Source organism: Cavia porcellus, unplaced genomic scaffold, assembly GCF_034190915.1.
Source record: "Cavia porcellus strain 051 isolate PalLab524CR breed Dunkin Hartley unplaced genomic scaffold, mCavPor4.1 scaffold_5, whole genome shotgun sequence".
In the NCBI taxonomy this organism is placed as follows: domain Eukaryota; kingdom Metazoa; phylum Chordata; class Mammalia; order Rodentia; family Caviidae; genus Cavia; species Cavia porcellus.
In genome coordinates, this window is record NW_026947488.1 from 42,375,001 (window position 1) to 42,447,089 (window position 72,089).

The 72,089-nt window shown below is 36.6% G+C and overlaps 1 long non-coding RNA gene across 1 annotated transcript; it reads right to left on the reverse strand.

The window, feature by feature from the left end:
- Positions 1-20,342: 20,342 nt before the first annotated feature.
- On the reverse strand, positions 20,343-49,376 carry LOC134475884 (uncharacterized). The gene is made up of 3 exons (XR_010047212.1): positions 49,267-49,376; positions 21,746-21,804; positions 20,343-20,520 (listed from the first exon to the last, which is right to left on the reverse strand). It is a non-coding gene; the product is annotated as an uncharacterized LOC134475884 (long non-coding RNA).
- Positions 49,377-72,089: the final 22,713 nt, after the last annotated feature.

The window sequence follows — 72,089 nt, forward strand, 5'->3', positions numbered from 1 at the left end:
GATTACATAAAAATAGTATGAAATCCACAATTCAATAACTGGCATAAAAAAATATACAGTAAGTCTTCAACTTACAAACATTTGAGTTTCAAATTTTCACAGACATGAATGAATGTCACATTTGGTTTTTCTGATGTTTTACACTGTATATGTGTGTGTGTCAAAAGTGTGTAAGATCCATTGTGTTGTACTTACGAACAAATCTGACTTATGATTGTTCTCCCAGAACAAAACTTGTTTGTAAATCAGAGACTTAGTGCGTATACATGTAAACAAATATACAGAGGCTCCTTTACCAGGTCAGTCTGGGTCCTGAATAAAGGCTGACCCATTTGTCACTTGGGTCTTTTACCCCTCTAGACCTATTTTCTGTACATAATGAACATATTCTAAAATTCATTTTTATATTTTATTGTTTCTGAGCAGTTTTAAGACCACAGTAAAGCTGGAACAAGTGTACAGAGACATCCTATATCACTTCTGTGCTCACCATGCATGGCTTCCTTCAGTCATGCAGTTGTAGCTCCACTGACATTTCATTATTTCCAGCCTATAATCACCATTAGGGTCTGTTCTTGTGTCCTACATTATGTAAATTTCAACACATACAATGACATGTGTCCACCATTACAGTCTCATATAGTGTAGACTCACTGTCCTTAAAGTCCTTATACTTTGTTTAAAAACATAGGCCATTTAATATTGACATCTAAGATACTGGGGGCCAGAGAATGAAATTGTATGGTATATAGAATCTGCAGTATGCTTGTCCATGTTTGAGGTCAGCAATCCACTTTTCCTGCAGCAAGCAAAGACTTTTGAAGGACACAGATGCAACTTGTGTTCTCGTATCATTTGTCTTCTAAAAGAAATACTGAAAACTGCTCTGTTAACATCTATTATCAGATCACAGTGAAAGGCAAATTTACTATTGCTTTGTATAATTTTTCAGGGAAATCGAGGCGGCTGGTAGCATGTAGCCCATAAAGAGTAAGCCATATAAATGGAAGCTATTTTCCATGGAGACCAATTCTATTATGGCAGCTGTTCTCAATCAGGACTGATTTTCATCCTCTGGAGATATATGGTAAATTCTGTGAATAGCTTTGGTTGCCTTACCCAGGGATTGTAGGAAGATGCCACTACACCAAGTGTGCAAAGGCAACACAGATGGTTAAATATCCTACAAGGTACAAAATAAGCCAGTGTAACCAAGAAGCATCTAGTCCCAAGTTTCAGCAGTGCCAAAATTGACAAAGCTTGTGTTATTGGAAACTGAACCTCTGCAATTACTGGTGAGTGGAGATGTCTTCATGAGGCTCAATGTGGGAGTCATTCTCACCTGCTTAGACAAGTCTCCAAGCTCCCAGTTTCAATTTCCTCATCCTCAAAATGGATATAATAATATTTGCCCACGTCCATAATGGGTTGTGATGTACAAATCCATTCAAGGATGAAAAGCATTACAAATTAGATTAGGTGGCCATTTCAAATGCATACCTTTCTGTTACTACTATTGTTCTTTTCATGAAATAAAAAAGTTACCTACAAACTTCAAAGATTCTGTTAATTAAAAGAAACATATCAAAAAATATATCATTGGTATAATTATGGTTTTGGTACCTCATTTTCATCCCAAGGAATAAACGGTTTGTTTGAGGGCCTTGCATTATAGCACCATACATTCAAAAGGGAATCGAAATTAAATTTGTGTCTTAATAGTGCCAACATTCCAAATATCTGATGTAAAAATAAACAGAGAACATATTATGGTTACAGATTATTCATTCTGTTTATGGATACAAACTTTTTCAACACTGTCTCAGACCTAAGGGGCCAGTAATACAATCCATGCCAAAAATCACAAATTGTGTCCTGGTTAGTATTTGATTATTTTTTCAAAGTGATCAAGGTTCACTTAAAAATCAGCTTGCAAGCAGTTGCTACAGAACAGGAGGGGCAAATCAGTATATTCACACCTCAGCCTTGTTGCTCTCCTAAAGGACCATTAGTCTTCTGGTTTCATCATTACATGGGTCTGTCCACAGCCCACAAAACTCCAGAATTTAATCTATTAATCTGGAGAGGGAAGATTTTGCCTTATCCATGTTGTAGTTTTGCAAAAATTAGGTGTGCAATACAATAAAGTGAATGGAAAAGTGAGTGAGCGTTTCCCAAGCAAGTTATCTTTATCTCTGTCAGTCTTTCTTTGTTTCCTCCATCTCAGCAGAAATTCTTGATGAACATTTACTGGATCAAAAAAAAAATAGGGTCCCTGTCCTCCTGTGGCTTTTTCTCTCACTATGTAGCCAGTAAGCTGCAAACTGCTATTTGCATCAGGCTATAATAAAAGATAAATCACCAATTTAAACAACTGGAATTAAAACAAAGATGAACTCAGTGATCTCAGTGAAACATCATCATAGGATCAGCACAAATTTCTCTATACAGACCAAATTGGAAAATTTGTTGTGGGAGAACTAGAGGCTCATTCTAGGCATTGTAGAACTTCAACTATCACATGAAATTAGATGTTTATGAGAAGAAAGTATGGTAAGAACTAATATATGGGTAACTTTTAAAGTTTGTCAATCCAAACAGCAATATTCTTAGTAAAGGTAAGACATTCTTTGAGATGCTTTTAAAAATCAGATTAAAATACTGACAGTGTTGATAAAGTGAGTCAAACTTCTCTTCTGTGTTTATTAAGCAGTAAGTTCTACAGTCTGGTTGATTCTAGATAGTTTATGGTGGCCTGGAGAATTCAAGAGGTCTATAAAGAATGGTGTAATTTAGGATGAATGCTAACGAAGGAATACAGGTATTTTGACTGGGAGTATTACAGAAGATATTACCAACTAAAAGAAGGTTGAAAAGAGTCATAAAGAAAAAAAAAACCAATAGGATCAGGCACAAGGAAAAATGTACACAAGAACACATGGCTGTAAAATGACATGAACAAAAAGATTTAATAGGAGCTACAGTAATTCTCAAACTTTGGAATCTCACACACTAACAAATTATTCCCAAATAAGTAGGGTGCTTGTACAGGGCATCTTTTAGAAAATTACCATACACAGTCATCATGTGTTTTAAAACTTTCTAGTGAAGCACATTTCCTATCTTGCTTTTTCCTTATTGAAAACACTTAAAACTGCATGACCAAGCTTCCTTAAGTTCATTCAAGCCTGTAGCTTGTGTGGTCTCCGGTGCTCAGACAGAGAATAACTCACATGTATTTCCTAACTCTTCCCACAATGACTTTGGAGGAACGTATGTTTCCAATGTCCTTGCTACAATGAATTAAAAATTAGTCTAAAAATTTTTATCACTGCTTAGGAAATGATTCCTGGACCTGGAAAAGATGTTGCAGATTTTGTGTGCATGAGGGATTAAGTTATATATTAATTAAGCTTCAGATTTCAGTGTTCATTACTGCACCTGATCAACCCTCTTCTAACACACAGTCAATCCATAAAGAGAATATATTTACACACTTCAAAATAAGTAACTTTCAAATTCAGTAAGTTTTATGTAAAAGCCCTTATATTCTACATTTTACACAGATAACACAAGATTGTAAAAAAAAATCTAGCTTCAGGTGCATCTAATGTATTAAAATACAATCTAGGAAACTCTGCTGAAAAAGGCCCCAGAAAGGGTCTGAGCTGAGAGATGAGGTTTATGTTTAGCACTCATAAAGGGTGAGCAGAAATACCACAAGGAAAAGATGAAGTCAAAGATGAGATGTCTCAGAAGAGCTAAGCTCAGCACAGTGAGCAGCAGAAAGAAACACAATTGACCGCCCAAAGGATCAGCTCTAAGTTGATCAATACCATCTTGAGGATAATAAGAAAACACTTTTTCAAGAATATACTATTAGACACACCCCTGAGTAACTGCATCACTCTGATTCTCTGGTTTCATCCTGTCTGCTTCTCTCAAAAAACTGTTCAGCTTGCTATATGTTTTGTACCATCTCAAATAAAAAGCTTAGTATGAAAGAACTTTAAGAGGAAAAGTTTTACCTGTGAATTAAAAGTTTGAGTTCTTAGGCAGATAGTATTCTTTTGAACAATTTTATAATCTTTTGAAAATAAGTATGCAACAAAACTAAAATAAAATCCAGCTATTTATTCCCCTTTTGAAAGTAAGTATGCAACAAAATTAAAATAAAATCCACCTATCATTCCCCATCATAAATACATAATTTGTGATACGTAAAGCCTATTTAGACCTTGCACAGGTAGACAGAACATGCTATAGAATTCATTTACCCTGCACTCCAAGAGAAACTTCTAACACTCAGTATCATGGACAATGCAGAAAGCCACAGCATTGTCTTCTAGAGAGATGCTAGGGTACCTTCTCTTCTTGAAAAAATTAAAAGCATCATAAATACAGTGATATACATACATCCATAATTATAGAAGCATAATTTGTGATAGCTAAATCTTGAAACAGCCTAGATACACAGCAATGAATGGATAGAAAAAAATGTGGATTTTATCTACAGTGGAGCACTACTCTGTCATAAAGAATTTAGGTAAATGGATGCACCTTGATACCATACTTTTAAGTGAAATAAATCAGATACATTTAAACATAATCTTGTGAGGAACCAAAAGAATAAATAAGGACCAAAATGGATGATAGATATTGGGAAGTAGGAAGAAAACGTTCAAATGGGAAGAGGCACAATGCGGTGGGGTGGGGAGGAAAGGAAGGGAAAGGAAAAAAACAGAATAGAAGAAAAATGGGAAAAAGCTTTTGTAAATAAGGAGGTAAAGAGGGATTAAAGTGAGTGGAATAGGAAAAAAAGCAGCAAAGTAAATCATGCACAGGTACAGGTCCCTATGATGAAAGTGATCATTAAGCATATCAAAGAGATACCAATAAAATTAATTTTAAAAATAAAAAATAAACCCACTGGGCTTCTATAGTAAAAAATAGCATTTGTAGCCTGTGGAGTAAGACTTACAAGCCTGATTTAATATCTTAGAGGAGGAATGGTTTTTAGCTGCTTTCAAATAGTGAAGGAATTATTGAATCTAGTGATAGATTCTGGAGCATACTGGGGTTTAACTAAGAAAAGAGTGTGAATGCCAGAGGGCATTAGGAACCCATATGCAAACACATGTAAGCAGAAATTGCAGTCTTTACCCAGAATATACCCAGATGAATGCAACAGGGAAGCAAAATTCTCTCTATTGAGCTTGGCATTTCTCTCTGCCATCTTGAGATAAAATTTTAAAAGTTGTGATAGCCACAATTTAATAAAATGCAGATACTCATGGAAAATCCTAGCATGATTCCTTAGTTCAAGCTATTAATTAAGAATGATGAGCACTTGCCATTCCTACCCTTGGGAGATCCATAATTCCTAAGGCCATTGTGATGGTTTATCTTTGGATGCCCCCCCAAAGCCTCATGAAGTCATGGAGGCGGGGAGGGCTTTTGAAGGCAGCTAAGTCTAACGTTTGTGACTTGTTTGTTATCTAGTGCTGGGAATGGTAGTGTGAGTGCTGCATCCATCCAGAGGCAGGGATCTGGCATTCTATATAAGGAAAGGAAGGAGACGTGCTCTTCCCCTTTTGGCTCTTGTCACCTTTGGTACCCACTGCTGCCATGAACAGCTGCCCCTGTGCCATGCTACCCTGTCTTGGAGCCAGCTGAAACCTTCACCAACTTTGAGCTAAGTAAACCTTTCCCTCCTTAATTTTGAGTGTTGGGTATTTTGTCCCAACAACAAAAGTAACCAAAACAGCCATTTTGGAAATACAGACATAGATATGTCTATCTGGAGTTGTCCATTGAGGCTGAAGCCCATATTTCCCCTCTATATGCTACATTAGGCTCAGCTCTTCTTTAAGGCATCTTACATGCTACACACAAACATCTACAATTTCGCACTCTGCCTGGAGTGCCACTTCATCCTTGCCATTTGTGTTCACCGGTTCAGATGATAGCTGTCAGCACTTGGTCTCTCTTGAGGTTGTCCTTCAGCCATTGAAGCCTATTTAGACCTTGCACAGGTAGACAGAACGTGCTAGAGAATTCATTTACCCTGCACTTCGAGAGAAACTTCCAACACTCAGTGTCATGGACAATGCAGAAAACCACAGCATTCCCTTCTAAGAGGTGCTAGGGTACCTTCTCTACACCACTTCCTGGGGCTTTTATCTAGCACAAAACACAAGTTGCCCACTTTGAAATCTTTTTAATAGCTATTCTTGTTCACCACTTTCCTTGTCTTGCTTCTCTCTCTCTGCTTTGGGAGATTCCACTTCCTAAATACACTACTTGCACTTGCGTCACAAACAATTTCTGGGGAACCTCAAACTAACACACATACGTTTATTTTTTAATTTAACTCCATTCTTTCTCAATTTAGTTTTTGTGATGCATAGTAAACACTTAATCCTTTTTATTTCTCCTTCCTCTGTCACTTACCATTCCTAAATCCCCATCCCATTCTTTCAAAGAACCAACTCTGCTTCTTTGAGCCTTTGTGTAGTATTTTTTAGTCTCAATTTCATTGTTTTTCTTCCTGATCTTTATAATTCCTTTTGTTCTATTAGTTTCATATTCAAAAGTTTTCTTCTTTCAAGGACCTTGAGATGCCTTATTGAATTATTGGTTTAAGATCATTCTTTTCCTTTTATGTGTGGATTTAAAGCTCTAACTAGTCCTATTAGGAGTACATTGATACTGTTCTACTGATTTGGGTATGCTGTACTTCTATTGTTTTTCGATTCTAGAAACATGTTTATTTCTTCCATGATTTCTTCTGTGATCAATAACCTATCATTTAATCTCCATACATCTGCATTTTTTCTACATCTTTTTCTGTTGAATTCTAGCTTCATTTCACTATGATCTGATAGAAGATAGGAGGTCATTGCAATTCAGATTTTATTTAACCATGACTTATAGTTTAAAATGTGATCAATTTTGGAAAAAGTATTCTGTGCTTTTGAGAAAAATGTATATTCTCTTCTTGGATGAAACACTTTGCTGATAACTGTGCAGTGTATTTGTTAAACAGTGTGGTTTAACTCTGATATTTCTTTTTTGACTTTGTCTGGTTGACTTGTCTAATTGTGAGAATGGGGTATAAAGTCCCCTCTGACTGTATCGGTGTCTCTCTGTACTTTTAAGTCCAAAAGTTTATGTTCTATGAAATTGGACGTGCCAAAATTTGGTGCATAGATATTTACAGTAGTTCTCTTTTGTTGCTGAATTGGTTTTTTTGCCAGTATATAGTGGCCATTTTTGTCTCTTCTAACTAGTTTTGGCCTGAAGTCTGCTATATCTGAAAAATGAGATAAATTCTTCTACTTATTTTCAGTCTCCAGTTGAATGCAGTGTCATTTTCCTTCCTTTCAGTTTCAATTTATGTAGCACCTAATTTAGTATGAAGTCTATCTCCTGGAGGCCATATATTTGTATTTTCTAGTTTCACCTAATCTGCCAATCTGTGGGTTTTGACTGGGAAGCTAAAACAATTGACATTAAGGGTATTATTGTAAAGTGTTTATTGAATCTTATCATTCTGTTATTCTTCCAATACTCATTCCTAAATCAGCACTGTGGAAAGTACTTGGATGAATTCTAGACAGAGGAAAAAATGTTATCTATCCCACAAAACCCAAAGGAAATTCACAGTTTAGTAGACAGCTACTCTCACATTTAGGCATACAATTTTCCTTTGGGTTCTGTGGGTTGTGCTGATTTAGTAGCCATGTATATCTTTAGGATTGCTTCATCATGAATAGACATTAATTTCCTATCAATTTTGAAGGCTAACTTTTCAGCATATAAAAGTTTGGGTTGAAGATAGTTTTCTTTTAGGACTTTAAAATTTTCACTGCAGGCTCTCTTGCCTTTAATGTGTGTGCTAAGAAGTCCAGTTATTCACATGGACTTGCCTTTATAGATTACTTGCCACTTTTCTCCAATGGTTATCAGAATTCTCTACTTTTATAGAATTTCTGGAATTTTGATTATTATTTGTCATGGAGAGCTTCTTTTCTGGTCGTGGCTATTTGGATTTCTATGTACCTCTTGTACTTTAATATTGAATTATTTCCCTAGAGTTGGAAAATTTTTCTTCTATAATTTTCACAAGTAAATATTTAATACCTTTTGAATTGTCTTCTTATTTGCCTTTATTTTTGTAATTTTGAGGGAGTTTTTATCCATGTAGTATCTGGTAGTTCCAGCTCGCACGACATCATGTCATGTTTAGGACATCACTGAGTTGATGACCTACTATACTCATTATGTCCTCTGTGCCTGACCCTCTGTTCTTACACTGGTCACTTCAGCTGCCCATGCATTTCACTGAATTTCTCATAACATCTATTTCTTTTTATGTTTTCTAATTCTTTACCAAAGTAGTTAATTATATCTTGTGTTATCTTCCTTAATGCAAGAATGTAGTGCTTGTTTCTTCTTTAAATTCATCATTTGTTTGATGAAACCATTTACCTGTTTAATGAAATTCTCATTGAATCTATTATCTTACAAAATTTATTATGCTTCTTTTATCTCTTCAAACATTTTGAGCACTTGATTTTAGAGGTTTTTTTTTTTTTTTTTTTTGCCTATAGCAGAGCGTTTTCTACTTCATTATCTTGAGATCAGCTTTTGGGAAACAAAGGGTTGAGAGTGGTATTTTACTGCCTCCCTTTCCTGTGTTTCTATTATTTCTGCTCTGTGGGTTGAAGATCCATCAGGATCCATAGACTCAGTCCTTACTGTGGAGACCTCTGTAGATAGGGTTTTTATCTCTGTGTTATGTGTCTTTGTGTTTGTTGATGTTTCAGTGTTTGTAGATTCTCTTCAGTCTATTCGGTGTAATATTTGAGGGCTTCCTTAATGGCTAAGCCTCACGTGGGGGCTCCGGTCCCAGCACACCTTTTGTTTTCTGAGGCAGGATCTCTTCCCAAGGGCAGAGATTAACATTCCAGACTGGCTTGTTTTTTCCTATATGCTGTCTTCCCCTTCATCACTTTCTCTGTAGTTTCTCATTTTCCTCTCAACTCTTTCTTGATTCCTTGAGCTCTACTTTTTTTTCATTTCTCTAAGATGTTTTCTGCTCTCTCCACGTACACAGTTAATTACAATCTTTGCAAAGAAGCTTTCTCTGAGAGCCCAAGAACAATAATTTCACCTCCATCTTCATTCCTGAAACACATGATCTGTTCCTTTCTATGACATGTTTTATGCCCTGTTTACCCATAATAACTTTGCTTAAGACTGCAGTTTCTTAAATTGGCATTCTCCAGCTAATGTGTGCCTTCTATGACACCTACCTCTATGCTGGCAAATGGCAATTAGACATTACTCTATTTTAAAGTGTGAAATACAAACCTTATCCACACATTTTTTGAAGCTTAGTTAATAAAGAGTGAGTCATCCCTAATGAAGAAAATTTTATTATTTATATAGAGTATTATTTTTGTTTTGTTTTGGTTCCATTTTTGGGGGGTTGGAGAAGTTGGTTCGCTTTTTTTTTTTTTTTTTTTTTTGGTACCAGGGATCGAACTTACAACCATATGCTTGCAAGGAAGGTGCAAGCCACTGAACTAAATCTCTGGTCCTTAGAGTATCATTTTTAAAAGATGCTGCATTGTCATTTCTGCTAGGCATTTAACAAGGTTATATGCAATGTGCTTTTGGAGAACTTAGTGAAACACGAGCCAAGTGGTATTATGGCTTCATGAATGTATAGTGGTTTGAACAATCATAGTGTCCAGATAAATGCCTCAATGACAATCTAAGTGAAATTTTCTAAAGGTGTGTCAGGTCTCTGACATTGATCTTTACATGTGTGTGAGAGAAAATGTATTTTTCTCACTAATCTATGAGTTGCTTTGGGTGATGTTGTCTGAGATTGACTAAATTTGTCTCTGAGCTGAGGACCCCTGTACTTTATACCAACACCTGATACAATGATTTGTCAGAGTTCTACCACATTTGCAAATTATAAAACTAGTAAAGAGAGTTAAGGTGTTACCTGGTAGAACTCATAGTCAATGCCCTTTAAAAATTGAACGACTGACTGAATGCAATTAGATATATGTAAGAGAAGTCAATGTGAAGGCCAATGTCTGGATCAAGTGGTTATTTACATAATAAGCCCCTGACTTACAAACGAGTCCCAGTTAGGGAGAATGCTCATTAAGTTAGATTTGTTCATAATTTGACAAAGTGAGTCTGATACACTACACCTGTGAATTTTATACAGCATACCTGTGAAAGTTCACAACTTGAATGTTCTTAAATTGGGGACTTATTGTATTAATGTAGAATAGCTATGATTAACTGGCTTCTTATCTAATATACAAATAAGGACTTACATAGTTAGCAGATGAGTCAATATCGTTCCTAAGAAGCAAACCAGAATCATCAACAATACAGATCAATAATCATTAGACGGCATTAATAGATATGAAATCTATTCTTCTGAGAGCCAGAGTCCAGATATCCATTCTTTAGTATTTCCCAGCTCTACACAATTAGCCCAGTTGGTTCTGAGAGGATACCTTACACACATACCAGTAACTAAAGTCACTTATGTTCTGTTACTCTTTTGCAGTCTTTCATTATGGCTCCATGTCACCTATGGCTCACCTTATATCCCACCAGTAGAGACATAATACTGCACTGAACCACTTTGCTGTTTCCTCTCTTCTCCACATACAGCTGTCCCAAGGCTCTGCTCAAGTACCGACTTTAGTACTACACTTCAGCCCTCATGAAGAAGGTTCTTCACTTGGTTGGATTCATAGGCTATATAACATGGCTGTCTCCTGCTCAGTACCTTAGGAATTATAGCCCTTGAGCAACATGGTTACTCAGGTCAGAGTTTCAAGTTAGCAACAACTGTCTAATACACTGACATGTGACGCTGGCCTTTTGTTCTTGCACAAGACTTTCAGAGTTATGCTTCCCTTCAGGATACTGATTTTCACAGTGGTTGTATTAATTTTCATTTCCACCAACAATGGAGAAGGGTTCCTTTTCCCTTCTCACCCTGCCAACACGTGTTATTATTTGATTTCTTGATGACAGCCATTCTTTCTGGAGTAAGGTGGAATCTCAGTGTTGCTTTAATTTGCATTTTTCTAATGTTGGAAATGTTGAACATTTTTTCCACATATCTATAGGCATTTCATCAAAACATTATTTCCTTAAGAAAAAATAATGTTAGTACTATAATGAAGTAAATCATTGCTCCATTTCTCTGTTGGTCAGAGAAAACTATATTAAATGGTCTTCAGAGCCACTTAGGAGCCCACGAGAGTGTTTATGTAAGTAAACATGGATAGATTCTCTGTGCTGTCAGCTGGCAAGCACAGAGGTGCAGAAATCACAGGAGAAAAATTACTCGTATTTTAGTCTAATTAAACTCTTTTATAACTATATTCTTTATATTTCTACAGAACTTTCTGATTGACACCTTTCTTTGTAGATGAGGACACAGATACAGGCAGGTGAAGTGAAATCCAACTCCTCTTAGGAAGTACCAGTCACACTAAAACTGACGTTCTGACTTACTGTCTGGCGCTCTTTTCCTGCAGTCCAAACCTCCTCCTTTGTGAAGCAGAGCCCCCACTGGCAAGGATATGGGTCATCATAATAGGAATTCTCAAGTTCTATGCTAAAAGAGCACTTTCCCTCCAAATATCTCCAGGTCCATCCATTTGGTTCTACACTCATATGTTTGACCACGCACCTGGTTATCAAGCAACATCACATTTCATAAAATTTGCTTTGAGTTTTCCTACATTTCTCAAACAGAAGGCTAGAAGTTTCTGTTTATTAAGTGGATGAATGTCTACAAGTTAGATACCACTCTAATACAAGTTTAATGATTCCTACAGTGACTTTCTTATTTAATTTCTATTTGACGGTACATTTGATTGATTTTGCTGTGGCATTATCTTAAGACTTTCCTTTGCAAATACATTTTATCTCCAGTGAGGTGGGCAGCTTCTATGACAGCCATGGATATTCCTCATCTCCCAGCAGCAAGCTATGCTCTAATTCCTTTCTACTGGAGTGTGGTTACACAACTCATTTCTAATAAACAGAGAACAGCAGAAAGTCATGGAAAGTCTTCTATGGAACTAGCTCTGATCCTAGCTCCGGAGGCAGCAAGCTGCCGAGCTGCGAGCAGTGTTATCAGAAGACCTACATGAGAAGAAACTGCTGTATCCAGCAAAGTCAGTGAGCTGCAGAGAATCTCTCCTGACTCCTGGGACAATGACCTCCCCCAGCTATGGCTGGAGACAGCAGCATCTCTGGCCTTCACTGAGGACTGTCTCATTAGAAACCCTGAGTTACAGCAGTTCCTCAGCTAGAGCCAGGCCTGGTATCGTGACTCAGAGAAGCTGTGAAATAATAAGCATTTAAAGTTTTATATCACTAAGCTTTAGGCAATTTGTTATACAGCAAAAGTACCTAATTACCAAGCAGTGCTGCAATCAGTATCAACAATCTGCATAACTAAGTGAGCTATAGCTCCCAGATGCAATGCAGGAAATAAGAAGCCTTGTCTATTGAGACTGTGTATGGCAGGGACTTTTCAAGAGTGATATCCTCGTCCCCCACTTGCAGGTGCAGTGGCTGCTGATGCTCCCAGCCTCCTTGCTCTTGGACTTTCCCATAACTCCAGGGAAGGTCAGCTTCCAAGGCCATATGTTCCTCACAGGGGCAGGATGGGATGGGAGAGGTTACCTTACCATGAGGGAATAGTGAAGGGGCCCAGGAGTCTGGGACCACTCAGAAGTTCTCTCCAGCTCCAGAACTTCTCACAGGCTCAGCTGAGACCTCCACTGAGATGGCATTGGGACCTACTCTTCTCTTGCCCATCATGGCCACCTCCATCCCTTACAGAAATGTCTCCCAGGACCCCCCCAGTAACCTGCAGAATGCAGCTCCCCATGTCAGCCTGACTCCAAAAACCCTCCTCTAAGGTATGGTTTTTCTGGATGAATTTTTTGGGGACATTTTTGACAAGCCCTTAAATAAGGAGTTATACTTTTGTCTCATAGCTCAGTGGGAGCTGCACAAGGAGATACACACCTATAACTTCAGCACTCTGGGAGGCTGAGTTCAAGGGTCGCAAATTCCAGTCCAGTCCAGGCAGCTTAGTGACTTAATGAGGTCCTCACTCAAATAAAAAAATAAAAAGAATACTAAGATGTATCTTAATACCAAGGCCCTGAATTTAGTCCCCACAACTGAAGGAAGATAAGATGGTTTTGATTTCTGGAATAAAATTCACAACGTCACCATCTTCTGTTAGCATCTCAGCTGTCATGAGCTTAACCTCACACAGTTGGAGAAATGAAATGGACTGGTGAGCTGGGGGGCCTCCTTGTTGGAGTTCTCACAGCTCTAGTCCAGTCCAGCAGATGAGATAAAGCCATTGCAGACTCCATGCTTGTCTTGGCTGTGCTACAGCGGCCCACCAAGTTGAAGGCTCCAGGCAGGACTTACACTACCCTGAGAAAACCAGCAAAACTGCGGGCAAGCTGTTCCCACTCCCTGCTCTTCCTGCTATGTTAAGTCTGTTGGGCTCTACCAAACATGTTTTGTGAGAACATCTCCTATCTCTTTAACTGAGAATAAAAATAAAATGAGGGCTGGAAGAAGTATATATCTTTCAAATACTAACCACTAAATGCTTACCATATTCCAAGGATTTCTGAAAACTATTCCCATCATCATGTAAGAAACATAAAGTTGAGAAAATATGAGTAATTTGGATATGATCCCATAAACTAAACATAGTCTAAGAAAAGAAATTCAAAACTAGAATATAATGCAAAGGGCCAGGGTGTCCTTTCGAAGTCCTGCTGTAATCATCTAATAAGCCCACCCAAGATTATTTAATCATATAAGGTAGGAGTTGGCACCTAAGGCGTGTGAGTCAAACATGGCCCATAGCATGCTTTCGTAAAGAAAGTTTTATTGAAATACAGATATCTTCATTTGTTTATTTATTGTCTATGGCCTCTGGTGCTATAATTGTAGAGTCTAGTAATTGCAACAAAGATCATATGGCTAAGTCTTAGGCTCTTTTCAGAACACACTTGTCCTCTATTTGAATGACAGTCATCTCAAATTATTGCTCCATCTTGAAGTTACTTCTTAACTGATAGAATATGTGTCTTACAGGAAGATAAATGATTTGTGCAATAAAAAATTAATAAATTCACAATCCCAGAGAGTTTATGTTTTCGCCTAGCAGGATCCTTACCAGTTTTGTATGGAACCCAGCAATTTTATTCCAACTTTCTCTCAGTGGCTATATATAGTCAGTATCTAGAATTCTGTCTGAACCTATTTTACACCTTCCTGATCTGATCATTGTTTGCTTATACTGACATTTTGTCAGAAGTAGAATACTATTCGTAAATTTGTGAAAATTACAATTTGATACAGGCAGGCCTGTGATTTGAAAACAAACAAAAAAGTCTGGTTTTTAAAATCTGCTTTCACTTTGCTGCCTTAACATTTGTGAACATTAAAAAATTAAGCATGTTGATGAGCCTTTTCCCTGTGATGGTAGAGCCTGAGCTGGTAAAGGTGTTTCTCCTGTGGAGTGTGAGTTCTCTGGCCAAGAGTTGTTATGTAAGTCTAATAAACATATCTTGACAAACGGCTTCATTCAGTGACAGTGAGAAATAAGCATGTTTCCGTTCAAGCCTCAGCAAGTAGAAATTGATTTGGAAAAACAAATTGAGTGACTCAGCTCTTTTCGTTGTTGTTTCACTTTCCTTCCTCAAAACACCACCAGAATCTAAAATCTTTCTATTCTCCCAGGTTCACCTGGATAGGGAGGAAAGAAAAAAGTCCTATTGAAAAACATCTTGTCATTGAACAATGCCCAGAATGTGGTAAACAGAAGACCAGACAATGAATCTTACAATCAAAGTAGTGCTTTAAATTGCCTTTGACCAGCATCAAGTGAATTAGAATTGCCTTCTTCTGTAAAGTCAGGATTATGACCAATAGATTGTAGACTTGTAAGAAATTGAAATCATATGTACAAATTGACCAAATGTGTGTAATTTTCCCTTGCATTTGAGTTCCATCATATATACAAGTATATACCATCTTTATATATTCCACCAAATTTGGACAGCATACCTGAGTTTCTCAGGAGGTCTAAAATATTATGCTATAACAGAAGGCTTGAAGGCAATCTGTGGTTTCTCACATTCAGCCAGAAAGTTATCATAGTCTTTAGTGTTGTTGTTCTGTTGATGCCAAGATAGTGTGCATACCTTAACACACTGATACCTAATCTGATCATTTCTATATCTGGGTTCCTGGGCTTAAAACAGATCATGAAAACTTTCTCACTCTTCCCTTTCATTCACAGGGAGAACTTTTGTATTTATTTTTTTATTGCTAAGAATAAATCTATCAGATTTGTTATTCCCAAATCATCTGAGAATAAAAATGTTTCCAAACCACCCACAGACTCTCAGCATATGCTCACTTATGTTTTACTAAAATGCAAAAGTCTATAAAACTTCTCTTCCTGGACCATTTTCTTGCATATACTGTTGACTCTTTAGTTGCTGAAAGGAGTTACACCTACTTTCTGCTTGACAGAAACCTGGAAACCTATATATTAGGTAGCTATTTGTGTGTGATTCTGTTGCTCACTTCAACTTTTCTCTCAAATGCACCATACTAGTCTGTTCCCCAACTCTATAATGTGGTCATTTGTATCATAAAACAGGAAACCAATAATCTCTTCCTGGGCCATCCACACCATCCACATCAGAGCTTTGAGAAGCAAAGCTGACTACTATGTCAGTTGGCTTTATTCTTTAATGACTCTCATTCTGACCTATACCTAAAGGCTTTAAAATACCAGGAAGAGTGGCCATGATTCCCTTGTCAGTATCTGTTCACATTTTCATTGTGAACAGAGAAAGACAGCTACATTTTCTTGACCACCAATCAATTATTTAACATGTGTTATCTCAGTTTATCATCACACATCCTAGTGAGATAAATTATTATTTCTAGTGCATAGTTTGGAAGTGAAAGAACAGAAACTCAAAAGACCTAAGGAAGCCATCCTGAATCCCAGATAGCAGAAGAAGTTTTGTGTAAATCTAGTCAGAATGTAAAATTGTTATGATTGCTCCATTTTAAGACATTGTTTTACAAATTTTAGTGGACATAATCATGTTAGACCACATAGATCATGTTAGACCACATAGTCCCTGGTATTTTGGTGTGTTTGACAAAAGCCCCAAGTACATGTTCTCTGGGATTTAGATAGTGCTTGCGTGAAGACCACACTTTGAGAAGCACTGAACTAAACCATGTTGCTTTAGTAAGGGTACTTTCACAGTCTCATAGCTAGCTTCCAAATCTGAGAAATGAATTCTTAAATTTCCACCACTGGGCTTATATTTGATTGTAAACTCAGTAGGCTGGATATTATTAAGGGAGACAGATGTTGCCCAATCACGTGGAGGTGTTAATAATAGTATTTTAGAATTTGAAGAGACCTTAGAGATTGTCTAATTCCATCTCTTCGTATTACAAAAGAGCAAACATGTCTTGTTCAAATTTATTGGAGAAATAAATTTTTAGATTCAATAAAGTTGTCAGGAACACAGTTGATAGTTGTTCCAGTCATCCATTTCTGGCCAGCTAAATCATTCCAAAACCATAGCAGAGAATTTGGCCTCATTACAAGAGGCCACCTCCCAATCGCTTGGGCAAAGAGACATCTGTGAGCCAACCTTCTCATTCATACACCAACCTAAGAACATATGTGGCCTGGGATGTCAGTTCTTTTCAGCAATTGATCATTGAATCTCTTTGGTTCTGTGTGTAGGCAGAGAAATCTGCATCCATACAAGTTATAGGAAGTTTATTGTGTTTTTCCTTAGTTTAGTCCAGATATTCTGACTCAGAGAAAATTTCCCATCCCTGCTTGCTTTAAAACGACCCTGTTCACAACCCAATTCAACATATCCATAATTCCTCTGTAGTTTCTCTTACTTATGTCTGCTAAATTGTATCTAAGCAGGTCAAGGTAAATTTACATTTATTCTATAATAAATTCAAGATAATATTTTTTATTAATGAGCTGATTTTAATGGACTTTGTGCTTCTCAGTCACTTATGTTCCCAATTAATACTTAGGTGATATATTTTTATTTCAGGAGATGGGTAGTGAATGCCATTGCAGAGCTCACCTGAGTTGTCAAACAGGGAATAGAAGAAGATTAAATGCAATTAAAAGGTTAACAAAGTTCATTATGTTAAATCTATGGTTGAGGAGATTTTCTAGGATGCCAGCTATCTCTAAAGATGGGAATAGGATTATGAAATTGGCCTGGCTGATTTGGACAAATAGAAAAATAGAACTTAATTTCACAATGCAATGGAAGCTTGACATCTGGTGTCAAATTGTTAGACAATTGCTAAGAAATAGCAGGGAATGAACTCACAATCTTGCACTTGCTAGGCAGGCACTGAGCTAAACTCCGAGCCCCTAAGAAACTTGTAATAATGATGACCCCTCATAAATAAGGGATTTGGTATGAGAGGGATATTTATTCTTTCTACGTAAGTATTGAGAACTACTCATAGCTTTAGCATTTTAATATGTCAGTATTTTCAGCAGAGGAAAACCAATATTTTATTTTTACAGTGTTATAAACTTAACTACAGTTGCAGTATTGTAAGATAAGGTGCTTAATGTGATTACTCCCAAGGAAACATCACTAGCGTCTATGACTGAACTTCAAGCATCTATGAGGCAATATGATAAGCCCTCTAAGGTATTAAAATACTAAAGTTTAGAAAAACATGAGACATTCTTATGCAAAATGACTGTTGATATGACATCCAGAAATTCATGACACTTCTACTGACCAGAAACAAAAGAGGAGCCCCAGCCTACATAGAAAGGGAGTCCCATAATGATTATGGTCCAACGGAAAGGAGTCAGAGACCACATAACTCCTCAAAGGCTAGTTGGGCCATCAGAACAGATGAACAAAAATAAGTGAAGATAGGGAGGCACGAACCTCACCCCATGATCCTTGAGCAGCTTTCACATGGATTCTCATTACAGTATATTGTTATGAACTGATGGATAAGAGATCTTTTGTCCTAAATTTGGAGTTTGTAGGAGGGAGCTGAATATCAAAGAAGGGATTGGGAATTTAGGGTCCTGGAAGGAATAGGGTGATATGATCACAGTCGTCCTTTTAGGCTGACTATATTATCTGGTGTGTGCATAAGAAGTTTAAGAAAAAGCAACTGGAAGTTGGAACTCTTTCCAGAGGAATTTTAGGGGCTCGGCTACTTTAGGGAACAGTCAAGAAAGGGGAAAGGTGGGATCTTGACCCCTTATATCCTGCCTCCATAACAGCAGCAAACATGTGACTTGTCAGGGATGTGGGTCTTTCATTCAATGTGCTATTGGCAGAAAAACTTCTGCTCCTAAGAAAGGCATTAAATCCATCACCCCAGGGTGAGCCCAGAAGGATCTGACCAAAGCTGGAAATGTGGTGGGCTGAGAAGTAGGTATAAAAGGCAAAGTGGAAACATAAAAGCTTGGCAGGACTTTGCGAGTGGCTGTATGCATAGTAGAGGAGAAGGAACTGTAAAGTATGGCACTGAGGGCTTGTATTATAGTCATTTGATGATGGGTTTTATCTGCACAGAGTTTTCAGAATGTTAGAGTAATTCAGTATAAATGTCTTCTAGGAATTTGAGAATGTAAAATCTAGGAATTTGAGAATGTAAAATGAAGCTTAGTAGAAGTATGTGGGTGAGATATAATTTTTGAATTTTTAACAGGACAAAGATACAAACAATGGTTTGCAGACATGCTTCATAAAAATGTTAACGTGAATTCTAATAGTTGCAATGTGTTGACTACATATGCCACACCTTGTACATGAATAATTTTGTTTTATCTTTAGACACTTTAGGACATGTATTATTTTTATCATCATTTCATAACTGAGAGACTTGGCATACATGTAAAAAATAAAGCCCAAGATCACAGAGTCATTAACTCAAAGCTGTTAGTTTTCAAATCCGGACAGTCTGCCTCCAGAGCCTGTATTTTGTTAGAGGGTGAGTACAGGAAAAATTTTAAAGTGGCACAGGATAAATGGTCAAGAAAACGAAGCATGCAGGTACGTTGACAAAGAAGACTGTCAGTACCTGCTATTGAACTGGCTTTCATGGCACTGTTGCTCACTTTTACAGTAAGAAATTGGACACAAACAAAGCATCCATCAATTGGAAGACGTGAAATAAAATGTGATTCATACATTCGAAAGAGCACTGTGCAGCAGTCATGAAGAAGGTGAGGCCTGTCGGTATTACTGAACCAGATAAATGTAACCATTCACGCTGATGAACGAAAGGAACAAATGATGAATCATTTCAGTTTTTTGAAGCATCATTTATATGAATTATAAAAAGACATTGTTTATGCATGAGAAACTCATCTGGGAAGATGATTATTCAAATAAGGAATATAGCTAGTGAGTTATTTAGGAAAGATGATTAGAGGAATTTAGAAGGTTTTTGCATTTGCTATTTTTTCCTCTATTCCATGAATTTTCTGGCATTACTCCAACAAGCTAAGAAACGCAAAATAAACAATAAAATTATTTTCATTTTGAAACAGAAATAAAGAGAAGCCAAGTTCATAAAGTATTGCAGAGATTTCGCGGAACATGAAGACCGAAGGCAAAATTAACTTTGCTCTCATGTCAGATGTGGTTCATGCTCCTCCAGTGGGATGGGACGAGCCAGTCACTTGTTCCTCCTTTTTTCCTGTTTCTTTTTCTATAAAATGCAGCACCAAAATTTAAAGCATGGTCCTGTTCATGGGAAGGGGGGCATGCGACTGATCTTGGTGCTGAAAACCAACACGTATGATGGAATTCATGAGTTGGAGAGCATTGCCACCTGCTAAGGTCAGGAAAGTCAGCTCTCCAAGCTGAATCCTTAGTCTTGTCTGCTTGTTTTATTTTGTGTGGTAGTGGTGTGTGTGCGTGTGTGTGTATGTGTGTGTGTGTGTGTGTGTGTGTGTGTTGTAACTTGTTCTGTCTTTGGTTACAAAACAAAAAAAGAACCTTCCATTGCCTTGTTTTCACTAAATATGTCCTCCTCATTTAAAACCGACATTGCCAGCTTTGTTTATCAGTGTGCAACAGGATTGCACATTTTATTTTTCGGCCAAGTCTTATGATGTGCAAAGGTTCCTGTTACAATTAGTGCTTAGAAGTTTATAGAATTCATGGATTAATATAATCAGAAAATCCCGAGGTGCTCCCACCATGCCTCACGCCAGATGATTTGAACAGAAGAAAAGGCTGCCGCTTTTGCTGTGCATTCTTCAGTCACACTTGCACGTGCTCTGAAGAAGAGATTTCTGTAGCCACTGGAGAGCCTTACAAAAAGTGCTTCACACACACACTTGCAGTGTCATCGCTGCAAGACAGGAACAATGACACACTACAAACTCAGGCAAATATCATTTTTAAGAAAAAAAATCCCACCGAATTATTCCTCTTTGTGATTTCAGAAGCTGATCGTTAGTAGCTCAGTTTGATTACATTGCCTCATAAATTTCATGAAACAAATGTTCAAATAAAGATAATTTAGGAGTGAGCTTTCTGGGTTTGGGAGAGGCAGGCATCACCTTATAGCTGAGACAATAGTTTCTGTTAGGAGGGAAAATGTTTGCATAATGGACTCTGACATTCTATTACTACAGAAAAAAAAAAGGAGTTTTTTATGTACAAATCAATCACTTCCTTAGTCACTTTATCAAAATCAATCAGTATGCAGCAGGACCCATGCACATTTCATTTTTCATCTGAATGTTAAGATGTGCAAGGGTCACAAAAGTGACTAAGGAAGGAGTTGCATTTACGAGACCTGCTGTGCTACTGAATAACCTTCCACTATAATATTTGAGTATTTTCTAAATCAATTCCATGTTATTTATAATCTAATTGTATTATAGTTATGCAGAGATGTTATTTTCCTTTTTGCTTTATAAAGTGTTCCTCAGAATCTTTACTTAGTGAGATTTCAGGATATAAACATGGAACTGTTGGAACTGCAATTGGGTGACAAGCTCAGCCCAACCATCCCATGGTTTCTCAGGTGTCACTGACTGTGAAATAAGGACCTGGTTTTTCTTCACACATTGGATTTTAACTTTGTGGTTTGGTTCTCCATTCACTTTTCTAAAAGTTGACTCTCTTGAATATAATGTGAAATATTACCAAAAAAGAGCGAAATATGCCTTATGTCTGATATGTGCTTAAAATGGGTGACTTAAAAAGAAAAAGGATGAGCAGATTGTTGCCATCAATTCCATCAATTCCATCAATGCCATCAATTCCAAGGACTTATTGGGAGCTTGACAATGGAGTTAAAGCTGCAGAATGAAGTCGTCCTATTGCACCAGGACATGTGATAAAAATACAGTGGGTGTTTAAATTTTAAAAATATTCATAGCGGTAAAGGATGCATTTCCATTAATCATTGTGAAAATACTCCTCCTTGCTCCAAACATATCTACTGCACCATCTTTGTCACTTTCTGAAACAGTTGTGGAAGTCTTCTTTTGTGTCTTATGAGCGACAATTAAGTGCAATCTAAAGACAGGCTTGCAAAAAAAACATGACAGTGTGTCCTTGTTTACCTTACTCATCAAATCTGGCACCATGGGACTCCTGGCTCTTCCCCAGAGTCAAAATTTCCCTGAAAAGCAAACATGTTTCATTCAGGACATCAATTTAAACACAACAGTGCAGCAAAAAACATTCATGAAAAATGACTTCTAGAACTGTCTTCAGAAAGTGACCAGAACAATGAGATGAGTATGCTTGAAGAGAGAGGGACCATTCTGAAGGTAGTGATAGCAATATACTTTTACTGTAATAATTTCCTTAAATTTAATTATTCACCATATGCTTCAATCACAGCACATACTATCTATTTGAGATTACCTTGTAATACATGTCCTATGTGTCTTGTGCTGTTTCAGGGGAAAAGTTCCACAAGCTGGACCTCCTTGGTGTAACTAACTCTCTTACCTGGCCCTTTCCACTCTGTCAGCACAGGTCTTCACTGGCTGTAGGGGTAGAGACAAGAGATCCTCTAATATTCAGACCTTACTACCACTGAGTCTTCCTTGTTCTGCTCAATAACCAGACAACACTGGAGATTTCCAGGATTTTCCTAACCTGGAAACCAGGTCAAGGGATACTTTCTCAGTGGTGCCTGTGTTTGCACTGTCTTCTTTTTGTTCTGGATTCTACCCTCTATTGAAGGAACACACACACACACACACGCATACGTGCACACACACAAACACACACACACAGGCTCCTGTTTCATCCACAATTATTAGTTAATGATGTAGTACTAAATCATCCCCTGAGCCAGTATTCTTCAATTTCTTAGTTGCCCAGTTAATAGCTGTTGTTACAGCTCCTGTTACTACTGTCTCCTAGAAACAACTGGTCACTGTGACACATAGCAGGTCACTATGGGCCGTATGATAAAAACCAATCAAAGACAGTCAAGTAATCTGCTTCTTGCATGCAACCCCATAAAAACCTCCCTCCCTGAGTATTTGAGGCCTGATATTTTGGTAATGATCCCAATCAGTGCCCATCTGACCTTAAATAAATCTTCCTCCAAATCCTGAGGTATTATTTCGATGTTTCTACTTACCACTACACTGGATTCATTCTTCTGTCACATTACAGTATTTAATGTTTACAATTCTAGGATCAGTGGCATTTGAAGGGTTTGTACTACCTTCTTTGGCTATGGTCAAAATACATCATTGTTTATATACACTGTTTTATTCAGTTTACATAGAGGCATGACTATTAGATGTCACCAATCCTATTTCATAGATGTAGCCCCAAAAGAACTTTGTTCCAGAATAAATAGCTAAGACTGATAGAAGCAGGCCTATCTCCAAAGTCATGATTAAACTTGATTATAGCATATTCTAGATCAAATCATTTTTTAAACTTTGAAAACTTAATTCTTGAAGCACTCATAATTTCTTCTTGGAAAATGAAGAACCAGATACTCCTGGCAGCTGACAGCCTCCATTATAATATCCATCACTTAATCCCTCTTGGTTTTCTCGCATCAGCTGCCAATTGCCACCTCTAAATCCATGCCGTTCCATCGTGTCCTTCATTTCTCTTTCCCCCTCTCTGGGACTCTATCCTTTCTTCTCTTCTCCACTGCTCCCTCCAGCCTTGGATGCTCTTATCTGGTGCTATACTACCCACACATATGATTTACAGAAGGCTTGAAATGTGCCAGATGATGTCCTGTGTTCATTACATGAGTAAATTTATTCATTATTCCAATTCCCTTTGCTATATTCCCTGTATAGAAATTGGCCCTCAAAGATTAAATAGCAAACCCAAAGCCATAAATTACATAAGTGGTAGAATTTGAACTTGAGCTATAACCATTTCACACTTGATTTCCTCCATCTGAATAGTTGGCTACACTTTTTTAAAAGATACATTTCACTAATTAGGTATCAAATAAATGCAAATTAAATGGTGAACAGTTTGCCTCTCTGTCTTCTAACCCAATAAGTGAAAGTTTAAAAGAAAAACTCAATTTTGATATTTGACACTGGTGAATATATGGATTTAGAAATTCTTCCATGATAGAGAATGTAATTGGCACAGTGATTTTGGAAAATAATTTAATATATATGAACATTTTAAAACTCCATATGGTTTGGCTCTGTCTTTCCTCTTCCAGGAATCTACTCTGAGAAGCCACCGAAATACACATAAAGATTTGTCCCCCATAATGCTATTTTGAGTAGGAAAAACAAGAGGAGATAATGTAAATGTGTAGCAGTAAGGTAAAGCATGGAAAAAGGTGAGAAATGCAAATATTTAAGTGCAGTTTAGCCATTGAAATAATACAGTTTTAATCTTTTTGTTGTGATAAGTAGTATACCCACAGAAAAAGCCCTTCAAAACTGAAAGCACAATTTCATAAGTAACTGTAGAAACACTGCTCAAACCTCCTACATGGATCAAGAAATGGTCCCCAATCCCCAACTGCTCCAAGTACTGTTTATTCTCATTTTTCTATCATCTCCTTTTACATTCAGACTAAGGATGTTCTCACATTTGAGCTCTGCGTAAATCAAATCCAGTCTGTTTTTAATTGTGTCTAGATTATCTATACATTTTGTTTATGCCTTGAGTCATTGATACAATTTGGGTTATTTCCACATTTGGGACTTTAAAAACAAAACAGTGCCATTCTTAAATTCATGAATTTCTATCCTGGTGCACTTGAGACTCTAATTTCAAATCTGCTTTGCTATCTATACCTATGACATTACATAATCATAGAATATATACATCTTCAACTAGACAATCTATTTTCTCAAGGACTGCCTCCATTTCTTCTAGCAATCAGATTTTGTTTCTTATTGCTCATTTCTCCTTCCAAATGTGTATACTGTTACTAAGAGTCTACTTATCTCTCTTGGTTTCCTGAGTTATTTTTATTTATCAATTGGTGGGTGTTCTTTGTATATTCTCAGTGGAAATCATTTTTTTCTAATCACTATAACACTACAGATAACTGTAAGACACTATACCATCCTAACTGAAATTTTATATTCAGTACTATCTTAAATCTGACACTAATCTAAGTACGAATCTTCACTATTGACTTGATATTAGCTCTACTCCTAATGCTAACACTAAATCTAACAGTAGGCCTAGAGCTAGTGAAAACAATTACTCTAATCTTAAATCTAACCCTAATACAAATTAAATATCATCTAAACAGTTGTCCTAAATCTAAATCTAACTCTCAATTCAACGATAATGATAGATCTATTTCTACCATCCAGCTTAACCCTAACAATTATATGAAACCTTACCACTGATTATAAACCTACCACACTCTTTCTTAAATTATTAAAACTTAGTTTATAGTCCTGGGTAAGGTCAATTTTTATCAGTCTCTCATGAAGATTGGAAGGAATGTGGATTTTACAGTTGTTGCATTGTATATCACATATGGCTTTTAGGTCAAAATTTGTAACTGTGTTGTTCAAATTTATTGTACTGATGCATGTACATTTTTCTATCTAAGAAAATCCCCAGTGCATTACTTTCGCGCTACAATATACAACGATCCTATTTTGGGTAAAATTTTACTATCTATTCCTCTCCAATTTGTAGGTGTGTGTGTGTATGTGTGTGTGTGTGAGCAGGCATGTGCATGTGTGTGTGATTTGAAAGACAAGGAAGTTGTAGGGGAAGAAAGTTTAACTTATTCTATTGGAACTGTCAGCTAATACTTGTAAAAATGTAGCGAAACAGATAATGAGTCTTGCAAAGCAAATTAGAAGCTGCCCATGACCAGCTAGCCCTACGTAACCAACACACAGGGAGAAGCCCCAGCCAATGGAGACAGATGATCTTCCTAACCGACAACTGACCGTATACAAATGAAGAAGCCCTACATGTCAATCCACTGAATCATGAGCAATGATAAATGGTTAGTATTCTAGACACCAAATTTTAGGATTTCTTGTGCTGCATCATGAGCTAACTGATACAGCATTCACATCCCAAAATTCATATCCTTCATCTGGAAGCCAAAATTGCCAGTGCACAACGCCAGCTTGATCAAGTTCTTGGTGAAAGCCCTCTCTTTTGTATCCTCACATGAGATCAGAAAGAAAGAAAACTCATCTCCTCTTCTGAGGGCAATAATGTTTTATGAGACTAATCCATTATGACAAAATTACCTCGTAAAGATTCTAAATACCATCACACTGGAGATCAGGGTTTCGACAGAAAATTAGGAGGGCAGACAATTCTCAATCCTTTCAAACGGTGTATTCTTCACAAACGTCCTTGCATCTGTGGATCTTCTACCCTAAGGGTATGCACATTCAAGGCTGAACTTTCACCCGTTTCATCCTGTAGGTTTAAGGCCATGTGTCCCTATCTTTCAGAAAACAACCAGCTCTTCAGATAGGTCAAATGTTAATGTACTGGCAACTTCTATCAAAGTCCTAACATAGAAAAATACATCTCATGCTAGAGGAGCTAAGGGCTATTTCACACAGACCTCAAAATCCATGAAAACAGAGTGGCTGCTTCCACCTGTGTCATATACTGATACTGCATTTGTTTGGATTCCAGTTCCTTTCTTTTAAAGCAATATAATACTCCCTCTAATCAGGAGCTATAGTTCTTATTGGGTGGCAGTAACATTTAAAAATCTGGGTTAATAAAAATACTAAGAAAAAGAAAAAAGAAGAAATTCAGTTAAATCTTTAACACGCATAACAATTGTTTCCATTTCTTGGAAAAACTCCTAGTATAATAAATGGAGCAAAAACATTTCCATTAAATACATTTATTATTTCCACATGGTATGTGTATGTGTAGTATGTGCAATTAAGGTTGCCTTCAAATTAGAAATGCTTTAAATCTCACACAAAGAGTCATTTCTCTTTCATCAAGGGGTCCTTCCAGCCAGAATTTTCTCATGGAAACTGGAGAGACCCAAACCAGCTCCACAACTGTGCTCCTCAGAGACCTCGAGTCATGTCTTTGGTACATTCATAGCTTCTTTTATTATTTTTTAAGCAATGAAAGAATGCGTCTGTGTCTGGATTCACTGGACTTCAATGTCCTTTCCTATACATCTTTCTTTCTATTTCCCAATTTGTCTTAGTTTTCAAGATGACTTCTCACTCTCCAGGGCTGTCTACTTACCTGGAACCCATCTGTGGGAGTACCCTTCAAACACAGCATTTGGGGGCCTCCCCAGGTGAATGTACTGCTCTGTGCCTCTGTCTCTGAGTGAGTAGCTAACCCTGAGCATTGTCTCTCTACAGCTACAGCCTGTAGTTCAGGAACACTGCATTCAACTTGTGCATGTTGCCATTTGTATGCTTGATTCCATCTGGAGTTCCTTCACTTAATTTTCTTCTTTGTCAAAGGAGACAATAATGCCTATGTAGCAAGACTGTCCTGAGACTGAAAAGTAATACTGTTAAGCTAATAGTGGATATGAACAAGTAGTAACAGTGTTTAGTCAGTAATAGTAGTGTTATTTTAAGATTTGATGCAGTAAAGATGTCACAAATACATGAGTTTCTGAGTCAATCTTTTGGAATCTACTACTTTATTAACTTGGGTAACACTACTGCCACAGGACAGTGTGCATTCTACAGGTGACTGATGATGCAAATCTTAGCATCCTACAAACTTCGTTTTACAGAAGCAATGTCTGTCATCTCATTCTAGATTTTCCACCTTCCGTTTATTCTGCAGTCTCCTGCCACCTTTCATCAGCTTAGCTTGAAACCACTGATGGTATCATCCAAATATACAAGCCCAATGCATATGTTTTACTTTCTTACCTACTCTCTCATTTGATGTTGACCTTTACTTTTTCTTAGTGTTTTAACCAATATTAGGCATTCAATTCTGTGCAACATTATTGAACAATCACATTGTTGTACAACAATCACAACCATCCATATCTAGAATTGTTTTTATCTTACCAAACTAAATCTCTGTACAAATTTACTCCTCCCAAACCATAGAGACCAAAGATCTACCCTGTAAGTATTTGAATCTGACTACTCTGTGCACTTACAAGCAGAATTATGTGGTCTTTTTTCTTTTGTGCCTGGTTTATGTAATAGCATCATATCTTCAAAGTTCATGTGTCAGAATTCCAAGACTTTGAAAAATGAATGTGACATTGTACATATATACCACATTTTTATTTATATATTCACCCATCAATGGAAAGTTGAATTGTGTATATCATCTGGCACTTATAAATAATTCTGCTAGGAAGATAGTCCACAACTTCCTACTAAAGTCCCTACTACAATTCTTTTGGATATATTCTCAGGAGTAGAGTTGCTAGTAATATGGCAATTCTATTTTTTTTTAATTGGTACCAGAGATTGAATTCACGACCGCCTGCTTGCAAGGCAGGTACTTATGCCGCTGAGCTAAATCCCCAGCCCCTGGCAATTCTATTTTTAACTAATCAAAGATATGGAACATAGTATTTAATATCAACTGTATCATTTTAAATTCCTAGCAGCAGTTTACAAGTTCACAAAGGTTTGGATTTCTCCACATCATCACAGTTTTTTTTTTTTTTTTGGTATTTTCTATAGTATTTTTGTATATATGCTCTCTTTGACAATAGTCATGCTAGTAAGTGGCTCTGACTTGTGTCTCTCTGTTAAAGGATGCTTTGGCTATTCACACAGCTCAGCTATTGTAAGCAATGCTACAATACACACAAGAATGCAGAAATCTCTTAGACAAACTGATTCAAAACCTTTTAGGTGAATATAAGGGGTGAAATTGCTGGATAATACAGTAACGCAATTTAGTGATTTGAGGATCTTCAGTGGTGGTGAACCTGTGGTATGCGTGGTGTTTGCTTTTCTTTTAAAGCAGAAGATGTTAATGCATGAATTGATTTTTTTTTCTAAACTAAAACCTCATAATTCAGGCCAATTGCAATGCAAACACTTGGAGATAAACAAGTCAGTTTTAGGTTGCAATTTGGGCGCTCGTCTTAAAAGATTTGCCATCACTCTACGGAGTCTATACTGCTTTCCTTGAAGACTGCTGATTTACATTTGCAACAGCATCCAAAGATTCCTTTTCTCCACATCCTTGTCAACATTTATCATCTTTCAGCTTTTTATAACAGCTATTCTAACAGGTGTAAGGTGATATCGTCTGGCTTGTTTTGCATTTTCCTGAGGAACAGTGATACTAAGCATTTTTTCATGTATTAGTTGGCCATTTGTATGTCTTCTTTTGAAAAGTGTCTATTCAATTCTCTTGCCTGTTTTTAAGTTGGATTACTTATTTCCTTGCTATTGAGTTATGTGAATTATTTACATATTTTGGATTCTAGCCATTTATCAGATATATAGTTCCCAAATATTTTCTCTCAATTCAGATTTTGTCTCTTCACTCCACTAGTTTTATACCACATTTTCCTTGTACATTCAAATACCAGTGGCTATATAGGTTATTTCCACATTTTGGTTTTTGTGAAAACAAGGTATTTTGGGGGGAAACATGATTTCAATTTTTTTTAATAATATCCAGAAGTGGAACTGCATGATTATGTGATAGTTCTAATTTCAGGTTTTTTTTTTTCAAGAGATCCTGTACTATTTTCTGTTTTCTGCACCATTTGACATTTGTACAAATAGTGCACAGGTTTCCAATTTTCCTTGTCCTTCCCAACACCTTTTGTTACTTTTTAACAGTGGCAATACTGTCAGATTTGAGGTGATATGTCATCTAAGTTCTCATTTTTATTTCTCTGTTAATTAAGAATATTTACTGTATTTCATATATACCCATTGGTATCCTCTTTGGATAAACATCTGTTCTAGTTTTTAATTGAATTTATTGTTCCTATTGAGTTACAGGCATTCCTTATAGATTGTGGATATTAATCCATTATAAGTGGCTTACAGATATTTTTCTTGAAGTGGGCACCATCAATTCCAGAGGCTGGGCAGCCTGGTGTAAGTGCCCCGCACCTTCCCCAGGAGTACAGCTACTTTGGGACCTTGCTCAGACCCGGACAGGGAACTTTGTGACTTCCAGATGTGCTGGATCAGAGTGACAGGTCCTGAGCGGGCCTGCAGCAGCCTCCCCATTCCCAATAGTGCTTGGCGGACTCTGGAGTTCTGAGCAGGCTAGTGGACGCCATTGGTTCTAGAGGCTGGGCAGCCTGGTGTAAGTGTCCCACACACTTTCCCCCTGAGTCCAACTAGTTTCAGCACTCACTCAGCCCCGGAGAGGGAACTTTGTGGCTTCTAGGTGCACTGGACCAACGTGGAGGGTCCTGGGTGGGCCTGCGGCAGCCTCCCCACACCTGCCTGTGCTTGGAGGACTCTCGAATTCTGGGTGAGTGGGTGCCATCAGTTCCGGGGGCTCGGCTTGGCCCAGCCTGCCCCACCCCCAGTGACCCTCTCTCAGTCCAGGGAGCTGGGTGGCCAGAGTCCCAGGAGCCTAGGGCATAGAAGAGGATCTCTAATGGACCCTGGGGAAGCCTTGGAATAATGCTTAAAACACTTGAAACACAGTAATATAGGGAAATGACAAAACAAAAGACCAAACTACAATCTCAAACCTCCAGCCAATCCAAAGAAACCTTAGGAGCCATGTACATAGAAGAAAATATATACCATACACCTGAAATATCAGACATAATAGCAACTAAAATAAAGACGCATCTCCGTGAAGCTTTAAAGGAATTCAAACTAGAAATAATCTTCCAGGTAAAAGAAGAAATGGTAAAAGAAATGAGGCAGATGCTGAGTATATCTAAAGAAGACACAGTTAAAAATTGGAGGAACTAAACAAAAAGATAGGGTCCCTGGATGAACAATGTAAGAAACAAACAGAATACATAAAGCAGATGCCTCGAGATATACAGGAAATCAAAAATTCCATTGAAAGCTATAAAAACAACCTCAATGAAAGTCTAGAATTTCAGACCTCGAAGATAAGATTTCAGCTTGTGAACAGGAAAGGAAAGATCTTTTAAAAATAACAAGGAATCAGGAAATAACAATTCAACAACTGCAAGATGACACAAAGAAAAACAACATAAGATTGATAGGGATAAATGAAAAAGAAGGGGATGACATATAGAACATCAAGAGGATATTTGGAGAATAGCTGAAATATCCCAAACATGAGATCGGAAACCGACATCAGGATCAGTGAAGCATATAGAACTCCAAATAGTCATAACTAAAATAAGACTACACCCAGATATATAATAATCACCATCCCAGAAATCCAACATATGAATAGAATATTACAAGCTGTCAGAGAGAAAAGACAGATCACTTACAAAGGAAAACCTATCAGAATCACAGCAGACTGCTCAGCACAAACAATAAAGTCAAGAAGAGCATGGAGTGAAGTATTTCAGATTCTAAAGGAAAATGATTTCCAACCTAGACAGATGTACCCTGAAAAACTGTCCTTCAAAATCAATGGAGAAATAAGATACTTCCATGATAAAGAACAGCTGAAGAACTTCATGATCACCAAGCCAACCCTGCAAAGAATACTGAAAGACAGATTAGATACACTAAGGAAAAAACCACTAAACAAAGCAGACAATTAAACAGAACGGAAAGATAAAGATGCAACAGCAGAAAGATAACATGTCAACAATAAACCAACATATAACTGTTATAACCGTTAATGTAATTGGTCTCAATGCATCAATTAAAAGAAACAGACTGGCAGAATGGATAAAGAAACAAAATCCAACCATATGCTCTCTACAAGAAACCCATCTAACCCAAAATGATACTCACAGACTGAAAGTCAAAGGATGGAAAACAATACTTCACACAACCAGGGAGAGTAGCCATTCTGTTTGCAGACAATGTGAACTTTAAACCAATAATGATCTGAAGAGATAAAGAAGGTCACTACATACTGGTTAGGGGAAAACCTCAAGAGAAAGAGATAACCATCTTAAATATAAATGCACCAAATTCCAGAGACCCAGTTATATAAAATAAGTATTAACAGAAATGAAATATCAAATTATCAGTAACACAATTATAACAGGAGACATTAACACACCATTGACACAAGGGAAAGATCAATCAGAAAGAAAATCAGCAAAGAAATAACATAACTGAATCACACCTGTGAGCCAAATGGACTTGACAGACGTATACAGTATGTTCCATTCAACAACGTCAGAATACACATTCTTCTCAACAGTACATGGGTCATTCTCTAAAATAGACCATATATTAGCTCACAGAACATATTTAAATAAATGCAAAAGAGCTGAAATTATCCCATGCATGTTATTGGATCATAGGGCCATGAAATTAGAAATTAATGATTCAAGATACTGCAAAGATCCCACAAACACCTGGAAACTGAATAATACATTCTTGAATAAGCAGTGGGTCACAGGGGAAGTTAAAAAGAAATTAAAAACTACCTACAAGCAAATGAAAATACATATACAACTTACCAGAATCTGTGGGATGCAATGAAAGCTGTCTTCAGAGGAAAATTTATTGCACTGAGTTCCCACCTCAAGAAAACTGAATGAAGAAAAATAAATAACCTGACACTACACCTCAAAAATCTAGAAAAAGAAGAGTAAGTCAACCCCAAAGCCAAAAAAGAGAGGAAATTATAAAAATCAGACCAGAAATCAGTGCAATAAAAACTAAGAAAACAATACAAAGAATCAATGAATCAAAGAGTTGATTCTTTGAAAGAATAAATAAAATTGATAAGTACCTATCCAACTTTATTTAAAAAAGGGAAGAAAAAGTGCAAATTCATGCAATAAGAAATGAAAAAGGTGAAATCACTACAGACTCTATAGAAATACAGAAAATCATCAACACCTATTTCAAAAACTTCTACTCTCAAAGGTTTGATAACACAGAAGAAATAGGCAGATTCCTAGAAACATATGAAGTAAAAAAGCTAGGTCAAGAAAATGTAAAACTGCTGAATAACTCAATTTCTATTAATGAAATTGAAAATGTAATTAAGTCCTTACCTACAAAGAAGAGCCAAACCGAGATAGATTCACTGCGGAATTCTACAACAAATGCAAAGAAGACTTAATGCAGACAGTCTTCAAACTCTTCAATGAAATTGAAAGGGAAACAATCCTTCCTAAGTCATTTCTGGAAACAAATATTACTCTAGTACCAAAACCCAAGAAAGACCCAACTAAAAAAGAGAACTATAGACCAATCTCCCTAATGAACACAGAAGCAAAAATCCTCAATAAAATATTGGCAAATAGGATGCAGCAAACCATTAAGAAGATTATACACCATGACCAAGTGGGATTCATCCCAGGCATGCAGGGGTGGTTCAACATACATAAATCAACAAATATAATCCACCATATCAATAAAGCCAAAAGGAAGAATCACATGATCATTTCTATAGATGCATAAAAAGCCTTTGATAAGGTCCAACATTCATTTATGATAAGAACTTTACAGAAAATTGGAATAGATGGTCTTTACCTCAATATAATAAAGGCCATCTATGACATACCAACAGCCAGTATCATACTAAATGACCAAAAATTGAAGGCCTTTACTTTAAAATCAGGCATAAGACAAGGATGCCCCTTATCACCACTCCTATTTAATATAATACTGTAAATACTAGCCAGAGCAACTAGACAAGAGAAAAAAAAAGGGGTAAAAAAAATAGGAAAAGAAGAATTTAAATTATCATTGTTTGCAGATGACATGATACTCTACGGAGAAGATCCCCAAAACTCCATTGAAAGACTCCTAGATATAATAAATAAATTCAGTAATGTAGCTGAATACAAAATCAATACTCAAAAATAAGTATCATTCCTATACACTAACAACAAAATCACTGACAAAGAAATAAGAGAAGCCACACCCTTCACACTCACAACCAAAGAAATGAAATATTTAGGAATTACTCTCATGAAAGAAGTGAAAGACCTACACAGGGAAAATTATAATACACTGAAAAAAGAAATTGAAGACAATCTTGGAAAATGGAAAGACATCCCTTGCTCATGGATAGGAAGAATAAATATTGTGAAAATGGCCATTCTCCCAAAACTCTTATACAGATTCAATGCAATCCCAATAAAATACCATCAACATACCTCATAGATCTCGAGAAATCAATCCTAAAATTCAGCTGGAATGAGAAGAGAATAGCAAAGACAGTTCTAAACAGCAAAGGCAAAGCAGGAGGCATCACAATCCCTGACTTGAAGTTATACTACAAAGCAACCGTAGTAAAATCAAATGGTACTGCAATCAAAACAGAGCCAAAGATCAATGGAATAGAGTAGAAGATACAACCACAACTACAAACACACTCAACCACCTTACCTTTGATAAAGGGGCCAAACAGGTTCACTAGAAGAACGACAGTCTCTTTTTATAAATGGTGTTGGAAAAACTGGCTCTCCATTTGCCGAAAACTAAAACTAAACCCATGCCTATCACTATGTACTAAATTAAAATCTAAATGGCTCAAAGTTCTGAATATTAAAAGAGAAACACTAAATCTATTGGAAGACAAATAGAGTAAAAAACTTGAAGACATAGGGGTAGGTAGAGTATTCATAAACAGGACCCAAACCACACAGGAAATACTTCCCAAAATCAGTAACTGGGATCACCTCTTATTAAAAAGTTTCTGCATGTCAAAAGAAATCTCCAGCATAGTGAAAAGAAAACCCACAAACTGGGAAAAAATCTTAGTGAACTCTCCCTCAGACAGAGGACTTCTGTCTAAAACATATGAAGAATTTTAAAAAATCAGACCCTCAAAATTCAAAGATCCAGTCCAAAAATGGGCATCTGAAATGAATACACACTTCTCAGATGAAGAAATACAAATGGCAAAAATATACATGAAAAAACATTCATCATCATTACTCATTAGAGAAATGCAAATTAAAACCACACTGAGATTCCATCTCACTCCTGAAAGAATGGCGAGGATCAAGAAAACTACCAACAACAAATGCTGGAGAGGCTGTGAGGAAAAAGGAACTCTCCTGCACTATTGGTGGGAGTGTAGACTGGTGCAACCATTGTGGAGGTCAGTCGAGATTTCTCAAAAAGCTGGGATTGGAAGTCCCATTTGTCCCAGCTATTCCAATTCTAGGCATATTCCTAGAAGAACTGAAAACATCATATCATAGTGATATATGTGCACCCATGTTTATAGCAACACAATTTGTGATAGCCAGATCTTGGAATCAACCTAAGTTTCCATCAATTGAGGAATGGATAAAAGAGTTGTGGTATTTTTATACAATGGAGTACTACTCAGCTGTAAAGAAAGATCACATTGAGATATTTATAAATAGATGGGCACAGCTTGAGACTATACTCATAAGTGAAATAAATCAAACTCACATATATGAATACCGAATAGTTTCCCTTATGTAAGAAATGATACAAATACATAAAAGTATGTGGTAATCATGATTCCTCATTATATTGCTTTGAAGCCTTATAATGTTTTCATTCATTGGTTGGAATGGTTTTATTCTGGGCTGTTTGATATTATTATCTGTGATGATACGAACAGCTATTTTGAAGAAAACAAGACATCATAATAGCTAGTGCCTATTTAATATCCACTTGTTTTGAAGTCCCATCAAACTGTTGTTCTTCTGTCTCCATTGGTTTTATCATGGTGTATCTTATTGAATTTTATTGTATGTGATAGTATAAACAAAATTTTTTACAGGCAAAGCGATATTATAGAAATCATTGTTCATTTTCTGTTAGCTGGTTCTAAATACCCTGTAATATTTTCATCCTCTTGAGTGGTTTCACACTGTCTTGATATGTTTGATGCTATAGTATACGAAGTTATACTCAAATATATCAAGGAAAGAGACACTATGGTAAGTACTATTAAGTTGGGTTATCTTGTGGTGAAACACTATGCTGCTTAAATTGTTCTGTTCTGATCTGTATTGTTATGTTGTTATGTTCTCTTTTATCTCAATCCTCCCCCTGTTTAAAAATTTGTTTATTTATTATTTTTTTTAATTAAGGGAAACCATTTTTAAAAATTAGCAGGATATATTATAGTAACTTTTTTGATTTCCTATTAACTTGATTTGAAGCCCTGTATTGTTCTCACCATCTTGTTTTGTCTGATTTTACTCTATTCTGTTTGGTTTGATAGTATGCAGTTTGAGAGTATAGGCAATTTCTTTGAAGGCCATAAGATTCACTATGATGCCCATTCTGGTTTGACCATTATCTTCTTTTGAAGTTCAGTAATATCTCCAATGTTTTATTGGTTTTGTTCTATACTGTTTTGTTCAATTTTATTATACCTGATGATATAGGCAATTCTTTTGGGGTAGCAAGAGGCATTATGGTAGCCATTGTTGATTATGTCCATCCTTTGTTTTGACTAACTGCTTTGTTTTGTCACATTTGGTTTTATTCTCTTCCAAAAAAAAAAAAAGTAATAAGAATTGTGGGAGTAATAAATCCCAAAATGTGTAAATGTTATTGTAAAAAAGAGAAGAAAAGAAAGTGCTCGAAAGGACACAACTGCAAGTATGTTTAGGTGTGTAAGATAGATGACCATATTACTAAGTTTTTGTTGGATCATTGAACACAACTGTGTGCAGTCTCACTGTTTGAATGTCCACTTTGTATGCTTAATTTTGTAACTTGAACAACTATTTCTAAGATGCCAATATGTAATCTATTAACTAGTGATTTTACTGTTTATTTTTCTCTAAATTCTGTATTACTTGTACCCTTTTACTGTTTTGTTTTGATTTTTTCTTTAAATAAAATTTTTTTAAAATATTTTTCTCCTATAAGTTGCCGTCTCCCTCTGTTGGTTGTTTTCTTTGCTGCGCAGATATTTTACTTGATAAAATATCACTTGTCTGTTTTTACTTTTTCCTCATGCAATTCTAGTGCCATATGTAAAAAATCAATGCCAAGTCAAATGTCATGAAGCATTTTCCCTATATTTTGTGTTTGTTTGTTTTTTGAGATAGGGTCTCCCTATGCAGTTCAGAATGATCTTGAACCCACTAGGTAGCTCTTTTTGGCCTTAAAATGCAGCAACCCTCCTGTCTCAGTCCTCTGGAATTTATAGGCCTGCTGGAATTATAGGTGGCCATCTTCACATCTGGCTTCCCTATGTTTTCTTGTGAGATATTTACAGTTTCAAGATTTATTTCAGACTTTTGATTTTTCACCATTATTCTATAGGTCTTTCTTTGTTAGTACCACACTCTTCTGATTATTTTTAACTTCATAATACATTTTAAAATCAAGAAGCATGAGACCTCCAACTTTATGCTTCTTTTTAAAAATTGGTTGGAAATTTTGGGATCCTCAAGATTCTATATGAATTTTAAGAACTTGGATATCTCTGCAAAAAATGCCATCAAAGTTTTGAAATTAAACATCAGGTAGTACATCAGGTAGCACACTCTGAAGTCACATTGGATAGTACTCTCATCTTAATAGTATTATCTTCTTAATCTTTAAAATACATTTCCACTGTTTTCTTTCTAACTTTATTTGAATCATTATTTTTACTTCTCGTTATATAAGTCTTATCCCTTCCTAGATATCTTTAGATATATTTTAACATTTTGCTATTATTACAAGATTTTTAAGTTTTTAATGACTCATTGTTAGTATACAGAAACTAAGCAACTAATTTTTAGTGTTTATAAATTCTGTAACTCTACTAATCTCATTTATTAGTTCTGTCTTTTTCATATAAAATTTTCAGTTTTCTAAGTATAAGGTCCTGTTACTTGTGGGCAAAGGCAGTTTTTTCTTCCTTTCCAGTTTGGATACCTTGTAATTTGTTTCCTTGTATAACTGCAAAGACTGGAATTCTCAGACCTGTACTGAATTGAAATCAAAGCAGACAGCTTCTTCTTTTCTCTTATTTTAATGGAAAAGCTTAACATGGCAAATACTTGTTCAAAGATTAGCTCCGTCATGTTAAACCATGCTGCTAAGTTCTGAAATTTTGAAGTCACTCCTGACTCCTTCTTTGTACTACCTGATGTTTAACCATCAAGGAATCCTATAGGCTTTCTCTTAAAAATAGACTCAATCTGTTAATATTTTATTTGATTTGCAAATACTTTTTTATAAGATGAGAGTCTATTTCCTGATTATTTAAAATACTTCCTTTGCAATTTGGGTTTTGTTTAGAAACTCTCCGACTACCCATATGTCTTCAAGATTTCTACCTAGTTTGTCTTCCAGATTTAGTGTTTCTGTTTTAATATTTAGATCTTTGATCCATGTTGATAAACATGGGTCTAGTTTCAGTCTTTAGTATTGTAAACAGTTTATTCAGCATCTTTTATTAGATGCTATTTTTCTTACAGCAAACATGTTTTTCCCCTTTGTCAAACATAATGTGGCTGAGTGTATTTTTAGTTGTGTTTGCATTTTCTCTTCTGTTCAATTGATCCTCAGGTATGTTTTGTTTTATGTGTATTTGTTTGTCATTACCATGTTGATTTTATTACAGTAGATTTGTAGCATAATTTCTAGTCAGGGACTGTGTAAATTTGGATATTAAACTGAAGGCTTTTGGTAGAGTTTTTGGGGTCTTCTGTGTAGAATATTATTTCACCTATGAATAAATGATCAGTTAACTTCTTCCTTTCCTATCCTTATTTCTTTTATTTCTCTTTCTTGTGTAAATTTTCTGGCTAATACTTCCAGGACTATATTGAATAGAAGTGGTGATAGTAGCCATCTTTGCCTTGTTCCTGATTTTAGTTTGAAAGCTTTCAGTTTTAGCCCATTTAATATGTTGTTGGCTGTTGGTTTGTTATGTATTATTTTAATCAGATTGAGTAAAGATTATCTATTTTGATTTTCTGTAGGTTTTTTATAATGAGTGACTACTGGACTTTATCAAGTTTTTTTCTGAATTGGGAAAAAAAATTATTAGCCAACTTTCCCTCAGAGCATGGACTTCTATAATATAGAACACAGAAAGAATTTTTAAAAATCAGGTGCCCCAAATTCAAAGATCTAATCCAAAAATTGGCATCTGAGATGAATACACACTTCTCAGAAGAAGAAATACAAATAGCAAACAAATATATGAAAAGCTGTTCAACATCATTGGTTATTTAAGAGGTGCAAATTAGAACAACACAGATTCTGTCTCACACCAGAAAGAATGTCTATCACCAAAAAAAATTATCCAATAGCAAATGTTGACCGGTCTTTGGCGGGGGTGGCGGGGGGGGGGAATCCTGTTGTTGGAGATTCCTCAAAATCAGTGTAGAGATTCCTCAGAAAATTAGGGTTAGATGTACCATTCCCCTTTTGGTATTTTCCCAGAACTGAAACATCATACCACAGTGATATATGTACACTCATGTTTATGGCAGCACAATTTGTAATAGTTAAATCTTGGAAGCAATCCAAATGCCCATCAACTGAGGAACGAATGAAAAGATGTGATTTTTCAAAAAAGGTATAGGACCTGGCATTTAGCTCATTGGCATAAGCGCCTGTCTGGCAAGCATGAGGTCATGAATTCTCTCCCCAGTACCACAAAAACAAAGTGTAGTATTTACTACTCAGCTATCAAGAAAGATAAACTCAAGGCTTTTATATATAAATGGATGCAACTAGAGACCATAAGTGAAATAAATCAGACTCACATGTGTAAAAGTTATATTGTCTTCCTAGTATAAGAAATGGAAAAAGTAAATAATATCCAAAATGTACAATATGTATTGTGAAATGGAAAGAAACTGCTCAAAAGGGAAGAACAACTGGGATGGAGGAAAGGGGAAAAGAAGGAAGAGGGATAAAATGGTACACATTTATATACACAAGATAATTGTACTACTAATTCTAACAGTCCATGGAAAGAAACGCCGAGCACTTATTTTGCTTGATAAATTTTGCATGCTTACATCTGGTAATCTGAGTCACTGTTTTGAAGACAGCAATATGCATCATAATAACCATTGTTAATTTCATGCCATCTTATTTTGAAATCCTATATCATTTTTATTGTTATAGTTTTGTCTTTTTTTGAAAAAATCCTCTTTAAAATTAATATATATATTAATATATATATATATATATATATATATATATATATTCAAAACCTAACCATTTTCTACCACTGCCTTTTCTAACACTGTGATTCAGCCACTGTCATCTCTCAGGTAAGTTATTAAGCCAATCTCTATGGGACTTAGTTGCTTCCACTCATGTCTGCTCTCAGCCCAGTGCGCAGAAGGATACTTTTAAGACTTAGTCTATCAACATCACTTTCTTTTTAAAGTTTTCCAGCGCATCCATGTTTTACTTGGAGCAAAAGTGAAAGCTGTTACCTTGTTCATCCCACTCTTTCATAATTATCCCTGTGAACCCAGCTCTCTCTACCTCCACTGTTACTTTTTTTAACCCTGACATATTGACTTCCTCTCTGACCTCAAGAAAAATACACACATATAGCACACGGCCTCAGCACTGGCTGTTCTCTTAGCTGGTAAACTCTTCCCTGGCATCTGTAGTCATCTCCTACCCTTCCTTCATGTCTTAGCCACAAAACCAGGTGCTTCATCAGATCTGCTACTGAAAGCTGCAACCTGCACTTGCCCCATTTCTTTCCTAACCTTTCTTTGTCTTTAATTCATTGTATTTTGGTGTCATTTCCAGAATTACACAGTGTGCAGCCCTCCGGCAGCAGCATCACCTGCAGATGCATTAGAAATGCAGGTTCTGGGGGGCTACCCAAGACCTCAGGTCACTGCAGTGGGGCCAGGGTCTGTTTTCACACACTTAGACTGTGACATAGTGACATCTGTAGAAGCATAGTTTTCTCTCTTAATTTACTAGTCACATTCTTTTTATTCACTGCCTCTCCTGATAGAATGTACATTTAATAAGAGTAGCATTTTTTCATGTTTTTTACTACATTTGTAAGCATTTAGATTCAGATTCAGCACATAATGGACACTCAATAAATATCTGAAAAGAACACCTTCTCTGGCATTTGACTTCAGAGCCAGTAATTTACTGTTAACTACTTAAAATGCTGATTTTAAGATTGTAAATTACATTGAGTAAAATTTTAGTCTTTTTAGGAAACCATTGTATGAATTTTAATAAATGTTTGTGGCTGTGTAACCGTGATGGAACAGTGCATCATTACATTATGAAACAATTTATCCTATCCAGGTATTCTCTTGTGCCCTTTGTGGTTAAAAAAAATCCCACACAATTTCATGACTACAGTTAGTTACAGTGTAAGCTACACGCTACCAGAGTAGATTTTGAGCATTCTTGCAACAAATAAATGACAAGAATGTGAGGTCAAACAAACAAAAACCCACAATACTCTACACACATACCCAGCTCCTGGGAACCACTGAGCTGTTTCTGTTTCTCTGGTTTTCCCTTTCCTAACATGTTACCTAAATGGAATCACAGTGTATGTGGCATTTTGTTTGGCTTTTTAAATGTAAAAGATTATATCTGATTTTCCATGTTGTTGCATGTATGAAGAGCTTGTTTTTACTTTCAGATAAGGTATCACTGGAATATGTGACATAGTTTAGTTAAACATTTACCTGTTGAAAGAACTTTGTGTTGCTTCCAGATTTTTGATGAATATGAATGAAGGAAAGATAAATATTTAGGTACACGTATTTGTATGTAATAAATGTTTATTTCTCTTGCGTAATACCTGAATTTTTATTTCTCTTTGTTGAGTATGTAGGAAACAGATTGTTGAAGTGATATGTGCTAAGCATATGCTTAGCTTTGTAGAAATCAGACTGCTTGGCAGAGGGGTTTTACATCTATTTTCTCAACGATGTATATCTGAGGATTCAGGTACTCTGTTAGCATTGGGATTGTAAATCACATACTGACAAAGATAGTAATGGTGACAACAATGATGAGGAGAATGATGACCTTATTCTATTGGTTGAGTACTGGTATCTCTTTGTGGTTATACTTGGTGTTCCTCTAATGGCTAACAGTATTAAACACCTTTTTGTGGGTTAGATACCATTTATACATATTTTGTGTTAAGATTTCTATCTTGATGAATATTCAATTTAAAAAATTAAATGGCAGACCACCTTGCAGGGCCCAGAAACACCAACCAGCAGTTCTCAAGGCCAGGCTAGACCCAGGCCCTCCTGTGACCCCGATTTCCCAGCAGATCACCTCACAGGACCCAAGAACTCCAGCTAGAAGTGTGCACAGGTCCATGCTAGATCTTAACCTCTCCCATGACCCTTGATGTCCCACAGACCACCTCACGGGACCCAGGAACTCCAACCAGCAGGGCCATGCTAGATCTGGACTCCTCCTGAGACCCCTGCCATCCCAGCAAACCAACTTGTGGAACCCAGGAACTTAAGCCAGGAGCATGTGTGGGCCAGGCTAGACCCAGGCCCCTTCCATAATCCCCACCATCCAAGCAAACCAACTTGTGGGACCCAGGAACTCCAGCCAGTGGCACACATGAGGCCATGCTAGACCCGGCCCCCTCCCACAACCCCTGCCTTCTGGGCAGACCACCTTGCAGGACCCAGGAACACCAGCCAGCAGCAAGGGTGGGGCCAGGCCAGAACCAGGCCCCTCCTGTGTCACCACAGTCCTGGCCACCCACCTCAAGACCTAGGAACTCCAGCCCATGACATGCACTCCTTCAGTCCCACTGCTGCCATCAGGGACCCCACCACATCTCCTGGACCTAGTATTGCTGTTGACCTTTGGCTTCCACACCTGCCCCCAGAAACTTGGACTATAGTGCATTAACCATGCAGTATTGAGAGGAGTCATTAACCCCTCATCCAAACAGAAGAACTCAGCAGGCTTCCATCAGTGAGGAGAGTTTGTGACTAAAATAGGAATAAAGTTTGCCACCTTCAGTGGCTAAACAGGAGCACTAGCAAAGCCCTCTCCAGAAGTAGGCCATAGTTGAACTTGGCAAGTAGATAGGTGAGTCCTTCTTCCACAGAAATTAGAGAAATTATCAAGGAGGTTGAGGAGGGTGCCAAAAAGGCCTTCCTCAACCTGGAGAAAATTAAGGGGGCCTGTGGGACATTCAGAGACACAGTAGGGCCCCAGTCAAGACAAACACTATAGGCAGGGAGATCTGGCCACTCTGAACAACCTGAAGGCATAATAGCAGCAGGAACTAGGGGTTGATTTCCATCAATACTCTTAGGCTAGTCAGTCTAGGAAGAATATAGGACTCACTCAACAGGCCCCACAGGGGGAATTCAGATGACTGGCCTACCTCTTCATTGTGGGACCCAACAATTGGACAAACATCAACCTTACAGTAGGACCCCAAGATACATACTACCAACAGTTGATAGTGGGATTGAAGAACCAAATATTAACCCAAAATGGAAAAATGGCAAACAAAAAAGCAAAATGCAATCTCAAACATCTAGTTCACCAGGAGCAAGTTAAGAGACACTGAAATAGAGGACTTCAAAAGTAACACACCAGAAATCTCTGCAAATGATAGCAAGTGAAATTAAAAAAAAAAAAAAACTCCATGAGGCTATAGAGAAAATCAAATTAGAATAACCTCTCATGTAAAGACAGAAATAACAACCTTAGTAAAGAAGTTGCTCAGCGCAACTATAGAAGAAATAGACTTAAAAGTACAGGAGCATGGGAAACTGATTGAAACTTTGAATGAACAATACAGAAAAAAAGCAGAATTCATGAAACAAACTCAAAGAGACATCCAAGAAACAAAAAATGCTACTGAAAGCTGGCAAAACCATTTAAATGAAGGTGAAGAAAGAATTTTGGACTTTGAGGACAGGATCGCAATTAGCGATCATGAAAGGATAGAACTTTTAAAAATAACAAAGCAGCATGAAATGATAATCCAGCAGCTTCAAGATGATGCCAAGAGAAACAATAAAAGACTAATAGGCATCAGTTAAAATGCAGGAGTCAATGCAAATGATGCAACTAAAATATTCACAGAATAATAGCAGGAAATTTCCCAAACATGGGGGGGGAAATCTGATATGCAGGCAAGTGAGGCATATAGAACACCAAATAACCACAAGCAACATAAATCTACACCTAGACATATAATAATTAAGATCCTAGACATGCAAAATAAAAGCAGAATACTAAAAGCTGTCGGAGAAAAGACAACTCACCTATTAAGGAAAGCCCATTAGAATCCCAGCACACTTTTCAGCACAAACCCTCAAGATGAGCTTGGAATGAAGCATTTCAAGCCCTGAAAGAAAACAACTTTCAACCCAAACTGATGTAAGCAGCTAAACTTTCATTCAAATTTAATGGAGAAACAAAATACTTCCATGACAAAGAACAACTGCATAAATTCATGTCTACCAAACCAACCCTAGAAAGAGTATTGCAAGGCATACTAGAAAAAGATAAAAATGACCACAATCCTCAGAACAACAACAGAAAGAAATCACCAGGTAGGACAAGCCATTAGACCAGGGGCAAAAGCAGAAAGCAAACAACTGAAATATAACATGGCAAAGTCGAGCCAACACATATGAGTTATATCCATAAATGTAAATGGCCTCAATTCACCTATCAAAAGAAATAGGTTGACAGAACGGATCAAGAAACATAATCCAACAATATGTTGTATACAAGAAACACATCTGACCCAAAAGGAAATGGATAGATTAAAAGTCAAAGGATGGGAAACAGAATTCCATGCAACAGGAACCCAGAAAAAAAAGGAGTAACTATTCTATTGCACACAATGTGAACTTCAAACCTAAAATAATTAATGGAAAAATTCAAAAGGAAGAACTAACAATTATAAATATAGACGTACCAAATACAGGAACACCCAACTATAAAAGACAAATATTAATAGACATGAAAAACCCAATACACAGGAACACAAACTATAAGAGGGGACCTTAATACCCCATTGTTACAAAGAGATAGATCATCTAAAAAAAAGTTAGCAAAGAAATAACAGAACTGAATCACACCTGTGAGCAATTGGACTTAGTAGATGTTTACAGAGTGTTCCACACAATCACATCAGAATACACATTATTCTCAGCTGCACATGGAATATTCTGCAAAATAGACCATATATTATCCCATAAAACATTCTTAAGGAAATGCAAAGCTATTGAAATTATCCCATGCATAATATCTGATGATAGCACACTGAAATTGGAAATTAATGGCAAAAGAAATTGCAAAACCTGAATAAATACATGGAGCTTAAATAACAACCTTCTGAACAACCAGTGGGCTACAGATGAAATTAGAGAAGAAATAAGTCAATACCTATAATTCAATGAAAATGTGAAAACAACATACTGTAAGCTGTGGTATGCAATGAAAGCAGTCTTAGGATGGAAATATATAGCAATAAATTGTCATATCAAGAAAACAGAATGAGCATAAATAAACAACCTAATGCTTCATCTCAAGCTTCTAGAAGAAGAGTAAGTTAAACCCAAAGCTCATAGAAGAGAGGAAATTATAAACATTAGATCAGAAATCAATGCAATTGAAACTAAAAATCAATACAAAGAATTAATGAATCAAAAAGCTGGTTTTTGAGAGAATAGGCCTCTAACCTTACCAAGAAAAAGAAAGAAAAAACCCAAATTCATGCAATAAGGACTAAAAAGAGGGAAATTACTACAGATCCCATGGAAATTCAAAAGCTCATGAATACCTACTTTAAAAATCTCTACTCATATGGAGTGGAAAACACAGAGAAAATGGACAGATTTCTAGAAACATACGAACTACCAAAGCTCAACCAAGAAGATATAGCAATTTGGAATAACCCAATATCAGCTATTGAAATTGAAAATGTAATTAAAAACTTACCAACAAAGAAAATCCCAGGGCCTAATGGATTCACAGCTGAATTCTATAAAAAAAATTTAGAGAAGATTGGATGTCAATACTCCTTAAACTCTTCAATGAAATTGAAAATGAAGCAGTCCTCCCTGAATCATTCCTGGAAGCAAATATAACTCTGATTTCAAAACCAGAGAAAGACCCAACCATAAAGGAGAACTATAGGCCAGTCTCACTAATGAACACTGATGCAAAGATTCTCAATACTGGCAAACAGAATGCAGCAAATCATCAAGAAGATTATACATCATGACCAAGTGAGATTCATTCCAGGAATGAAGGAATGGTTTAAGTTTCCCAAAGCAATAAATGTTATACACCACATCAACAGAACCAAAAACAAAAACCACATAGTTATCTCAATAGATACAGAAAAAGCTTTTGATAAAGTCCAAACATGTTCATGACAGAAACCCCTCAGAAACTCAGAATACACAGTATCTATCTCAATTTCATAAAGACAATCTATGACAAACCAACAGCCAACATTATACTAAATAGACAAAAACTGATTGCTTTCACTCTAAAATTAGGAACAAGACAAGGATGTCCACTATTACTACTCTTATTCAATATAGTTCTGGAAATACCAGCCAGGGCAATCAGACAAGAGAGAGAAATAAAAGGAATACAGATAAGAAAGGAAGAAGTTAAATTGTCACTATTTGCAGATGACATGATACTCTATATAAAAGACCCAAAAAAACTCCATTAAAAGACTACTAGAGGTAATAAACAAATTCAGCAGTGTAGCTGGATACAAAGTCAGTGCTCAAAAATCAATAGCATTCCTATTCACAAACAAAAAGCTCACCAAGAAAGAAATTATGGAAACATCGCTTTTCACAATAGCATCTAAAAAAATGTAATACTTAGGAATCAACCTAAGAATATAAAAGACTTATATGCTGAATGTTATGCTATGCTTAAAAAGGAGATTGAAGAGGATATTAGAAAATGGAAGGATATTCCGTGCTCTTCACTAGGAAGAAACAACATTGTGAAAGTGGCCATACTCCCAAAACTGTTATACAGATTTAACACAATCCCAATAAAAATACCCAGAAAATAACTCAAAGATTTAGACAAAACGCTCCTAAAATTGATTTGGAAACAGAAGAAACCTAGAATAGCAAAGACAATTCTGGGCAACAAAGGCAAGGCAGGAAGCCTCTCAATTCCTGACTTGAAACTATACTACAAAGCCACAGTGATAAAATCAGCATGTTACTGGCAAAGAAATAGACCTGAGGATCAATAGAACAAATTAGAAGATGCAAGCACAACAACAAAGACACTCAGACACTTGATATGTGACAAAGGGGCTAAACATTTTCATTAGAAGAAGGATAGCCTCTTTAATTAGTGGTGCTGGAAAAATTGGCTTTCCACATGCTGAAGACTGAAACTAAAGCCATACCTATCACTATGCACAAAAATAAAATCTAAATGGATCAGAGTTCTAAATATTAATGCAGAAACACTAAACCTACTATAAGACAAGGTAAGTAGAAATCTTGGAGACATAGAGGTAGGCAGAAAAGTCATGCACAAAATGCAAACTGCACAAGAAATACTTCAAAGAATCAACAACTGGTATCTCATATTATTAAAATGTTTTTGCACTTCACAAGAAATCACCAACATAGTGAAAAAATCCACAGAATGGGATTCTGCAACCCTTGCCAGCAACCCCTCAGACAAAGGACTTATATCCAGAACATATAAAGAATTGAAAAAAGTCAAGAGCCCCAAATTCAAAGACCCTCTCCAAAAATAGTCATCTGAGATGAACACACATTTCTCAGATGAAGACAATACAAATGGCAAATAAACACATGAGGAAATGTTCACCATCACTGGTCATCTGAGAAATGCAAATTAAAACAGCATTGAGATTTCATCTCACTCTGGAAAGAATGGCTTCCATCAAGAAATCAACTGATAACAAATGTTGTCGAGGCTGCAGGGAAAAAAGAACATGGCTCCATTGTTGTTGGGGGTATAGACTGGTGCAGCCACCATGGAAATCAGTATGGAGATTCCTCAAAAAACTAGGATTGAAAGTTCCATTCAACCCAGCTGTTCCCCTCCTGGGTATTTTACAAGAAAAACTGAAAAGGTCATATCACAGTGATACGTGCACCCACATTCATAGCAGCACAATTTGTCATAGTTAAATCTTGGAAACAACCAAAATGCCCATCAACTTCAGAGTGGATGAAAAATATGTGGTATTTTTATACAATAGAATATTACTCAACTACAAAAAGGATGATCTTGAGGTCTTCATAAGTAAATGGAGGCAACTTGAGACTATCCTCATAAGTGAAATAAATAAGAATCATATTTATGAATATCACATTGTATCTCTAGTTTAAAACTGTATAAACAATAAAACCAAAAATGTGTAATTGCTATTATAAAAAAGAGAGGAAAAGAAAGTGCTCTAAAGATATAACCACATGTATGCTTAAGTGTGTAAGATAGGCAATCATATTACTAAGTTTTTGTTGGATCATTGTATAGAACTGTTTGCTGTCTCATTGTTTGAATGTCCACTTTGTATGCTTTAATTTTGTAACTTGAACAACTATTTCTAAGATGACAGTATGTAATTTACCAGCTAGTGATTTCTTGCTGTTTATTTTTTTTGAAATTCTGTATTATTTCTACCCTTTTTTGTTTTGGTTTTTTTTTCTCTTTAAATAAAAATTTTAAAAAATTAAATGACATGCTTTATTGATTGATTGATTGATTATTGAGTTATGAGAGGGCTTTGTTCTCACCATAAGTACTTTAATAGACATGCAAATATTTTCTTCTAGGCTATGACTTGTCTTTTTTATTTCTTTAAATATTTTTTCTGAGGAGCAATACTTTAGACTAGATCCAGTTTATCATTTGTCATTTTCTGGGTTGTACTTTTGTGTAAAATAAATCTGTGTCTAATTCAGTCACAACGTATTATTCTACAATTTCTTCTGGAATTTTCATAATTTTAGATTATAAATTTAAACCGGGATCCATTTTACCTTATTTTTGATCTATGAATGGACACCTTTGGTGTCTAGATTAGTAGATTTTCTTGTATATAAATGCTGTTTGGGTATGAATGGACATTCAGTTGTTCCAATGTTTTTTTTTTCTGAAAATACTGTTGATATTTGGAAACTCAGAAGCTATGTGTGATTTCAAAGTTATAAATGACCTTCTTTATCAAATGCATGAAACTAAATTTTCTTTGATAAACGTACTGAATGAAATGTTGACATGATTTCACTGTGCTCCTGTTACATGATAAAACTTCAAGGGAAAGTTTAATAAAAAGAATAAGCTCTGAAGAACAATCATGAGGAATTATAAAATTAAAATTCTCAAAGCTTAAACCTGAGAATTTTACAAGTAAAACATTTTACTGATCAAAATTTCTTTTGGAGAGGCCAGGGATTTAGCTGAGTGGCACAAGCACCTGTTTGGCAAGCATGGAATTGAGAGTTTGATCCCCCATACAAAAAAAAAAAAATCTTGGCTACATGAAAAGAAGATTACTCTTCTCAAGTAAGACATAACATACTCTAATAGAGTCTTCAAAATGGGCAAGAATCCTGATAATAAAGTTCAAAAAGTATAGAATAAAAGAGCCTAACCAGGACAGGGTTCCCAGTGTAAGTACTCACCTCGTGAGAATGCCATTCCATCACTTCTGGACAGCGTCTCCTCACTGAGCTCTGTGTACTTGTGTGTGTGATGCTAAGGCTAGTGCCCCAGTGACTACAGCATAACTGGGCTGTTCACTCCCGCCATAGCTGTCACAATGGCTTTGTGACCCTGTGATTTTTCCACCACACCTTCAAGATTAACAGTCCTTCATAGGAATCAGTATCTGACTAGTCATATACTTCAGTCCCAAGCACACAGAGAGATAAAGAGGAATATCTATCTACCTTGGTGTCTAGAGCAGTAGATTTTCTTGAATATAAATGCTGTTTGGGTAATATAAAAATGGAACACAAATGTCCACCTTGATAAATTTGACTAATTTCTTAATTTTACAAGGAAGTAAATGACATTAAAAATCCCATCAAGATTATATGTAAACATGTTTTGTCTGAAATACCCAACACAGCTAAAGTATATCACATTTTATGTAATTCCTATGAAATATGCCCCTGAGGAGAAACTAGTTTGGTATTTTTCATCAAAGTATTTCCAGTTACTCAAACTGTCACTTTGATCTACATTGTGGGGTAAGCTGTGAGGTATTGGGAAGGACCAGAGGCCAAATCCTCAAAAGGAAATCTGTGGAATGAAATAGTCTTACTCTGTCTATAAACGTTTCTGTTTGCACTGGTCAGCATAAGAAAGCACAGATGTCTATTCCTGAGCATACCTACTCATCTTCCCAGGTAATTGTGGTCATCATTCAAAGTCTGAGAAAAAAAATCCAATATGAAAAAGTCCCTGCCAGTTCCCTACCTACGAAAAAAGCAGAAGACAAAAATGGTGTGCAGGATTACTACAGCTGTTACATAATTTTGTTTTCCTTCAGGCCTGCAGGTTGTGTGCTTCATTAATTCTGACTATGGTCTAATTTTTGCCTATGGCACTTGACCCTACTGTCCTGTTTTGCAAAAGCCTAAGTCACTATGATTTCTCTGGCACTGACCTTACTAAAGACTGGACATTTACAATACATAGAGTGAAATGGAAATAAACTGCTGAACAGGAAATTATATTGTTTGATCAATTCTGCATGCCTGTATCTGATAACCTGAGCAAGTATTTTGAAGACAACACTATACAGTGTAACAACCATGATTAAATTCCCATAATCTTGTTTTGAAATCCTATAGCACTATTCTTTCTATTGTTGTTGAGGATGATGTTGTTGTTAATATTGTTTGGTTTTTGTTGTTGCCTTTTTGTTGGTTTGCTTGATTGCCTTTTGATTTTTCTGTGCTTTTTTTCACACTTTAAAATTAAAAAAGACTTAATATTTTACCCAAAGAAAGTGATATTTTCATGGGAGGAAACTTGAAATAGAGAAGTATTTGGCTTCATTCATAAGGGTAGGATAAATTTTACAGAAGCCAGGATTCTCCATTTCCAGGCAGATTTTATTCACATTTTCAAATGAGGTAGTTAAGGTCCAGAAGGTTGAATATGCTGCATAATCCCTAGGTCAAATGAAGTGATAGAAATAGACTCCTCAGTCCCAGTATTATGCATGGATATTGTTCCACACTGTTTTCATCAGTTCAGATAGATTGGGTTATACTGCAGTAACAAATAGCTCCAAATCTCAAGAGTTTACATTAATGAAAATTTTCAACTTATAGCTATACTCAGGCACGGGGCTAGAAATCTATTGTGTGTCTTTATTCCCTAGGCCACACTGATGGAGATACACTGAATCATTGCTAGTTTTATTACAAAAGAAAAAGAAATAATGAAAAGGCACTTTCTGGCTTTCCGTGCTTATGGTAAGAAGTTACATCACTCCTACTCATTTCATGGTCAAGGAAGATACAAACCCAACCTTAACACTGATACAGGAGTGAAAGTAACATAGATGAGCAACAGATTCAGGGAACAATGTGGTCTCCTGGCATCCTTGTCTAGGTATGGCCTGCAGATCCACAAATCAGCATCACCTGCAAGTGGGAAAATGCAGATTCTCTGATTCACCCAAGCTAGTTTCCAGCATCTGTACCTTTAATAAGGCATTTGTGTGACTCATGTGCCATTGGAGTTTGAGAACCACTGCTCAAATGCACTGTCCACATTTATTTATTAAGTATCCAAAAACACAGCTAATTTCTTGTTTTGCTAAATTCTCATCCTGCTTAACTGTCTAACAATTTTAGAAATTACATGAAGATTGAGATGCATATGATCCCAACTTTATAAGTTTACATTCTATGTTGGTAAGGGTTCTCTAGAGGAAAAGAATCGATAGAAGTAGACATATAATTATGCAAAGGGATTTATTCGGTAGGTTTATAGGATCAGAGGTGAGTCATTAACAGTTGTGTGCACACTAGACAGGCACAGAACACATCCAGTAGCTACTCAGACCAAGAAGACGGAAACCATAGAACTAGAGGCCTCGGGAGGTTTGCAGCAACAGTCGAAGATCAGAGGCCAGGAAGCCCATTGCACAGGCACCGGTATGAATCTACGCTTGAAGCCTGAAACAACTGCACACTGGTGTTCAAAGGTGAGGGCAGGAAAGACACCCACTCAAGCAGACTGTAGCTCTTCAAAAATGGCCACACTTCCTTATTCATTCTCATTTATTCCAGGCAAGCTACAAGCCTATTGGTAGCTGCCACCCATAACAGAGGTGGGTACTCCCTGTTGGTTTGCTGGGCTACATGCCAATCATATCTGGAAACAACCTATAAATCCACAACTGCACTTTCTTAATTTGCTAGATATTTCTCATCCACAATCGAGTTGACATATCACAATTAATGGTCACACCTTTCTTTGATTTAAAATCAAGGGCATACTATAGATGCTCCTTGCCTTATACTTTTGCTTTTGTTATAACCTGAGACATAAACTCCACACCTTATAAAGTCTGTAAAATATTCTTAGGGTAACCTGTTTATTTCGGTAAAACTGCAGATTTCAAAAAATAAACAGTTATACTGATACTGTACAAAGAAAAAGTTTAAAGGATCTTCCAAGTCAGATTGCTAACCCTGTGCTATTTCTTTTTCTTACTGGTAAACAAGTGGTAAAAGCAGAGCCCAGGGTTGCAGTTCTGGGGAAGTCTCTGAAAACATACTTATGAATACTGGCAGGGCTTTTGAGTGAAAAGAACAGGCCATGATGTATAAAAGTTTTGGAGAAGGAAGAATTATTGTAAACAAGCATTTTACCTAAAGTTTTACAGAAAATCAAAAGTTACCTGGTGACGAGACACCAAGCAAAGAAGCAAGAGTATCATTTTGCTGCCCAGAACAGAGGCAATATACCCTTTAACTACTAGATAACAATTTGACCGTGGACAAACACTTACCTTTCTGAAGCTCAAGTCTATAAAAACCTTTATGTTATAATGGTTCTGTTCGTATCACGAACCTACACAACTTGCAGAGGAATTCTTCGTGTCCTGTCAGTTTTATCAATTTGGCTTCTGCTTAATAATTCTTTGGAACAAATGCTCTGCAGCTGGACAAAAACAAGGCCTTCACATTCTGTTGTTATTTTCAGTCTATGATTTCCCATCAGCAAGAAGGATAGCATTGCGATGGCAAGATTTATGTTCAGTGAGATGAAATAGAGCACATTAAACAATCAAGTGTACTGTTTTTCTTCAGAAAGTGGCAGATTTGCTTTTTGAAAAGATTCCCCTTCTATGTAGGGTGAAAACATCCTGAGAAATCAAACACATATAAAGAATATGAATTGTGATTAAACCTCATGCTGAATTGTGGCTCTCTTGTTCAAAAACCAGTTGCCCTGGCTAAATTCATGATATTTTCACTTAAAGTTTTATTCAATCATATAACACGTATGCACATTACATACAGAGAAATGGGACAGTGCAGTTGAGAAAAGCATATATAATTAAGGTGTACAATGTGTCACGTGTTAAAATACACATGGATTGTGAGATGATTACTACAACCAAGCTCATTGACACATCCATCACCTCATGTATTCATAGAAATTCTTTCTAACTTCTACTTGGAAATATTTCATAATATAGTGCATTCAAAAACACTCTTAAACAAAAATCAACTGTGCTCAGCATCTTCCTTTCAGACAGATTAAAACATTTAAGTGGATACCATTCTAAGCAATTCATTGGTGCCTCTAACATAAATGCATTTTAAAATTCACAAATGCCTTTTATTTTTTTCAATTTTTTATATTTTAGTTTTTAAAAACTTATTAGTGTATTGTGTAGTACAAAATTCTTACATTCTGGGGCTGGGGATTTAGCTCAGCGGCATAAGCGCCTGCCTTGCAAGCAGGCAGTCGTGAGTTCGATCCCTGGTACCGATAAAAAACGAAAAAGACAAAAACAAAAAAAAAAAAATTCTTACATTCCTTGTGGGCAGTTGGAACATGCACATAACATATCTTAGTTCTGCTGCTCATCCCCTTGACTTTATTCCTTCCCCGCTCCTCCCATGAACATTAGGTATTTTGAAAAATAAATTGACAATAATGAATATTCTCTTTCCTAACCTGTGGTCTCACCTTACAGATTGCAATGAGAACATTTTTACCTTAGTAAATTCGCGTCAGCATGATGATCTCTTAAAGATGTAAGTGCTAAATTGTTCTTCTCCAGTTACTCTCCCTTAGCTTCCCTTCCCCTGCTGCCTCAGTCCTTTCCTCTTGTCTAATAGCCTCCCTTCTACTCTAATGTCCTACTATTTGATTTTGCATATTGAGGAAAATATGACATTCATCTTTCTCAGTCGAGCTTATTTTACTGTACGTGATGATCTCCAGGTCTATGTTTTCCTACGTAGGCGTCTTTTGTTCTTTACAACTGAAAATGCTCCATTCTATTTCTCCACTCGTCTGTTGATGAGCCCTTAGGCTGGTTCTGTATCTCGGCTGTTGTGAACCATGCCTCCCTAAACAAGAGTATAAAGGCATTCCCGTAGTGTGCCAACTTTACCCCTCCCAGAACTGATTGATGTAATAGGATCACATGGCAATTCAACTTTTAGTTTTTTAAGGAAGCTCCACATTGATTTTCACAGTGGTTGTACTAATTTGCATTCTCACCGGTAGTGTAGATGACTGTTTTTACCTTACATCCTTGCCAGCATTTATTATTTTTCTTTGTATTCATGGTTACATTCTTTATTTTTCTTTGAAATCATGATTATATTATTTGTATTCATAACTATATTCTGAAGACATTCCCAGAGTGTGCCGGGGATAATGTGGAAGATGAATGTAGTTTTAGTTTGTATTTCTGTAATGACTGAAGCATTTTTACACTTAATGGCTCTGTTCTTCTTTTGGGAAACAGCTTTCTGATTCACTTGCCATTTATTCATTGTGATACTTGATTCTTTTGTTTTTACGTTTTTTGAGTTCTTGAAAGATTCTAGATATTGACCTTCTTTCCAAAGAGTATCCGGCAACAATTTTTCTCCTCTTGTGCAGGCTGTCTCTTCACTCTATTAATTGTTTTACTTGCTGTGCAGAAACGATTTAGTGTGATGTAACACCATTTGTGTGTTCTTGATATTATTTTCTGGATTGTCATATCCTCCACAGAAATCCTTTGCCTCTGCCTTTGATTCAGATATTCTATGTATTCTCATCTAGTGTTTTCAAAGTTTGGGCTTTTTAAACTTAAGTCTTTATTTCATTTTTAAATGGTTTCTGTGCAGAGTGAGAGATAAAGATCTAATTTCAATCTTTTACATATGAATATTTACTTTTCCTGGCACAATTAGTCAAAGAAGCGGTCTTTTATCCACGTAATAAAAGATTGGTAGCTAACCTGTGGCCCTCTGGAGAGGTCACTGGGGGCATTCTTTGACGGGGATATTGAGATACCAACCCCTTTCTTACTTGTTGCATCCTGGATTTCATAAGATGAATGGCTTCCTCTACCATGTGTCCCTTCCATGATGCGTACCTTGCTACAAGACCAAAAACAAGAGGACCCAAAGACCATGGACTGAAATTTCCAAAACTCTAAGCAAAAAATAAACTTTCTTTATTAGTCCTTAAATGTATGCTTGTAGCTGAGCCACTGGGCACGGTGGCTCACGCTTGTAATCCCAGCACTCAGGAGGCTGAGGCAGGAGGCTCCTTGTAAATTCAACACCAGCCTGGGCTAAAAAGTGAGCTCAAGGCCAGCCTGAACTGCATAGAGAGATCCTGTCTCAAAAGGACAAAAAACAAAATGCATGCTTGTATTAGTCACTTGGTCACAGGCATAGAATGGTAAAAGACCTTTAGTCCCAATTAACTCAGCACTTCCCTAGCAAATATTTATGGGACACTTAGTACAAAGTGTTGTGCTAAAATTGTGGGGCTGCACAAATAAATCATATCTCAGTTCCAGAGGAAATATTGAGTAGTGGGCAAATGTGTCATCTCTGGAGGCAGTAACCTTGAGCTTGAACTCCTTCTTATTCCTCTTACCAGCTGTGTGAATTAGGAAAACTCACTGACTTTTGAAGACTTGATTTTCTCATATATAAAACAGGAAGGATTTCTTTCACATAACAACTATCTGAGGCAAAATAAGACAAATTTTGAAAAGATCTAGAAAAACTAATAAATTGTATTGCTATTTTTTATTCTTTCTATTTATCCTGGTCTCAATGACTTATAGTCTAGTAGGACACATGTGTTAGTCAGCTTTTTGTTACTATAACAAATACCTGAGATAATCAACTAAGAGAAAGGGTTTATTTTGGCTCACAGTTTTGCAACATCCAGTCCACGATCAATTGGCTGCACTCTGAGGTGTGTGTTACACCATAATAGAAGTAAGTAGTAATGAAAAACTGCTCAACTCAAGAGCAGAAAGTGAAAGACAGAAAGAAGGGGTCAGGGTTCCGCGATCCCTTTCAAGGTCATACCCCTAATGACCTTAAGATTTACTACTAGGCTCTGCCACTTCCCAATAGTGTCAACTTGGAAACATGACTTTAACATGTATTTACCATATTTATCCAAATCATAACATAAAGTAAGACTCAAAAATTGAATATATAATGTGAAACAGAAATGAAGAATTATGGGTAGACCAATAAAGTATTATGGGGATAGAGAAAGAGAACCTATTATTTCTAGCAGTTGTTTTGGAAAGGCTATCTAGAGGAAAGGTATTTCCAGAGCCAGTCCCTCTGATACAAATGTATTTGATGATTTTGAAGCATATGGAGATTTTAGTGGACTTGCTTTTCTGAAATAGTTAAGCTTCATGTTAGGCATGGTTTAGGTCAGTGATGGTGAATTTTTAAGAGCTCTCAATGATAACAAACTGTCTGCTACAGCATGCTTGCTATAGGTTTGCCACCACTGGTTTAGATATTCAAGAAAAGTTCTATACAGTGAAGTTTGTGGTAGAGAGATCCTTTGGTCCTCAGTGAACTCAGGAATCAGGAAACTAAGAAACCATCCAGTTCATGTCAAAAGTAGACTTAGAAATTAGAAAACAAAGCTCAGTTATGCTCTTCTGTTCTTTTTTGACCAAATATCTTCATTCATCATTGACTCCAAAGAATATCTATTAGGAAAAGTAATAAATAATCACATACTACTTTGGCTATTAGAATATTGTGAGATCTTTTAAAAAGCAGTTATAAAATTAGACAGATGCTTAGGCTCAGGTTCTGAAATTATCAGTGGGTAATCAAATATTTTACAAATAGTGAGATTTTCTTGGCTTTGGCTGGTTGTAATCACTTTTATACCAGAAACTGGGGTAGAGACCTAGACCAACTTTCATTCTCCCACACAGTCACTGCTAACGAGTGAGACTAAATTGCTTTTCCCCTTTCACACATGTGGGTCCATCTGCAGAAGCCAAATAGATCCATCTGTAATATCTCAGAACAGATGTTTGCTTTTGAGATTGTCATATGTGTGCAATATGTTCCACAGTTGGTAGGGAGACTCTACGCTCCAGGCTGTGTAGAGACATGATTCTGGGTGGAGTTTTCCAAGCAATCAATGGGTGAGGGGGTGATGTTGGCAAGGATTCATGCTAGATGGTACTTTCCTCAACAGGAGAGCCATGTGGAGGAAAATGCCAGGTGACTTTCCTGCAAGGATGGATATAATTTGTTCATTAGACAAGATCTGGTCAAAAAGTGAAAAGCATACCAGCTATTTCAACAGAAAGTATTCAACATAGGAAATTGGATTGGTAGTAAAAGATAAAACAGGAACAAGAATATTGTAGTAGATTGGTAACTGCTGGTCAATTTAAACACTAGCTGAACTAAGTTAGCATGGTGCTGAGCATGGAAGGCCCACCTGAGCACTATTACCAGCATAAAAAGGAGACCTGGAGAGGAAGAAAGAAGTACTGAGGGTTCTCCTTAGTGGTGGTGTTGTTGTTTGGAACTGTTGGTTCTCCTGGAAGAGCAGGTCATGCTGACTCCCCTGATATAAACTTGGCTGTCATCATCAAAGGGGTTTGGAACCTCATTGCTGAGAATGGCAGTGGTTTACTTTGGAGGAACTTTGGTCCTTACTTTTGAGCATTGCTTCCTGGCTCAGGAGGGGAAGATGGCTTGCTGTTTAATCTCCAGGACAATTTTGTCATGCTGGCCTCCTTATATGTACTTGGCTGTTACTGTCGGAGGAGTGCAGGCCCTCATGGTCACTGAGGATGGCTGTGATACTTTTCGGGAGAATCCTGGTCCTTATTTTGAGTGTCATTTCTTGGCTCCAGTACAGAACGCTGAGCCTGCTAGCACAGGTCATTCACCCCACTGGCATAGACTTTCTAGCTTCCACTGCTGACCTTGGGCCTTCCCAGCATGAATCCGTGAAATAGACTTGCATAAGTCATTGTCATGGGCTATAGGATTTTAGCTGAACTCATGCAGATTATTGCCATGCGATCAAGGGCCTCAGCTGGATTTTCTAGGTCTTCAGTATTGCGGACAGATTTCCTGCATTTTCTTTGTATTTAACTCCTTGGGTAACCATTATAAATAATATTATAAATTATATGCCCTGTATGCACCTGTTCTCCTTGCAACCCCTGACTACAACAAATATAATAGTAACTGCAAGCAAGGCCATTACCTTGCGGGTTGGATTATTAATAGATAAAAAGCTTGAAAAAGAGCCCTGCAAAGTTGCACCATAGGCTTCTGCTATAGGGATCCTTCTTAACTGACGGTGATGCTTCAGAAAGGCATACAAGTGACATTATGGGTTGCTCAAAACTGGAAACAGTTGGTGCTGGAACCCAGCAGCAGCAGCAGTCAAGCTGGCCCTGAGGGTGCAAGAGCAATGGCAGCTGGATCCAACTGACTGCCTTAGTGTGGGTGCCAGGACCCCACTCTGGATCCGGCTACTCAAAGTTTACAGCAAGTCACCTACACATGTGGGCTTTCAGCATTTTCAGCTACTGATTTAATTCCACACAGTTGGGACCACAATACCCTCAAATGTTTTCCAAATCATTTTCAGATGCTTTTAACAAATTTTGCAAGCCTAGTAAATTGTTTTTGGTTGCCCTGACTTTTCCAGAATATGATGGTATATAATATGCAAGCTGTCATCAGGCATAACTCTTTTAGCATCTATCAGAGAATCAAATGCAAGATCTGTCTGAGTCACCATTTTATTTCCAATGCTTTCATCAACCTGGAGGTTTAGCTAAGAGGTAGATAATTAATCACTCACTATCTGTTATGAGCTAGAACTTCTGTGAGAAATAAACAATGACCTTAAATAAAGAAGCACAGTCTTGGCCCTTATGGTGCTACTGAGGGAGACAGGCATGAAATAAACACATTAATCAACATATAACAACAATCCTAAGTAAATATTTGAAAAGCAGATTATCATAAAATACTACTATGGAAAATAGTTCACAGGGACTCTAATTCTTCTACTCTCTACAACCATGGGGCCGGTGATAAGATTTCATTCTCCCAGCACAAAATGAAGGTTATTGTCTCACTCCCTTTGACTCCAAGCTGGCCTCTCGGTTTCCTTTAGCCAATGAAATACTGTGGAGAAGAACCGCACCGAAGCAACTCAAATGTCCATTGATAGACTTAGACAAGAGACAATTATCCAGCCCTGAAAATGAAGAAAATTCTGGCATAAGCTTTACCATGAATAAACCTTGAGAATGTTATACTTAAAAAAAAAACTGACCCCTCTCCAAAAAAAAAAAAAGGACAAATCTTGACAGATGCCACCTCCATGAGATGCTTAATGTAGTCTAAATCATAGAAACAGAAAGAAAAAATGGTTGTCATCAGGGGCTGTGGAGATGAGATAATAGAAAGTTACTATTTTAATGGGTTAGATCTTCAGTTCTGAGTGACGAAAAGGTCCTGAGTATCATTGGAGGTGGTGACGGTTGCACAGCGGCATGAACACGCTTAACACGAAGGAACCTATACAGGTGAAACCGATGGAGTAGTGCATCTGATGTGTTACAGCCATGGAAGGGGAGAAACACTATCTGAAAGTTAAGTGTCCTCCTGAGTAAATCTAATTTTGATTCTATAAAAGGCTTTAGGCCTTTTGTTGCTATGAGCTATTTTATAACTGCACAGAGCTATAACTCGGTATATTGTACAGAACTACTGAAAATTATTCTTCTCTGTGCACGTAGAAATAAATTTTGTAGTTGAACTATCCATCTTTTTTCCTGTGGAAAAGCCAGTCTGAGCTCTGTGCAACTGCATTTCAATATTCTCAGTCCACAAATAATGTCTATTATTTTGATTCACACTATCTTTTCCTACAATTATATTGAGATAACATTCACAAACAGAAAATCATTCATTTCAAATATAAAATTCAGTACATTTTTAGTTCTGAACTCATCAATAAAATCTATTTTAGAATATTTTTATCATCTTCAAAAGAAATCTTTACCAAATAGCATTCACCCCAGTATGCCCCTTATTCCCCTGAGCAAACCCTTCAGCAAACACGGATTTAATTTCTGCCTACACTGCTCCATACATTTTCTCATTACATAAAGGAGGTAGTAGATGCTCTTTTCTCACTGGCTTCTTCCCCCTAGGATATTATTTTTGAGATTCATTCAGTTGGAGCATATATTAATAATTCATCACTTTTATGGCTAAATGATGTTTCCTTGTAGGAAAAAACACCACATTTTCATTATGTATTTGTTAATTAGTGAACACCTGGACTATTTCTACTGTTAACTTGCCATTAATAGCACTGCTATGGACATGAGTATGCAATATTTGATGTAAATATTTGTAATTATTTATATTAGTTATATGTTTTAAAATTTAATTAATGACAAATTATATTACCATACTTTTATATGCACAGTCAGTGGCTATCTATGTATCTTCTTAGAACTATCTGTTCAAACCTTTGCTGATTTTACAAATGAATTCATTATCTTTTTGCTATTTAGTTGTAACAATATTTAGATATAATAGATAGAAGTCCTTATTCTGATGTCATTGGCAAACATATTCTCTCATCCTATACATTGTCTTGTTTACTTGATTGTATAGTTTGAAGCACAAAGGTTAATTTTAATGAGTTGCATTTATTTACTTTTTCTTTTATTCCTCAGAACTTCCTCTTATATAAGAAGCCATCACTAACCCCGAGTGCATTAGAATCTACACTTTACATGTCATTTCAACAGTTTTATCGCTTTAGCCCTTACAGTTGAATTACTTTAACATGAAATAGGAATCCGTATTATTTTAGGCACTGTTTGTTTTAGCTATTTGCAATAGCTAAGGTACAGAGTTAACCAAGGTTTCCATCAACAGATGACTGAAAGGCTAAACAAAATGTGGTACAGATATATATTGTAGTTCTATATCTGTACCTGTATCTGTGTCTGCATCTGTATCTCTCTCTCTCTTTCTCTCTCTTCCTTCTCTCTCTCTCTCATCATATCTCTATTTATCTAAATCTAACACTACTTCTGTCTTCAGTCATCCAAGAACCATTTGTTGAAAAAATTTTTCTTTCCCCATCTAATTGCTTGCCCATTTTTGCAACAATCAGTTGATTACCAATGTTGGAGCTCTTTTCTATAACATTAATTCTATTCCATTGTTCTATATGTCTATCTTCAGTATTAACAATGTTTTAATTACTATCATTCTAGTAAAATTTGAAATTGGAAATATGTGGTTTTCAGCTTTCTTTTGTTCTTGAGATTTCAAGATTGTTTTGGCCACCTGGGTGTTCTTTATCTCCCATGGCTTCTTTTATACTAGGCAAGCATTTTACCACTAAGCTACCTCCTCGTCCTACATCACATTTACTTTAACCATCAATTCATCTGCTCATAGATACTATTATGGCTTATGTTACAAATGTTCCCTTAATATATCTCACATGTCTGTGAAAGGTGATTGGATTGTGGTCTACTATAACTGACCAGTTAGGAGGTGCTGCCTGGTCGGAGGTGGGTCATTGGGACTGTCACTGGAAGGGTGAGTCTCTCTCTCAGCTTTCCCTTTTTGTTTTCCACTTCCTGGCTACTGCCTTCCTCCACCAGGCCTTTCTCCCATGATTTCTTCTTGAAGCCAGCCAGCAACTGTGAGCCAAAATACATCTGTGTTTACATTATATGTGTTAGGTATTTTGTCTCAGTGATGTTAGAGTAATTCAGACAGATACCTTAGTTGATTCCGTATCTTAGCTATTGTTAGCAGTGCCCACTGATATTTTGATAGACATTCTGTTGAATTTTTAGATATGATATTGGGTTTGGAAATTGAACAAACCTTTTAGGATCCTCTTAGTTCCATTGTTAGTGACATGCCAAAAGCATTTTGACATGTACTCATCTTATGTTTCTGAAAATTATGGCTTTATGTTTTGATTAAAATTATGTTTAAATATGATATTTTAAAAATTAGAGCATGACAGAGCTCATTCCTAGAATCTCAGTAATTCTCATGCTTTTTTCTTGAAGTAATTTTATTTTTACCTACAATTTCAATTAGCCTCAGTGTATTCAATGCCTCATAGATGTATTTCTCTATCTAAAACGTCCTTGTCTAAACTCCACAGATTCTTAATTCCATCTGTTTGCAAAACATCTCCATGTACAAATCTCCAAGATATGACTAGCACAACAGAATTGAATTTGAATTTGTTCCTTAACACTTCAGTTTAGGTTCTGTTGTACCATAGATCTCTAAGTCATTAAAATAGGACATGTTCCTTCTAGCTACACAAACCAGCAGCCTAGAGAACAACATTTTTCTCATATCCTTTCTAAATCTTCTATCACCACAGTCAACTTCAAAAAATCCCCCAAATTTTATCTCAATCTCCCCCTTTTTAAAAAATTTATTTATTTATTATTTTTTTAATTAGGGGAAAAAATCAAAAAAAAATCAGGAGGATATATTATAGTAACTTTTTTATTTCCTATTAACTTGATTTGAAGCCCTTGATTTGACTGATTTTACTCTGTTCTGTTCTGTTTGATAGTGTCAAGTTTGAGGGTATAGGCACCTACCTTGAACGCAATAAGATTCACTATGACGCCCATTCTGGTTTGACTATTATCTTCTTTTGAAGTCCTGTAATGTCTCCAATGTTTAGGTTTTATTGGTCTTGTTCTGTACTGTTTTGTTCAATTTTATTATTCCTAGTGTTATAGGCAATTCTTTTTAAGGTAGCAAGAGGTATTATGGTAACCATTGTTGATTACCTTGTATTCTGTTTTTACATCATGTACTATGTCCATCCTTTATTTTGACTGACTGATTTGTTTTGTCATATTTGGTTTTATTCTCTTCAGAAAAAAAGAGTAATAAGAACTATGGGAGTAATAAAACCCAAAATGTGTAAATGTTATTGTAAAAAAGAGAGGAAAAGAAAGTGCTCTAAAAGATACAACTGCAAGTGTATTTAGGTGTGTTAAGATAGATGACCATATTACTGAGTTTTGTTGGATCATTGAACACAACTGTTTGCAGTCTCACTATTTGAATGTCCACTTTGTATGCTTTAATCCTGTAACTTGAACAACTATTTCTAAGATGACAATATGTAATCTATTAACTAGTGATTTCTTACTGGTTTTTTTGTTTTGAAATTCTATATTACTTATAGCCTTATATTCTTTGGTTTTTCTTCCTTTAAATAAAATTTTTTTTAAATGGAAAAAAAAATCCCCCAAATCAGTCTAGTTTTATCTATCGTCACTGATATCCCTTCCTAATTCAATGTGTAATTATTTAGTCCTAAAACCACTGCATTAATATCATGACTGTGTTCCACACATCTGGTGACTATTTTTGCTCCATCGTCTACTATGGAGGTTGATTTTAAAAACAAAGTCTAACTGTGTCTTCTTGTATGTCTTAAGATAAAGATGTTTCCTTCCTACAATGTATAAAATCATACTTTTTTGGCTTTTGAAAACCCTTTCTCACACTACTTTTCTCTTTGATCAACTAGGTTAACCTTCATTCACTGTATTTGGTATACAGTTATCTCTTTTACATTTTTTGTTCTCTCTATCTGAACTACATTTGGTCCAAATTTCCATCTGCTCAGTACTATATGTCCCTCATATGTCTGGTAATTGTTATAGGAATGGGTTCTCTGATTCTCCTCTGACTTTTGTCATATGCTTTTATAGAACAATGTCTCTTTCCTCAGGGTTCTTACTAACCTTTATAACATGTATTTCTGTGAGTATCTGATTACTTCCCATCGTTCTGTTAGACTATGGTCTTCATGAACTCAGAAGCCTGGCCTATATTTGTCAACTGTGTATAATAATCAGATATCACCTCTCTTTTGCAAATAGGAAATGAAATGGATTTGTACTTTTAAAAAAAGACAAAAGGAACTAATGTAATTAAAATAGTGATTTCTCCTGATTTTTGGCTCTGTTTTTTTGGTTTGTTTTTTGTTTTGTTTTTATTTGTTTGTTTGTTTGTTTGTTTGTTTTGCTCTTGCAATATAATTCACTCACAGGGTCCCTTTCTGTGCTTAAAGAGAGAGAGCAGCAGCAGTCTGGGCTCAATATCTAGCCCGACAGCTATCCCAGCAGAAAACATTTCTGTTTCCTTTAAGTTGCAAAAAAAGATCCCAGACTAATTCTCAGTGACAGGGACTGACATATACCCAATTCTGAACCAATCACTGTGGCCAGTAGAGATTAATCTTTTCCAGTTCCACAGTACAAGGTCAACCTCACTCAAATAATTTGGGCCAAGAGTGCACGAAAAAGAATTTCCCAGAGGAAGGAAACAAAAAAGGAAAGAAATTAAGGTTTAGTTGTGAAAAGTATCAGGAGGTCTTTTAATCCTAGCAATAGGACCTAGTACCTACCTTTTGCCCAATAAATACCAGCCAAATGAATAAAATACATCACACACAGTTGATGTCGTAGCAAGTGTAAAAAAGAAATGAGATGAGAGATAAACGAACTTGGCCTTGACCTGCTCCCGTAATTTATTACCTGGGTAACCACTAGTAAATTATTTAAACACCAAGATCTTTGGTTTTTCACTTCAAACTGGTTACAATCTCTAGTGACCAGGGATTTTGTGAGACAAATGTACCAACAAACTTAAAAAGCTTATATTTGGACTGGCACAAAACAATCTCACTAAACTTTTTATTCTACCCAACTTATTCCCTTCTTCCCAATTTGGAACTGCTCATGTGCCCGTTCTTCCCTTTTTTTAAAAGTGGGATTGTAGCAGTTGGGACTCTGAAACAATGTTTTCCTTTCGGAATATGTACACCGAATTGTCAAGCAGGTAGAAAAGGAAGAGAAACAGACAGAGAAGAGAAAGAAGATTGAGTTTGAGAAAAAAAAAATGGAGAAATGACAGTTATGAGTCAAGTGAGGTTGGCAGGTATAACACAGGCCCACCTTTCTACACCACCCAGCGGAACCCTGAGCCGATAATATCCTCGCTATTCAATTTACACCTGGTTCTCAGGGAGCTGTACATCAGACTTAGCACAATGAACTTGGTTGTATTGTTCTGTGCTATTTCCTCCTGCCCTCCCCTGAAACCACATTTCAATCAATTGCTAATGTTAGCGTGGGAGTCATAATCCTAGTTTAGCATTGCTGCAAGTTACCACATCTCCGTGGGTCAGGGGAAGGTGTCTGACTGTGGAAGGGAGTATACTTGAAAGCCTGACAAAGCTTTCTCTTTTCTCCCGGGCAATGAGTGAGATCCAAACCAATCAATCTCATGAAATACCTTCCTTTTTGCCAAGGGAAGAGTAAACTCTGCAGGTAGCACCTCTGCCAGACTGTGAAGAACTCATAACTCAACCCATATACCCCCAGTTTCAGGAGATCTTCCCTGATAAACATCAGCATCTAACTTAAAGTTCCAACCTATGAAAGAATGTCTCAAACCAACATGTCCTTTTATTCCCTGTGAATGTTGACTATGTCCAACACAGAGGTGTATATCTACGCCACGTTACCAAACATGTCACCATGAAAATGGTGGTAAGATAAAAAGCTCAGAGGAAGGAATATCACAAATGCCCAGAGACAATGCCTGATTCCCAAGTGACAAGGTATAGGGAAGTTACCAGAAAGAACAGTAAACTGGAACACTGTCAAATCTCCAGGTGTAAACAGATCAGTAAACTAATATCCATATGTGTGGGTGAATTTGGTTGAAGAGTTATTTGTATTATAATCTGGCAATGAAGTTGTGGGAGACTAACAAATTTTTTGCCTGCCTCAAACTCCTTTTAGTAGCTATCATCATCTACCCAAAAATCCTAGCAGAGGGTGCAATGAATTGAGCTCATCTAACAGCACATGCATTTATTTCTAAAGTACATCAGGCTTTCCTAAATATTAAAATATAATTCACTAGGACAGATGGCCTAGGCAGATAACCATTTGAATGCTCATTACAGTGTGAAAAACAACCAATATCTGAACAAAGATGCATCCTTCCCAGAGTCCTTTGCTTACATATTTGTACATTATCACACACAGCAAATTGAGAGCGTAAGTCAATCAGCAATGAGCATACATATCCGTCCCATGGCACGCGGTGTGGGAAGGGACACGGGTCATTAGTCAGGACGTGGATCAGGCAGCAGAGGCACAAGGAAGAGCAAGGACACCTACTGCACTTCTCCCGCCTCAGCCGGTGCCACATTGGCTGCTGGCCACTGGCCAAAGCTAATCAGATGATGGTGTGGAGAGACAGTGAGAGGTAACTCTGCAAAGTTTTCCCTGCTGTGGCAACATTGCAGCTATAAAAATGGGTGGCCCCAGAATGAAACTGGACTTCGAGATAGCGGAGGAGGAGAAACTCCCAAGAGCACCGCTCAAATGGCATTAGATTGTAAAGTGAGTCAGAAGCAAACTCTCACTGCAGTAAGCCTCGGAATGCTCATTTCTATTGTTGTGGTTAGTATTTATGTATTGGTGTGTTTGTTTATGCATTTGTAACTTTAGACCATTCAGGACTCTTTGAAATCTCAGCATGTCTCTTTTGAATTTTTCTTCTAGGTTATAACACAGCATCATCTATTTTGTGGTCTCTCGTTGTATGTGTTTTTTAGAGTTACATCTTTTTTCAGTAATTCCATATTTTATAGTTGAAAAAAATCATAAAATCCCCAATCAGAAAATGTATCCCTAAGTCTTAAACTTGGAATTTTGTAATCTGTGTGAGGTTGGAAAGTTATTGAGTCTTTCTAAGAGGTATCTTCTGGAGACAGGCACAGTGGCTAAGGTTGTAAAGTGCATAGTGTGATAATGGCTATTAATTTTTCTCAAAGTATAAAACATCTTGAAAATACTAATTGTTTCTATTAGTATATGTTTGGCTATTACAAAATCAAATGAGAAATAGATACTGGATTTTTATAATTCTAGAAACACATCTTTTACATTTGACCAATTCAGGTTTAATGGATTCGAGCAAAATTTCATATGTAACATTTCAGGTATGCCCACATCCTGTCCTCATCTTCTCCAAAGTCCCAAGACTTTGTTTTGTGGACACTGACCCACATTATCCCAGCTGTTCCATCACCACCTTTCTCCTATCTCTATTGTGCCACTCCTCCTCGGTCCATGGCCCCGTGTCTCTACACAGAGCTCCCTTAGACTGGGATTTCCCTAATTTTTGCCAGGCCACTTATACGTCCCCAGCCAGGCAGGCAAGCTGCTCCCTGGCACCAAATTCGGCTTTCATCCTGGTGTTTTGGGAAAGCCTTTACCTCCTCTCCTCCCAACCTCCAGGCAGAGTTAGTCATTATCTTCCTGGGCTGGAACAGAGTCTCATACATTCTTCTGCTAATACTTCATTTATTTTGTTTACATGTCTGTCTCCCAAACAAGATACTGAGCTCTTGGGAAACAAACAGCGTTATTCATCTCCACCCTCAACATCTAGCCCAGTGCCTGGCACATTAATGAAACACTTGGATACCTAAAGCTGTTCTGCGTTTTCTATCCTGTATCCAGAAAATGATCACTTAGATTTACTAAAACTAAACTCACTTTTCTTTGATGGTTTTTGAGGAATATTTGAAATTAGAATAATGATAATGTGAAACAATATATGCTTCCAAAACAGAATACTCCACTCTAGATGAGTGATGAACCTACATGGATGGAGCATCTTAAACTTTGTGGAGATCTAAATTACCCGGGAGAGACTGATGAAAACAGCTGAGATTCTCCACCACAGACCTAACAAAGTAAAATCTTTTATATTTCTAGAAACTTCCTCAAGCAGTTCTGATGCATTCATAGTTTAGAACCATTGCAATAGGTCAATCTGACTTAGAAAATGCTGGTTCCAATCGCTTCAGTATTTCCTGCTGTCAAAAGATACAGAAACAAAGGCACCCATTCAGGGAGGGCCCCTTTCACTGGCCTCAGGTGCCTGGACTCTCTCTCCCTGGAGAGTTAGTGTTGCTTTCCTTATCGCTCAGTGGCCTTTGATCAGGAGCTTCTTCATTCTGGCTCAGTCTTCACTTCAAAGCTGGGAAACCTGATCAGTGCCTCTCTTTTCCCTTCACCCAGGGCCCAGGGAGCCCCACAGGTGGGCCAGTCAATTGGAGAGATGTGCAGACAGACTTCAACACTCTCTGCTAGAAACCAGGGGAAACCACATTGTGTGGCATTCCTGTCTGATTCTCCCACTATGCAATCCGTGCCAAAGAGAAGAAGCATGGCTCATTCCAAGCCCACCATCATGGGTGAGGAACGACTACACTGAGGGTGTAGTTTTAGGAACAGTTCCATGGTGTTCCTTCTCCTAATCGCAGAGACAAGTCTTCCCATGTTAAATAAGCAGAGGATATTTATAGAAAAGAAGCGCATGAGCTTCAGAATGAATCTTCTTTAACCTGAGCATTAAAATCAGTTCCTAAACTCAAAGCTTGGGAAGAAAAAGATGATTCGACATGGTCACTTCAGGAACAGTGACAGCTTGTTTTCTGTGGTAAATTATTCCAGTCCAGAAGATTGAATGACATGTACTAGTATAAACTGCTGTTTTAAACCTAGGCTATCAATCCATGACCCTTACATTTCCTCTCCCCAAAGTATCTTACTTTTAAGTAAGTACAAATAAATTATGAAGTCAGTCTTCAAAACGGCATTATTGAGGTACAATTTACATATTATGAAGTGTAAACCATTTAAAGCAAACAAGTCATGCTTTTTAGCACAGTTACAGAGTTAAACTATGTAAATCTAGAAAATTCTCATTATCCTCCCCCGAGAAAATTTGCACCTATTAGCATTCACTCCCTATCTTCCTCCCTATTCACAGCCACAGAGCATGGTAATCTATCTTCTATCTCTTCAAATTTGCCTATTTTGGATATTTTATATAAATAGAATCATACAATACATAGTATGTGCTGACTAGATTTATTTATTTAAGGTATTTTTAATATTCATCCAGGTTATAACAAGTATAGATGCTTTACTCTTTTTATGGCTGAACAATATTAGATGGATATACCACAGATAGTTACCCATTCATTAATGAACATTGGAATTGTTTCTGTTTTTGATTGTTAGCAGCACTGTGATGAATAGTTTTTATGTGTATGTTTTAAGCTTCATTCCAAAGAGTGGAATTGCTAACATATAGTAACTGTGCTAACATTTTGAGGAACTGGTAAACTGTTTTCAAAAGTGACTTTATCACTTTACAGTCTTACCAACAGATGGTGAGTCTTCTAATTTCTCTACATCCACATCAAAATTTGTTATTTGTCTTTTTAACTGCAGCCATAAAGTTGGTGGACCTTGACATGTTATGGTAATTTTAATTTGTTCTTCACTAAGAATTGATGATGTTGAATATACATTCATATTTATTTGTATATCATCTTTGAAAACATCTATTCAAATCTTTTGCCCATTTTTACATTGAATTACTTATATTTTCATTACTAAAGTATAAAAGTCCACCCCTTGTATATACTATGTTCAGCCTCTTTATTGTCCCTGCCCGTGGGTAAGTCCACGGAAACCCTAGAGGGGGAGTGGGGATGAAAAGGAACAAGAGATACAAAGGATGGAGACAAGATGAAGAAGTCCAATCATCTCGTTTATTCACAGAAGGAGTAACAAATATATAGGATATTGAGGAGGAGGGTTTTGGCTTCTGAGACATCAGCAGGTAACTTAGCCCACAGTGGCAAGACCAAGGGTTATAGGTCAATACAAATTTCATGGCATGGCTCATAAGGCAGGGTGATTAACATAATTCCTGAATAGGCCAAACAAGCTGGGTAGGCAAGGTGCTGCTTAACTACCAAACTTAACTCCTAGAGGAAGTTAAGGTGGTGCGGCCTGCCGATGTTAAGGTGGTACGGCCTGCAGATATAAGGTGGCAGCCAATTACAGGGCTTCCCACACCTTATCAAATCTATCACTTGCAAATATTTTCTTTTATCAAATCTATGGTTTGCAAATATTTTCTACAAAACTGTTTTCATTCCCTTACTGATGTTACTTTAACCTGAAAGTTTTTATTTTATCAAGTCTAATTTATGTATACATTTTCTTTGGTGTTTTTTGATATCATATTTAAGAAACAATTGCCCTGGTCCAAGTTTACAAAGATTTACAGCCATTTTCTTCTGAGAGTTTTAACTTTTTGACTTTTAAACTTAAGTCTATGATACAGTTTACTTCATTTTTTAGTATGATGTAAATTAAGAGCCAAAATTTCTCTTATAGTAACTACATCCCCATGGCAATTGTTCAAGTATAAGTATGACATTTTATGAATTATCAAGCTCCTACATCAGATCTTTCCATCAAGGTGTTTCCATGAAGGTTTTAGAGATAAGAGAATAAAACCTGAATGTGAGTCAATATATTTTACCAAATAAGGTCACTCATCTTCATTATTTACACCCTTTCTAAATATGTGTATCTGTGTGTGTGTGTGTCTATGAAGGTATGTGCATTTCATACAATTTAATCTATAATACAATATATATGTATATTGATTCAAGATCATTAAATGGTAGTAAAAAATGCATTTGGCTCTTAATATACTAAACTTAAGTCTTTGTTTCATTTAACAGAATAAGTCTAACAAATTCAAAAATGATTTCATTAGTCCATTATCAGATTTAGAATTGTGATGCCAATCTGCTATATCTAATTATCTACAAACTTTATAGAACTAGAGCAACTTATACAGGTTTAAATCTAGAGCAATGCAGCGGCATAAACGCCTGCCTTGCAAGCAGGCAATTGTGAGTTCGATCCCCGGTACCGATAAAAAGGAAAAAGACTTAAAAAAAAAAAAAAAAAAAAAAAAAAAAAAAACCTAGAGCAATGACAAGTTATCTTTGATAAGTGAAAGTAGCATTGATAATTATGTATCATTCATTTTATCTCCAATTACTTGAATTAATAATTTTTCCTTTCACCTGAACACTGTGCTCCAGTTGGCCACCAATTCTTGATTGGATATCAAGTGCATATTGAACATACTTATTCACTTGATCAAAGTAAAGTATCTTTGATTCTCATATTAAAAGAAGTCTTCAAGATGGCCCAAGACTGAGGTCATCCTCAAAACTAATAACTCTATTATATCAGTTCCCCAATTAAAATTTTATTACATATTTTTAATGTTCTAAATTGTAAAGTGTGCTTATACTCTAATAACATTATTGATGAATATAAAGGTGTTCTCGTGTAACAGATGAAGAATCTGAAACACTACATTACCAATTTGTTGGTCAAAACTAGAAAATTTAAAAAAAACAATTTGCAACAATTAAGCCTGGCTATAGAGTTATACACTGCCCATTATAAAATGTAAGAAAGAAGCCTAAAGTTGTTTATAGATTAAGTAAATGGTTAATTATAACATTTTCCTCATAAATTTTTTCCTTGGGAAGCCCAACTGTGGAGGACCACCTGGACAATTCTCCTTGAATAAAGAGCAATTTTCTCCATTTTGGCTAAACCTGGTCCCTTCTCCACGTGCTGCTATGCACAGAACTGACTAGGCCATTTCCTTATCCTTCAGTTGTCTTTAAGCAATGTAAATAGGGCTGACTGAGGTGCTGATACCTAGTCTGAAGCTAGGGAACAGTCACTGTTTCTCTAACCCACGACTCCCAGAAAATGTGGGTGAGCCAGAAAACGTGGGTGCACCACACTTTCACCTAAGATCATGCCTTGAGATAAGAGGCTATGACTTCCCAGGGCAGAAAAGTTTATACATCAGAACTGAAGCACAACCCCATAACATTAAATGCTACCTCTACTGTGTTATGCAAATTACTCTTTCTGCATATCCTTCCATCTTTGTATTGCAGAGGT